The sequence below is a fragment of the Carettochelys insculpta genome, chromosome 6, assembly GCF_033958435.1.
Source record: "Carettochelys insculpta isolate YL-2023 chromosome 6, ASM3395843v1, whole genome shotgun sequence".
In the NCBI taxonomy this organism is placed as follows: Eukaryota; Metazoa; Chordata; order Testudines; family Carettochelyidae; genus Carettochelys; species Carettochelys insculpta.
Window position 1 is genome coordinate 11,065,789 of NC_134142.1, and position 71,934 is coordinate 11,137,722.

The following is a 71,934-nucleotide window of genomic DNA, read 5'->3' on the forward strand; positions in this document are numbered from 1 at the left end:
AACCCAGTGTATACACACTGCCAAGGAGCCCTGCCGCCAGCCTTACAGCCCAGATCCTGACCCAGCCTGTCTGCTTCCCATTCATTAATACCTCTTTGCATAGGGCGACCATATCTCCCTGTCCCAAATATGGGACAGGGCGATATGGGGGAGATGGGTGGCTCCTCCAGGCCCTGGGGAGCCGGGAAGGAGGTGGCAGCTGCTGGCCCTTCCCCAGAGCCCCAGGGAAGCTGCAGACCCCAGTGCTTCCTGGGAGCCCAGGAATGTGCCAGCTGCCCATGCTCCCTGTAATTCCCAGAGCCTCAGGGGACTGGTGGAGGGTGGGTGGGGAGGGTCCAAATACAGGACCCTTTTAAAAAATAAGTCAGGGTGTGGACCATCCCGCCCAATATGGGACAGATGGTCACCCTGTCTTTGCATCACATGTTAGGTTCGGGTTTTGGGCAGATCTTTAAAAGCCTGGTCCATCTTTGAAAAACCTTGCGCTAGTTCCAGAAATGCTGCTCGTAAAAAGTTTCCCTCCTTTGAGGCTCTGGGGCAATGTTCAGTGTTCGTGGTATCTAGGAAATGTAGCCTGTAATTACACCATGGCAGCAGAACGGCATAAGAAAGGGGTGGGGGAGAATGAAGCTGCTGTATGGGATTTGCCCCTTGGGCATAATTACAGTTGTAAATTTCAGCCAATTCACATGAAGCTGAGATAGACACTCTCAAGCTTGTGGTGATAAAATACGCACCTATGGAAGTGAGATTTGCTTCTGGCCGGGGAATTATAAACCCAGGAAGAGGAATTGGAAGATACACATATTCTGAATCGCAGCACTGTGCTTTTCGCCCTGATAATGATCTCCCATTGCCGTCGTTATGGCAAGTCTGTAGGAAAGGCGGATGGGTTACGTGTGGGTTTGCTCACGCAAGGCTGTTCTCAGCTGGACAGGAAACAGACCAGAGGGAAGTGGGGGGCGCCTTTTGGAAACCATCAGTGCTGTGGGATGTGTGACTTGCCTGGCCTCTAAATGAAGGAAGGACAGGGATGGAGCTAGCAGCCAGGCAAGGGGGCTTTCCCCACAAAGATTGGGATTTTTCATGAGCATAACGGGGAGCTCTAATAAGTACGTCACATACGTACAGAAGCGCCACGTAAGAGAAACCGGCGGGTATTGTGTTTGCAAAGATCGTTATAGTAAGAGGGTGTGGGTGGGGGAGGGGCTGACATTATTCACTGTTAGCTGAACACTTAAGAGGCTGCCCAGGAGAGATTCAGGTGCCCCCAACAGATTAGCAGAACACCCACAGTTGGCAGCGTGTGTTAGCGGTGCACATCCACACATACCTAGGTGCACATAAAAATTTATTCCGTACAAGGATGGAAAAAATTAGAGGGCGTCCTGGCAGCCTGTGTGTGTGTGTGTGTGTGTGTGTGTGTGTGAGAGAGAGAGCGATTGTAGAATTGGGATGGGACCCAGAGATTCCTGGTTTTGCCACTAGGTCCCTGTGGGCCTTGAGACAGATCTCTTAATTTTTCTGTGCCTCAGTTTCCCACCTGTAGAATGGAGCTAATCCTACCACTTGTGTCTGTTGTGCTGACTGTAAGGGCAGGTGCCATCTCATGCTATGGGCCTGGCTGGAGGCCTCTCTGTGTGCTGCTGTTATTCAGACAGTGACAAAGCACAGACTGTGCGTTATTACAGCACACAGCAAGGGCAGGTTTCATCTGCCATTTGCACTGAGTGATTGTTCCACTGATGCTTATTTATAGGGTGTAGAGGAAAGAAGAAGTGTGTGTGGTGTGTGAGAGAGCGATCTCAGGGTGAGAGCAAAGACTGAGCCAAAAGGACCCTGGTGTCTCTGAACCAGCGCTCCTTGTGTGACCTCGGGGGAAGGCATTTGATCTCTCTGTACCTGGCTCACCCTATCTACAAAACCATGGAGACTGGGAAGCTGAGACTGCACACAGTACTGCACCTGAAATAGCTCCTCAGGTGACTCTGGGATTGGCTGCCCCACTCTTGCCCTGGTCACGTGTTTTGTAGGGAGCTGCAGGTGGCTGGCTTTGTGAGTGTGTGTGATTTGAAAACCTCTCTCTGCCCCAATGGCTGCTTTTTCCTAGGGCTACTCATTGCCTGTTTGACCAAAGAGGCCACTGCTTCCTGGGTACAAGTCCCTTGTGGGCGGGGAAGGAGGGCAATGGGTAGAAAACAGGCCCACTGGTAACTGCACCTGCATTTTTGGTGTCTGACTCTGCCTGTATTGTTTCTTCCCACATTAATTTTACCTCCTCCCTGCTCTTCTAACCCTCCCACCCCAGTGTGCCATGCATGGCACTCCGCCAGCTGCCGACTCTGTGTGTGTGTGTGTGTGCGTGCGCGCAAGCACACAACATCCTGCTCAGCCATCCTCTGGCCTTTCCTTCTTCAAACGCTCATTCTTGGGTTGGAGGCAAAGGCAGCAGAGTCATTTTCCCCTCAGGATGTTCTCTCCATCAGGACTCCAATACAAAACCCTGCTCTATGCTGTTATCGCCAGGCGGCCATCTCCCGACTCGGATGTTCAAGCAGCGTCTCTTTCTCCTGCTTCACCCCTCAGAGGGTCACTGCTTCACTGCGCCTTCCACTGTCACAGTGGGGAAAGGGATTGGAAGCAAAATTAATGAGATTTAAATGCCAGGATATCACCTGGAGTTAGTTCAGGTCTTGGGCAGCTGTTAGAAACTCCCCTCGCTCAACCCAGGCAATGCCAGCAAATCCGAATCTGAGTTTTGAGGAAAGATCTACTCTTAATTCCTTGAAGCCAAATTGGGCTGGACATAGCCCAGTGCTCAGCTACTAAAGGGCCACCGCAGTCTCTTTCAGAGCCTTGGGTCTGCCTCTACCTGGAATCTTTAGATCCCTGCATCCTGAAGGTCAGCCCCAAACACCAGCTCTTTGCTTTATGCAAATGAAGGGTTAATCAGCTGCTGAGTCACTGGTTGCTGCCCTTACCCTGTTTTCTTTCCCTGCCATCAAACTGCAACTGTATTCCAGCAGTGCTTAAATTATACAATACTGGAAACGAGATAAAGACCTAAAATCCAACCATTTTAGGTGACTATGACCATGGATTTGGGTTGTACAGTAAATATTAGACACTTCAAGCGTTACAAGCGGTCACCTTTCCCTGACACCAGACAAGACTGCACGACAGTGGCGAGGTGCTCGTTACAGCACTATCCCAGATCTTTCACAGCAGGGCTGTTATCCGGACGATTTTGCCCTCGTTCATCTTTGTGACTTCCAGATTGCTTGTTGTCTTTCTCAATTTCAACCTTGCACAGTTCCTTCCTGTTCTGCTTGCTCACTCTTATCCACTTCCCCAGAAACTCTTGCTGGCGGATCCGCTTCCTTCATCCCCATGCCTTTGTTTTTCAAACAGCAACCTACGTGTGGTTTTTATACAGCCAGAAAAGTGGCTGTGGAAACGTGGCCCGTTGTCTGTCTGTGTCTCATTTGCTTTTACAAAACTAAGGCCTAGTGGGCCCGTAAAAGTTAGATCAACATCCCTGTGGTGGTCAAGGTGGTGCCAAATTAATCCCTAGTGTAGACACGGGTAGGTTGCTGGAAGGATTCTTCCTTTGACATAGCTACTGGTGTTCAGGGAGATGGATTACCCCCGGCAAGGGACAAACCCCTTTAATGGCAGCAGTGGCGTATTTGCAGTGCGTGGCTCTGGTGCAGTAACACCTGAAGTGTAGACATGGCCTAAGTGCTTATGAAATGCAGCTGCTAGCTTGGAAGTCCTTCTGCTGCCAAGGTGGTGGACAATTGTAAGCGTAGGAGCACCCATGGTCAGGGCACCTCCTGCTGGTCAGGCTGGGAGTTAGCTCAGCGCCTCAGCAGGATGCCTTCTTCTGGGCGGTGGCATTGCTCTGGCTCCACACTCTGGCTCTGGACTTGCATCAGTCCCAGTAGCACAGCATCCCCTCCAGCAGTGCCCACTACTCCAGTCTCTCGCCTGGCACCAGCAGTCCTCAGTCTCACAGCTGCCACTGGGGCCAGCTGCAGCCAAGGTCTAGCTCATCACCTCGGGAGCAAGCTGCAGTCTATAAAGGCCATGCTGTGCAGTGGCTAGGTGTGGTGGGTGCATGGGGCTACCCAAGCCTGCCCTCTACTCTGTGTCTCAGCCCAGGGAACCTCTGGCAGCAGCCTTGTCCTTCCCTCCTTCACTGCCCTCTACTGCCTCCTGTTCCCTGGGCCACGTCCCCATAACTCTCTTGCACCTTCTTGGCCCTTGCATCAAGGCCACAGCTAGGCAGGCATCACTCCGGAGCCGTTCTCTCTCTCTCTCTCTCTGCTCCTCCAAGTCTACCCTGCACTGCTTTACCTCAAGTGTTTTCCTCAGGGAACCAGTCCTGCACCTTCCCTGGTCAGGAGCCAACTGCCCATTGCTTTGCTGAGGAACTCCTATAAACAGGGCTGCCTCAGCAAGCTGCTCTCTGATTGGCTCCCAGCCCACTTTTAATCCCTTCCTACTGGCATGGGGCAGCCTCCCCACTCCATCGGTGTCATAAAAACCTAGGTGAGGGATTTCCAACAGCCTTGCAAACTTTGCTTCACAATATTCCTATGAAGTAGGTGAGGGACACAATATTTAAAGCTCAGTAACCCCCGTCTGAAATGCAGCTAGCGCTGGATGGTAGGTGGTAGCTGACTCACCTCTTTAGGACATATAAAACTGTAGGGAAGCAGACAAAATGTCACTCAGTTGGAATTTGGCCAGGACACACACATTCATATCACATTCTACAGATATAAATAGATGCCTGAGGTTCATCCTCCACATCAAATGGTAAGATCTGGTCACAGATGAGGAGTTCTGGAACAGAGCAGGACAAGAACCACCTGATGTTCAAATCAAGAGAAGGAAAATGGCTAGGTCACATGCTCAGAAGACCATCATCCAGAAAAGTCCATCAAGCTCTCAAATGGAACCTACAAGGAAAGCGCAAAAGAGGAAGGCTTCAGACAACGCGGATAAGAGCTACTGAGGCTGAAGGACAACAGCTGGGGTACTTTTGTGGTCAGCTAGAAGTTTTCTCTCAAGATAGAGAGAAGTGGAGGAGACCTGTAGATGACCTATGCTCCATCCGGAATACAAGAGTTTAAGTCAGTTAAGTCCCATATTAGGACCTCACTCTTGGAATGTCAAGGGGCCTTTGCTGACCACAGGTAAGTCAGGACTTTAGTTTAGGTCATATGCAAGGGACAGCATCATGCTCCTAACTCTAGGTCAAAGGGTGGGACTTGAGACAGAGAGCTGTATACTTGGTTACTTGCTGCTGCTAAGCATGTTAAAGGTCACCTATTCAGCTTGGTGGGTGGGAGCTAAGTGGGTGACCAGAGAAGGTGATTATGATGGTGATGTTAGTGAAAGCAAAATGCATGAAGTTTTAGTGGCATGAGGTCACATTTACAAGGCTAGTTGTTAGGGCTAAGCCTTCTAGCTGAGGAAACTGAGGAAAATCTGGTATGAAATCACTGGACGCAATTAACTATGGAACCAGCTGTGGTCATCAACCAGCCTGTCTTGTTTCACTGTGGCCCTTTTTGGAGGCCCCGTTGATGTGCTTCCTGCTTCTAGGGGTCACCCAATGAAATCATTGGGTAGCAGGTTTAAAACTGACAAAAGGAAGCTTCCCTTCACACGGGGCATAGTTGGCCTGTGGAACTCCTTGCCAGAGCAGGCTGTGAAGACCAGGACTTTAACAGGGTTCAAAAAAGAACTAGATACATTCATGGCATTAGGTCCATCAATAGCTATTAGTCAAGCTAGGTAGGAATGGTGTCCCTCGCCTCCGTTTGTCAGAGTTTGGGAATGGATGTCAGGAGAAGGACTGCTCCGGTGATTCCCTGTTCTGTTCACTCCCTCTGGGGCATCTGGCATTGGCCGCCATCAGAAGACAGGATCCTGGGCTAGGTGGACCTTTGGTCTGACCCAGTTTTGCTGTTCTTATGTTCTGAAAGACAAATGGTATAACACTGTAATAAAAGTTTGAGGTAGCAGCTGTGTTCAGAGTCATTTGAATGTGGTTTTAAAAGCATGACGCTAGCACTTAGGGGCCTGGGTTTTATATAAAGCTCTGCTGTAGACTCTGAACGTGACCTCGTGCACAGCACTTTAACATTTGCTTGCCTCAGTTCCCGCCCTTCTCCCCCCCCGTAACAAGGAGGAGAATATCTTTAATGGCTTTTGTGAGCATGGCCGTCTCTCTGGTTGGAAAATGCAGTGCGCTGCGAGTATCAAATAGGGCTAGACTATGTTTTTCTTCAATTCCTGCAGCCTTCAGAGCAACACGCAATTAGTTCTTATAACTTCCTCCTTTCTAGGAGCATGATATTGGTCAGAGGCCAGAAGCATAGCTAGGCAACCAAAACAAACATTGCCTATGACTCGGATGGAAACATGTTGCAGGGCTGTTTAAAAGGGTGGGTGAATGAATCAGAACTTGGTCACTTCAGAGGCAGTGGTTTCTGTTCAACTCTCCAAGGAGTTGGTCCTGGGGAAGCTATAATTACAGCACAGCTATTCTGGAACACACATCCAAAATCTGAAGAGCCGATATGCATCAGCTGAGCTGCTGTCAGCGCTGTGTAGACCTGGCTTAGAGGGGAAATTTGTTTTCACCTTGTATATTTAACCATTGCCCTGCTTGCCCCGGCCACGAATTGGATGTACCCTTAGAAAAACCAACCACCGCCATCACAAGGCAAGCAAGCCTTAAGTGGGAAGCCACAAGGGAAAAGGAAAAGAGGGTGTCCAAAAACACCTGGGGTGGAGACCTGAAGGCAGAAACTGAAAAGATGGGATACACCTGGTCAGAATTGGAAAAGATCGCCCAGGACAGGGGACTCTGGCGAACGGTTGTCAAAGGCCTGGGCTCCAAGAAGTAGGAGTGCAAGAGGCTTACCACTACTACGACAAACCCTCAGTGCAGTGGTGAAACAGGAGCTGTGAAAGGGACATGGAAGAAGGGCAAGGATGCATGTAGGCTCTGGGACAACCGTATGACTTGTGCTGCTAAAAAGCCATCACCCCAGAGAGCATCTTTGATCCACATCCTAGCCGAGAGCACGTCTCAGACAAGAACGTTCCTATCCCATTCAAAAGGCTGGGGCCGGCCACTGCAAAGAAATGACTGGTGCTGGGTCTCTTCTGGTCACAGTCACCATTTCCAGCTAACTGTACTTTTGTGACCTTCCCTGATGCAAGGTCCCTCTGCATGTCTCTACACAGCAAAGTTATTTTGGAAAAACAACTGCTATTTTGAAATAATTTCAAAATAGCAGATTGCTTATTTCAAATCTGGGAAACCTCATTCTACAAGGAATAGCGCCTATTCCAAAATAATCGTGCTGTGTAGATGTTGTATTCTGGACACTGCTTCCAGGGGCTCTAATCTGCAATAGGCTCTATTGTGTGTGGACACACTATTTTGGAATAAGTTTTACTTATTTTGAGGCTTCCTTGTAGCGTAGGTGCATTATTCCAGAATAGCTTATTTTGGAATCATTTTCGGGAAGAAGGGGCCTCTGGAAGGAGGACTTCCGTCTGGAAGACACCCCTGGGGGCCATGCTTCTACATGCCATTTTGGAGTCTGGAAAACCGTCTTCTGGACTCCAAATCACGACCTTATGCTAATGAGGCTCCAGGAATTTACATATGCACCTCATTAGCATATTTCCAGCTGTTTATAAGCACGCCACTTTCAGAGAAAGTGACGTGTAGAAACAGCCTTTGTGTCTACATCAGTTTTAAAGGCATCTTTGCAAGAAGCTGCAGCATTTTGCCTGGACCGGATGCATAATAAAGAGAAGCTTTGCCCTCATTTCCTTGGTAAAGTAGGTGGCTCTAGGATATAAAGATTCTGCTTCTATGCTCACCTGTAGTGGTGAATGGAGAAATGGCACAATGGACTGTGCTCAGTCAATGGACCAGACATAATGGTCTACTCTTCTGGGTGTTCTAAGATGTCTTAGAACTTTCAGAAACACTAAGCTAGGAACCTACCCCTGAAACAAAACCCATTGCCAACACTGTCCTCCTATCTATACAAGTGGCACCATTGCAGGTTCTAACCATTTCAGCCACACCATCCAGGGCTCATCCACTTGCACATCTACTAATATGATATGTTTCATCATGTGGCAGCAATGTCCCTCTGCCATATATACTGGCCAAGCTGAACAGTCTCTGACCCAAACGGTAAATGGACCTAAATCAGATATCAAGAAAAGTAATTTATGAAAACCAGTAAGAGAACACTTCCATCTCCCTGGATGCTCACTATCATATTTAAAAATATCCTTTTACCAAAACAAACAAACAAACAAACAAACAAATAAACCCCCAAAAATCAAAAACAAAAAGCCAAACCTCAAAACAAGATTATAAAGAGAAACAGCAAAGCTGTACTTAATTTACCGATTTAACACAATCAAATTAGGACCAAATAAAGACTTAGAAGGTTTATCTCACTACAAAGGAAGTTTCTCATCTCTTGGTATTCACACCTCCCCATCAGCTGCTGGGTGAGAGCCACTTCCACCCTCACTGAATTTCCCTCATTAACACTGGTGCTACGCATAATAAGTAACTCCCTTCTTTTCATATGATAGTATCTATCTATCTATCTATCTATCTGTCTATCCATCCTTACCTCTCTGATTTCCACTTCATGCCTCTGATGAAGTGGTTTTTACCCATGAAAACATATGCCCAAAAAATCCATTAGTTTCTAAGGTGCCACAGGACTTCTCATTGTTTTTGTAGAAACAAAAGGTTCTCTTTAAAATTGCATGCCAAGGTCGGTGGCCCTGTTAGCCTTGAAGTCCACCTTGTAGGCCTTCTGGAGGCATTTGGTGATTTCAGTTCTGCTCCATCTCCAGTTTTTGCATTGACTCTGTACAAAAGTTTATATTTAGCCAGCTCTAATGACAGTCTAATTCAAGGATTTACTGTGTTTGGTAACACGCACAGTTATTCTGGGCCACAACAACCTGATAATCAGGCAAGATGATACTAAAACCAAGAAGCAAACAGTGGGTTGTTTTTAATTTTTAAATACATTTAGTCTTTCCTGATCTCCTGCATGTGTGCAGAGGAAGAGCTAAGGTGTGGCGCACCAGCCCCATTGCTGCAAAGTTTGGCCTTCATCAAATAACATGTTCACACAAGAATGTTTTTTGTGGTAGGAAAAAATAGCTGGCTCCAGCCAGCAGCTGTTCCCAAGGAGGGGCACGCACTATGCTAATTAAAGTGATGCATTTGTAGCTATGAGCACAGTGGGAGCTTAACAGCAATGCACGAGGTGTTTGATTTTTCAAAGACGCTGTGGGACGGGATACACCAGTCATCCTGTTTTGCTTTGGCAGGGTTGATAAAGCAGAAAAAGTGAGGCCTGTAGTCTCTGGTCTTCTGAAGTGTAACATTTTCAGACCGCTCTGAAAGGCTTTGTCCCAGTTAGAGCTATTTAAAGCTGGGGAGGTGCAATGTTTATCTAGACATAGAGAGCAAAACATATACTTTTGGTATGGGGCAACTTATTTTAGCTGAAGGAAAAGGACAAAGAAAGAGCAAAAAATAACTTTCCAGGAGACAGCCTAATATGTCTGAATCTGAAAGAGCCACTATCTTGAAAAGGTACCAGGAATCAGCCTACAGAAGGTGGATGAAAAACCTTCTGGCAAGGGAGCAGTAGATGGAGTCAAACTGTGTCTATGTAGACTATCCTGGGAGGCAGCTTGGTGCAGGGGATAGGGCACTGGGCCAGCAGTAAGGAGACCTGGTTTGGTTTCCTTCTCTGCCACTGAAATGCTGCATGACCTTTGTCAAGTCACTTTACTGCCACGCGCCCTCTGTTCTCACTACACCAGGTTAGCTATCTTGATTTGCAACTGTCTTACTATGGGTTCATACAACATCTAGTGCAGTGGGGTCTTGATCTTGAGTCATAAAACCTCATAAGGGTTTCCAGGAACATTAGTCAGTAGGAGCAGAAGTTGTACTACAATTACCAGAAAACCTGTGGCCCTGGAGGAACTGAGTAAAATCATCAATACAATGGCACTAAAGAGTTGCCTAGAATGAGGCAATTACAGTCAATTACACTTGGTGATATTTTGCTACAGCACGCTGCTACTAGGAAAAACTTGTATGTGTCGTCATCAAAATAGTTCTACATAGGATCTTATTAATGGCATGACTTTACAAAAGACTTTTTAAAAAAGCAAGAAAATGAATACTGGGCAATCCAATGAAAGCTGAGATGGGCTGAACCAGGGATCCCTCAACTGATGGGGAGTTAGGATCCACATTCAAACGCCTATGGATAGTTCCAAGCTACACCAATGTGGAAAAGATCAGATTTGCACCCGGGTGTTGTGTCCCAAGGCCATTATATACTGAATCTGAATGAGAACACTGGCTCCAAACTCCCTCTAACTCAGGGATTCCCAGCCTGTGGGTTGGGACCCAAACATGGGTCACCATTAGATTTTCTAAGGGTTCACCGGCTAGGTGGCTCTGAGCCGCATGTGGCTCTTTAAGGAGCCATTTGCATCTCCCACTGCTGCTGTCACTCACTCCTCCAACTCCCAGTCCCTGCCCTGCCACAGTGAAATAATAAAACTCAGTTGAATTGGTTTAACGGCTGGCAGAAGGGATCTGGCTGTTAAACCAACTAAAGTCCCATTTCAGCATGGCAGGGCAGGGAACTGCCTGCGCTGCAAGTGAGAGAAGAGAGCAGGAGGGCTGGAAGAGCTGCGTGAAGGAGGCGGTGGTGGCCTGGCAAAGGAGCAGCAGAGGGCAGCTCATGTGAGTTAGATGGGTGCCAGTTTGTGTCTGAGAAGGGCTTGGGCAGGGGGTGACCTGGGGCTGCAAGGGGATGATTTACGGCTGTGAGAGGAGTTAAGCCTGGGGAGGGGGGGCAGTTTGGTTCTGAGAAGGGGTGATTTAGGGCTGTGAGAGGGATTATGTCTGGGGATGGGACAGAGTGCGAATCAAGATTTTTTTTCCCGGCGAAAACCTCCCCCGCCCAGGTTTGAATTGCCTTGGGTCACAAAGTCTTACTGAATTGTCAAAATGGGTCGCCGTTTTGTAAAGGTTGGGAACCATCGCTCTAACCTGAAGAGCCTCAGAGGGATGTTAATCAGTAGCTTCACAAAAGAACCCCAAAAAACAAAAAAAAAAACCCACAAGCTGTCCCGTAGCACCTTCCAGACTACCACATTTATTTATTGAGTTACGGGCTTTCGGGGCTAAGACCCACTTCTTCGGAGTTTCCTCAGATTGCTCTGGAAGTGGGTCTTACCCACAAAAGCTCATGACTTAATAAATACATTTGTTAGTCTTTAAAGTGCCACAGGACTGCTTGTTTCTCATCTAACTTCAGGACAGTTTGGCTCCAAACTTTGCCGAAGGAAAGGGAATGAGGAGGAAAGGAAGGATCTTGGAATGGTTGGGGCACTAGCCTAGGCTTTGCCTGCTGTCGTAATAGGGGTTATAGGAGTCGCTTTATGTAGTTTGGGCTTTGAAGGACAAAGATTCCTAAGCATAAGCATGAGATCCCCGTGCAGCTAGGTAAAGGACAGCCCTACAGGTCATACAGAGCTGCTTGTGACAGAAGCTTATATTACCTCATTAAATAGAAGACTGTAGCTCATCTGTGCATATGTTTCCTGTTCAAACTTTGCAAAGAACTCTCTTCTTTCTTTCCTTAGCTAATTACATTTTAATTAGCTTATTGCAGGATTGGCCACAGGCTTTGTCTTCAGTTTGAGATCTGAGTACGACTGACCTGGTGTAAGTGACTGGTCCATTGGGAATAGAAATAACCTGGATATTTGGGTGATTTTTGGTGCCAGAGCCCATCTACCACATAGTCCAGCTTGCCTGGGTGGTGAGATAGATTGGAATGCCCTAGGGGACTGTTTGTGACTCCCCCATCACTCTTGTAGTGCTTTAGGAGTTCACACCTATTACTGGGTTGGTGAAATCTAATTCTAGAGGACACCATCAGTTTGCTTTTTGACAGTCTGCCTTATGGCTGGCACTCATCACCAGGAGCCACTCCAGGCAGCGTGAGAGCTATTATCGGTATTGATTTTTAGTTTTGTTTATTATGCCCAAAGAGTAACAACGAGGCATTCGTTAAGGTGTTAGTAGACAGACAAAATGCGAGAATGATTTGTATGGTGATATAGTGGCTGACAGCCCCTAAACCAAAGTGTAAACCCAGTATATAATAATAATACATACAATCTAGTAGCATCCATGTTCTCCACTCCTTGTGCTACTTCCTTGCAGCAGCCCTCTCCATGCACAGCAGGTGTTGTACAGGGTCACACAGCTATCCTCTCATCTTCTCCCTTTCCCGTTGCTAGTGGCCAAAGGCACGCTTAACAAAGTAGCTCCTTCCCTCCTCCAGGGCTGCTCTTTAGGCAGGGAGATGGTCACAGAACTACAGCTCCCAGAGTGCCTTGGGTTCCCCATCATGCCCTGCTGGCTCCCCCTGCACAGTGCAGCAGGAAGGAAGGGAGAGAAACTGGACATGGGGGGCGGTGCTACATTTGCAGTCTTGGCATACACCCCCTGCATATGCGTAATTTAGACAAAGTTCTCTTCTTGATGATTACAACTGCAAACTAAGTTCTTTGCTGCATGGAACTGAAAGAAGGGTGGTACATTCTCCCAAAACCTCATCAGGAGTATGTTCATATTTTGTGCTGCTGCTAATTTAGACTCTCTGCAAGACAGAACAGATAGCAAAGGTGCCTTTCAAACTTCTGTCATGATCTGCTCTCCAGAGTATATTTATGTGGACCAGTCCCGGCCTTAAGTGCTGTCTGAACAAGCCAAGAAACCTTCCTTAAACCAGCGTCCTGGTTTCCTGACTCACTTTTGAATTTTGAAGCCAAGAAGTCCTATTTGCAATGAAGCAGAAGTTAAATCACTCTGCCAGAGTCTTCTACGTTCTACGTTCACTGCTCTTGACTTCACTTGATTATTGAGCAAAAGTGGGATGAAACTCACAGCTGAAAAATGCTGAGTTCGGCTTCAGCTAAGGAGATGGAAGATGTCCCCTCAGATGATCTGGACACACAGAATATATGTTCCACACTAGGTGCATGCTAACATGGTCAACTTTTAATGCTGCCCTATGTGTGGTAGCAGAGTGAATGAGACCAGTGGATGCATCCTTCCAATCAGACCCACTGATTGGACCATTAAAAGCCTCCCTGTCAGGTCTCCACACCCTTTCAGGATGTGATTCACCTGAAAGGCTGGATGGAAAGATCAAATTATGATTCATTTGATTCAGCTTCCAAAGATTGTCTCCTCACCCATTTGCTTGGAACAGCTCATACAATCTGAGAGGAAGTCATAAAAGCACTGGAGGTGTTCATGCAACAAGGTAACCACTTGAAGATCAGTGTTATGACACTTGCAGACCTACCTCGTTGGGTATTTTCCAAGAAGCAGGCAAGCAGAAGAAAAATTGCCAAAGACAAGGGATGCATGCTCCCAGACTCCAAAACCTGTTTCCTAATCCTTTAACCATTATCATGGCTCTTCTTTGACAGTGAATTGCCTGGGGCAAGGGTTGTCTGGCGTGTACTTGTCTGGACAGCTCTCGGTGCGCCAGGCAAGATTTTCAGAGAAGCTCAGAGCCAGAGTTTCAAGAGCTCAGCAGCTCCCATTGTAACACTTGCAGACAGGATTTTCCCAAGACCTGGGAACTAAAAATTTGGAGGTCTTTTGAAAACAGAGCCATTTATTTAGGGGTCTCAGTTGTGGGGCGGGAGGGGGAAGTTGGGTGGTGATATTAGTGTTGCCAGACACTACTAGTTGGCTGTGTACCAGCAGCCACTTCTTACTGGTACTCCATACTGGTCCACTTTTACCTCTTCCTTGAAGGGAATGGGAGCTGGAGGTAGCTAAAATACAGCTCCCAAAGGGCACTGCCATGGCATTTCCAAATTTAAATATTTTTTGTTCTGGCCACAAACAGTATTTCTTTGTGGTGTTCAGGGGTCCAGCTTTTCAATAGAAAAATCAGCATTTTCCCCAGATCTCCTGATCTCTGTTTCAGTGGGACTCGAGGATGCCCTGGCATGCGTCTGAGATGTGCTCCAGGCTGCAGTATCTATATATGATCTGCTTTGTTCATATATATTGGTTGAACCTCTGTAGGTGGCGCTTTCTCATCTGGCAAAATCCATAATCTGGCTTTAATTTAGTGAGCCAGACGACCACTTGCCACGGGTGTGACCAAGTTTCCCGTGGTCCATAATGTTTGTGTACACCCCCCAGGCCTGGCTCTCAGAGTCCTGTGCTATTATTTAGCTGTAATTTGCCCCTAAATGTCTTCTAAGAGCCCAGCAAGCACTGACGGTGTTGGCAATACTGCTGGACAATATTTGACCTCCTCTGGTCCGCACATTCTCTTTTCAGCACCAGTCAGGTCCCAGAGGTGCCAGACCAGAGAGGTTCTACCTGTACCTTCTTCTGAGTGATGGTTTCCTGCCAGAGCAGAACTGTCAGCAGCACAGCAATTTGGGGAGCCTTTGGGGAGCCTTTCCACATGCCCTCCAAGAAGGGGAGGAGCTACTGGAGAGTGTCATGTGTTAGGTAGAATTAGTCCCATGAGCTGATGGGAATAAAGGGACTTCGAAGTAGGCGGGGTCCTTTCGAAAAGGAGCCCCGTCTGGACGAGCCGCGCGGCGGGGAGGCGCGTCAATTTCGAAGTGCCGCGGCCGCCCGCATGCTAATGAAGCGCTGAATATGCATTTCAGCGCTTCATTAGTAAACTTCGAAATGGCCATTTGCGTGGCCATTTCGAAGTTTGGGGCACGTGTAGACACGGCCTTGGTCTCTGGGCAGAACCTTTTCTCTGAAGTTCTGATTGGGACATAGGAGACTCTTACATGAGCGGAAGGGACTGGTTCTTGCAGTGTTTCTTCCCCAACCTTCAGCTATTTCTTCCCAACCTACTCACCTCTCCTTGGAAGTGTTCCTTCTAATCTTTTTCATCACATGGGGTGCATCTACACTTGCATTCCCCTTTCGAAAGAGGCATGCAAATGAGGTAAATTGAAAATTCAAATGAGGTTTAAATTTGTATATTTGGTACCTCATTTGCATATTTGAATTTCAAAAGAGCTTCTTTTGAAAGAAGAAAGCCAGTGTAGACGCTGCTCTTTCAAAAGTAAACCCATCTTCGAAAGAATCCTTCTTCCCATTAAATAAAGAGAAGGTTTCTTTCAAAGATGGGGTTTACTTTCGAAAGAGCAGCGCTACAATGGCTTTCTTCTTTCAAAAGAAGCTCTTTTGAAACTAGAATATCAAATGATGTACAGAATAGGCAAATCCATACCTCATTTGCATTTTTGATTTACCTTGTTCGCATACCTCTTTTGAAAGAGGAATGCAAGTGTAGACACACCCAATAAGTCTTCTTTAAAGCCTTAGCTAAGGGCTAGTTGCCTTTCAGCCCAAACAGTAGCAGCTCCTGCTGTCTGCTCCCGAGGTCATGGGTTTGATCCTGCCTGTAGGCAGTTGTGTTCATCTGTTATTGAGCATATTCCCAGCCCTTTTGCTTCCCATTAGCATGCTTGTGAACCAAGCTTCGCTCAGACAAATGTGAAAGTGGTTGAAAATACCGTCAGGTAAAGGTGGGGCTTTTATTCCCACAAGTGTCCATGAAAAAACTTACTTTGCAATCGTCCCTCTACTCAGGTGCTGTTTGCTCACTGTCTCCTTCGCCGGCACCATCTGCCCTGGGAGAGGCTGAATCTTGGAGGGACTGCAGGGCCTGTAAATAATTTGTACAGCACTTTGAGAGGTGGCGGCAATGTGAAATGTCTGATAATTGTATAGGAAATAGTAGTAATGCTTTCAAAAGGCACCAGGCACCCCGGGAATGCCATGTGCTTTACAAACACTAATTCACCTTCACAACGCCCTGGTGAGAAAGGGCAGCTACTACTATCAACCCAGTTTTAATTATGAATAAACTGAGGACCATGAAACTGGTCCAGGGAAACACAGTGAATAAGCATCAAAGCAGGGAGTGGGACCCAAAGAGTCCTAAACTGCAGGAGCCAGATGTAACCATTCGGCCACATTCCTTCTGTTCTGCATTATAACTAGCTCTTACCAAGGCATTTTAGAAAGGAGGGCAGCAGCCCTGCCATTTTACAGATGGGAAAACCGAGGCACAGAGCACAGTTGTGACTTGTGGAGGTCACCCAGCACACCAGGTCTCCTGAGTCCCAGTCCTGGGCTCCGCCCATTAGCCCTAAATGCCTGTCCAATTCACCCCTAGCTGAAGTCAGTGGGAATCTTTCCCCTGAGTACAGTGGCTGTTTGAGTGGATCCTAGATCTCCAAATAACTTGAGGGCTAGACTCTGGCAGGGAGGAATGCAGGGCACTTAGTCTCTTAGCTGGCATGAGAGGCCCTTGGTTGCTAGAGTCTATGGCTACGTCTACACGTGCACCCAACTTCGAAATAACTTATTTCGATGTTGCGACATCGAAATAGGCTATTTCGATGAATAACGTCTACACGTCCTCCAGGGCTGGCAACGTCGATGTTCAACTTCGACGTTGCTCAGCCCAACATCGAAATAGGCACAGCGAGGGAACGTCTACACGCCAAAGTAGCACACATCGAAATAAGGGAGCCAGGCACAGCTGCAGACAGGGTCACGGGGCGGACTCAACAGCAAGTCGCTCCCTTAAAGGGCCCCTCCCAGACACACTTTCATTAAACAGTGCAAGATACACAGAGCCAACAACTAGTTGCAGACCCTGCATATGCAGCACGGACCCCCAGCTGCAGCAGCAGCAGCCAGAAGCCCTGGGCTAAGGGCTGCTGCCCACGGTGACCACAGAGCCCCGCAAGGGCTGGAGAGAGAGTATCTCTCAACCCCCCAGCTGATGGCCGCCATGGAGGACCCCGCTATTTCGATGTTGCGGGACGCGGATCGTCTACACGTCCCTACTTCGATGTTGAACGTCGAAGTAGGGCGCTCTTCGCATCCCCTCATGGGGTTAGCGACTTCGACGTCTCGCCGCCTAACGTCGATTTCAACTTCGAAATAGCGCCCAACACGTGTAGACGTGACGGGCGCTATTTCGAAGTTAGTGCCGCTACTTCGAAGTAGCGTGCACGTGTAGACGCAGCCTATGTTCTACACCAGCTTGGTGGCTTGCAAGGTGTTAGTCAGCGCCAGCTTTCTCACCAGCCAGCTTTTGGAGCTTTTTTTATTCGGAATGTGACTAACCACTTGCTAATTTGCTGCAAATTAGTGCCTGCACTTAATGTATTCTGGACTGGCTCAGGAAACAGACGTTTTTTGTTTTCCTAACAGTTCCTTTGCAAGGGATCCCTCAGGAAGGAATAACCCTAATTGGCAGAGCTCTCTGTGTCCACCAAGGTTGCAAAACTTCTGGACGGCAGACTAATTAGCAACATGGCTGTGAATCATTAAGGACACCTAAAAAGTTTCAGCATTTTCTTTCCCTAGGATTGAAATTTATACAGGGAAAATATCAAAAAGGACTGCATATATTAAGGCACAAAATAAACTTTCTCTGCTGGCATGGTTCATAAATAGGCTACTTTTTATGAGCCTGCCTGGGCTCATGAATAATGCACTGCACGGAGAGCTGGGTTCTATTCCTGTCTCTGCCCTGACCTGTTGTGTATCCTGAGTCAAGTCACTTTCCCCTTATGTGTTTGTCCAGTCTCTGGTACACTGTAGTCCTGGTCTATGACAAGTGCTCTGGGTGCAATGGTAACACAATGGAGGAGGTTGGGATCTACAATCAGCAGAAATCTGTAGGAAATAGAAACCTACAACTTGCTCCTTTGGAGGGAAGTGTTAGATAATCACCCCTTTGTGTACACCTCTCATTTAAGGATCTCAGAAGCCTTTAGCAATATGAACCCATTAAGCTTTGCAATGCCCTGGGAGGTAGATGCTGACAGGACATCCCTTTGTTTCCATTCTTGTCTGTTCTCTCTTTTCTGAATAACAGATGCAAGCAGCATAAGGAGAGACACTTTGAAACGGGTGCTCTGGTATTTTAAATGCTATGTGAGGCAGACTGATGCAAATAATAATAATAATAGTGAGCTTTCCGTTGGTCCTCTTGAATCCTGTGTCTGATCTTCCACACAGGATAAAAAACAAACCATATAGCAACTCATCTGGTTTTGTGCAGCCTCCATGGTTAAGAAAGGCTTAGTTCCTTTAAAATAGCTCCACTCCAATCTACTATGTCATCTACCTATTCTTTGTGGGGTTTGCCCCTCCTATTTGAACCACCCATTATGCTGAATACCAGGGTCTTGATTTTTTGTTTATCGTTCATTCTTCAGATATGCCCAAATACCTATATCTTCCGTTTTCCAACCTTCTGCAGTAGGTTCTCTTCCAGCTGTATCTTCCTGTATAATTCCTTTTTGCTGACCTTCTGCATCCATCCTATTCTCAGGATCTTTCTATAACAACTCCTCTCAAATGTCAATGTCCTTCTCTTTGAATCTTTCATTATCACCCATGTTTCACATCCATACGACATGCTGCTGAATATATATTTTCAAGATGCTCAGCTTTGTTCCTACTCTAATCGCTTTGCTTTTCCAGATCTTATCCATCACCTTCAAACTCACTGTTGCTTTCATTATTCTAGTTGCTATTTCCTTCTTACAGTCTCTAGATCATGTATCACGTTATTTCCCAGATACATGAACTTCTCTACGTTCTCTGATTCAATCCTGTCTACACTGATCTTCCTTCCTATTTCCTTATCTCCAGATACCGTTGTTTTTATTTTATGGATGTTCATAATCAGTCTGAACCGCTTCCCTTCCTCGTTTAGCACCTGCACCATTCTACCTGCTCTTAAATACCTCCAGTGATGGAGATTCCACTCTCTCTTGAGGCAATTTATTCCAGTGTTTAACCATCCTGACAGTTAGGAAATTTCTCCTAATGTTCAGCCTAAACCTCCCTTGCTGCAGTTTCAGCCCATTGCTCCTTGTCCTATCCTCAGAGGCCAAGGAGAACAATTTTTCTCCCTCCTCCTTGTAACCCTCTTTTAGGTACTTGAAAACCAGTATAATGTCCCCTCTAAGTCTTCTCTTTTCTAAACTAAATACTCCCAGTTCTTTCAGTCTTCCCTCATAGCCCACACTCTCAGGACCTTTCATCATTCTTGTTGCTCTTCTTTGATCAATCAGAAGATAATTGGAGTGATCCTTTCAGCCCTACGTTCCTCTGATTCTGTGTGACTGAGGACACAAGGGATCCCCTCTCCGAACCAGCACAGCTCAAGTCCTGTCTCCCTCCCCATGCAAGTTTTAGCATGTTCAGTGAGCATCAACATGCCGCCCCTGCAACAATCTCCCCCCTGATGTGGAAGAATCATCTCTGGTGATGAGTGTGTGATTGTCGCTCCAAGCTCCTTGCGTCTTTGCTTTCAGACTATCAGTAAGGGCTGAGGGTGGCGGGGGTGGGGAGGGGGTTGTGATATTGAATCAACCTGAGACCATCAGTTCACATTTTGTAGCCACTGAACTTGTCATATCTGCTTAGCAAAATATCTGTCAACCCTGTGGGGCCCAGAGGCAGGAGAGAGAAGTAAACGGAGGATACACAGGAGACTTCCCAGCACATAAGGGGTATACAATTGTGGAATGAGCATTCAAAGACCTATTTGGGTCTAACTAAAGGAGAGCTGATAAATTTGGTCACTCTGGAATCTGGGCTGGTTGTGTAGTGATGAAAGAAAAATATCCAATAAACAATCCCCCCAAGCTATCGGCATTGCCTCTTTCCAGGGCCGCACAGAGGAGGACCCAAATGGCCTCATGCTCACAGATGGCCTTAAATTTAAAAGCAACGAGGGGTCCTGTGGCACCTTATAGACTAACAGAAATGTATTAGCAGAAGCTTTTGTGGGCAAAGGCCCACTTCTTCAGATGCAGGTCCTGCAGGTCCTGCATCTGAAGAAGTGGGCCTTTGCCCACGAAAGCTTCTGTTCACACATTTCTGTTAGTCTATAAGGTGCCACAGGACCCCTCGTTGCTTTTGCAGATCCAGACAAACACGACTACCCCTCTGATACTTGGCCTCAGATTTAGACACTGGTTAATTTTGGGGCATTTGGTAAATTTTGCAACTTGTTTTCATGAGCATACCTTGGTAATTAGAGCACCTGTGGAGAAAAAGGATCTGGCTTATTAACATGCAACTTCTGTCTCACTCTTCTTTTGGTGCCGTATTTTGTTTTCACGTGTCGTCGTGGTTTATTTGTATTACTGCCCAGGGCCTCAAAAGCTGGAAGTGGCCTGGGGCTCTCTGGACCTGTGAGAGAGCCTGCCTCTTTTAGGCCCACTGACAGCAGAAGCAGAGTAGGCAACTGCTCAGGGCCTGGGTTTTCAAAGGGCCCAGAGCTCTGGCCACTGCTGGGGCCCTTTGAAATGTTGCTGCAGCACTCCTCTGCCATGGTGCACAGCATTGAGGGTGGAGGGGGGGCTACTCCCCGCCCCTTCTGCCCTTGGCCCCGGCCCTTCTGGGGGGCATGGAGCTGAATCCCTCCTCCTACCTTGCCCCAGGCGCACAGAGGCTGTAAGCCCTGCTGGCCTCTTTCATTCACTCATCCTGGATCCTAACACCCTCTTTTGCTCTGAATGACTTGTAAGAATGAGCATATTAGTGAGTTAATCCATTCCTTATTGCTCAGTGAAGAGACAGGACAAAACAGTCCTGGCTTAGGTTCCTAATCAATCTGAGTCCAAGGGTGAATGGGAGGATTTAGATACTGCTTTCTTTGAGTAAGAGCCAGCCCTATCAGTTTGAACCATAAAAGGTTACAGCTCCCTCCAGGACCCAGTTAGACTCTTGGAGAGGGTTAAAAGGGTGCAAGGTTGACAGGCAGCTAAAAGCTGCCAATTCAGTGCAAGCAAACAACACGTTTTGTTTATTTCTGGGGAGGCAATGGGGATGTAATTTGTAAGACGACGAAACACCCAGCATACGGATTCCTTTTCTCGTGCTCTCCTCTGGAGACACATGATGAATTGTAGTGTCACTTTCACAGGGCTCTAGTTAACAGTCACTTTGGGCTGCATTGTTTCACTCTGTCCTTTTGAAGCAGCTTCAGGCAGAAATTTGGCCTGCTCCTGGGTTGAACACACCAATACCTTTTTCTCCCTGAAATTTGTTAAAGGACATGGGGGGGTTGCAGCTGTGTTGTCAGACCAAATGGGAAGAAGGGGCTTTCGAACTCCGGGGGTCCTTTCGAAAGGCTCGTGTCTGCACGAGCAGCGTGCGTTTCGAAAGCGGCACTTTTGAAATGCAGGCAGCTGCGATTATGCTAATGAGGTCCTGCATATTCATGGTAGCGCTTCATTAGCATCTGCCAAAGCGGCTGAGTAGCATAGCCCTTTGCAAACGTGGGAGCTAGTGTAGCCATGGCCCAAAATACTAGGAACTGGGCCAGACTCACAGGCTACGTCTACCCTACAGCGATTTTTTGAAAGAAGTTCTTCTGGAAGATCTCTTCCAAAAAAAACCTTTCGAAAGAGCGTGTCCATATACCAAAAAGTGCATCAAAAGAGCAATCTGCTCTTTCGCTAGGGAGCATCCACACAGCCCCTGCTCTTTTGAAAGACCGGCCCTGGGATCGAAAAATCTAGCGCCATAGAACTGCTCTTTCGAAAACAAGGGCCTGAGGAGCATCCACACATGCTTTTTTTGAAGGAGGCTTTTCAAAGCAGATGCTCTTCCTGAACCAGAAATGGCTTCCAGGAGAAGAGACAAATTCTTTTGATTTCAGATGGAAAGAAGGCATTTTGTGTGTGGATGTGCCGCGCGGTCTTTCAAAAAAGGGCTGGATTTTCCAAAAGAACTTGCTAGTGTAGACATGGCCTCAGTGCGTATAAAATAGTGAGGCTAATGGAGTTACATCAGCTTGCACCCTCTGTGGATCCAGACCACTACACCTAAGTCCTCTTTACGACCATATGTGATGTATCAGGCGTAAATTATGCAGGCAGGCTGTCCAGTGTGTGAGGCAGAGAATTATGCGGCAACATTAATTTTATTCTAAAAAGGCACCACACAGAAGTAATATGTGACCCTGTAGCAAAGCAGGCCACTCATGCAATTTTCCACACTCAACTGTTATCAGTGAAAAATGCAGATTTGGTTTCGCCGAAACATTCTGCAAAGTCATTTCACCAGATCTGTTCGTTCAGGAAAAAAATCTTTAAAAAAACAACCCTGAAGAAATGGAAATGTTTCATTTTGACATTTTTGTAACATAATATTTCAGTTTTTTGGTTCGAAAATCTCTGTCCTTCATATTTTAATTCAGTTTCGTGGGGTGGGGTCGGGGGGGGGGGGGGGAGCAAAAGCTAGAAACTGCCGAAAGGCCCCCAAAGTGTGTTTCTATTTTTGGCAGGGGAGAGCTGTACTTTTGGTTTCACCAAAATTTTTGAAAAATTCCTTCTCTGGTTCAACGTGAAACAATTTTGTCCCGTTTTCCCACCTCAGAACTGCGGAACAGGTTACTCGGGTGTTCGTTAGTCTTCCTAGAAGCCTTGTCTAGTGTCCACAATACAGGGGTTCTGCTCCTCCAGCAGGGTGCATCTAACCTGCAGTCCGTGGTAGGAGCAGGCATGCCGGGGCTAGCTTCACCACTGCTGCTAAAAATAGCAGGGAAGACCCGGCAATGCAGAGTTCTGCAAGGGTTAGCGATGCAAATATGCACCCAAGCTACCCGACATGCTTATACTGCTCACGGGAAAGCTCCTGCTTCTGCACCTACACTGCTAGCTCTAGCTCTGCTAGCCTGTGTGAAACTAGCAAGGAGGAGTCTACTCCAGCTGCAGGCCACCCTTAGGCTGCAGCAGAGGCATGGGGAAGGCAAATTTGCTGCTGTTCTGAGTGGCACAGGACTCCTTTCTGCTGCTTGCCTTGTTATGGAGGCCTGCTGAGAGGCACAGTGAAAGGCTTAGATGTGGTGCACTCAGGGACATCGGGCTAATGGAGGGAGGCAGGGACCAGAGGGTGTAATGGATAGGACAGGTACGTCTACATTGTAGTACAAGAGCTGTGGCATGGCTGTCGCTGGGCTGGGTCAGCTGTCTCAGGCTGGGGCCGCGGGGCTGTATAACTGCAGTGTGCACATTCAGTTTGGGCTGGAACCTGGGCTCGGAGGCCCCATGATGGGGAGGGGCCCTGCCCCAGGGGGCCGTTTAGGGATTTGGGGTAAATAGATCCAAAAAAGAGCTCGAGCTTGGTCCTGCCAAGAGGACAGGGGGCTGGGCTCAATGACCTCCCAAGGTCCATTCCAGTTCTGCGAGATGGGTATCTCCAAGGAGCTTGCAATGCAGAAAGACAAACTAGCCAAAAGACGGGTGGTTCAGTGGTTCGGGTGCGAACCTAGGACTTATCAGACTGAGGTGCTATTCCCTGCTCTGCCACATGCTTCCTCTGTAACCTTGGGCAAGTCACTTTGGATAGTAGTTCTCACCGACCGGACTGGTGCCAATCCCTGAGATGACCTTGGCAGAGCTTTGGAAGGCAGCACGCCAGTCTCACAAGGGCTGAGAAATGCTGGCATAGGGAGGGCACGCAGCTGGGAGGGGCGACTCCTGGAGCTGAGGAAGGTGCACACACTAGCTCTTCCCAACGTAGCCCCTAAAACCAGTTGCGTGTGGGAGCGAGGCCGTGGGGGTGGCTGGGGCTGGGAGCTGGAGGACTTTCCCCGGGTGTGCACTAGGCCACCGCTGGCCATTTCTAGGCTCGGGTGGCTGTCTGAGCTGGGCGTGACACCTCCAAGAGGCCGGGCAGCCTTCCCCTGACTCGCTCGGTGCCGGGGCCAGCCAGCTGCACAGTGGGGGATGCAGCTTTTCTCGGACTCACAGGGGTGCTGTGAGGCAACAGTCTCATGCCACTTGTGGGTTTGAGGCCACATAGGCACAGACTGGAGCTCCGTGGGGGGCAGGGGCAGAACTGAGCCCCAACAGATGATGAACTGAGCCTGCAGCTCCTGAGCCCCAGCCTACTGCCGCGCACCAAGGGAGGGTCTCCACCGCCCTCGGGGCGCCCATAAGGACTGTGCTGGGTAAGGTGGGAGCTCAGGGTGCATGTGCGCACTGCTGCGACCCCAACAATTTGCTCCTTCTGGTCAGCTCGGGGCGGTCCTGAGCCGGGCTGTGACCCCTGTTCTCTGTAAGCTGAGACTCATGCTACCCGGCTGATGAGCAGAGCTGATTCGCACCCACTGCCAGCAGCCTGTGCTTCTACTGGTGGTGCCCATCCGCACATGCCTTGGTGCACATGACAAAATGTATTCTGCCCCTGGATGGAAAATACTGGCAGGCACGCTGGCTGTGACTGCACCTCCTCCCGGCCTCTCCCCACCCTCATTGTCATGACACAGCAAGAGCCATTCCTGCACTCCCCCACGCCCAGGTCGGGGAGGTGCCTTGCGCCCCACCCCGGTCTCTGTGGCATGCAATGGCCAGTCCCAATCTGCACCAGGAACACTCCAGCATACACCCTGGGAAAACCACAGGCTTCCTACTCCCCAGAGGCCCGCGCTGTGCTCTGGGCATCCAGGGTCCCGTGGAGTATAGCAGCCTCTGTGTAAGTGATGCAGGAGTGGGGCTGGATTGAGAAGTGGGGCGGGAGCAGAGGACATTCTGGGGCAGCAGGGATTTCAGCTGACCTCAGCCACTTTTGTTTACTTGACACGAGCTGCACCTGCTCTGAGTGCCCGCAGGGCCTGAGAATAAAAGCTGGGATGATCACCCTGCTCCCACGGGAGTGCTGCGTCCCCGGCCTGTGCGGGGAGCAGCTTGAGCTTTAATCCAGCACTGTACCCTGGCCCAGTCACACCAGGTGCATCTCTTGGAGCACAGCCTGCTGGCGCAGCCCTGACTTTGGATATGCGGCAGCTTTTCAGCGCAATGTCAGAGGTTAATTGCGTTAAACATTTGGAACTTGGCAACACCCGGCGGTAATGCAGCAAACATAAGGGACGGGCTTCTGTTGTAAAATACTCGGTAATCAGGCTGGCCGAGGCAGATTTACATAGAAAGCCAAGCATATGGCATGCTTGATCACTGCAATCAGCTGTCAGGCCATGGGCTGCCCCTACTTATACAGCCACGTTTGGTCTTTTTCTCTCGGGCATCTTGTCGTGTTGCCCACGGAGACTTTGTCGCAGCACAGCCATCCCTGCAGGCTTCCTGTGCTAGGGGAGCCAGGGAGGAACCAGCCCCTGGGGTGCGGGATGGAGCACCTGCAATGTAATGGCGAGCTGGCACCCAGAGCCTGCCTGGCTGGGGTGGGTGGTGGGACGGTGCCTGGGGAAGAGATGCTGCAGGCGGAAAGGTGGTGGTGGCACCCGTGGTCCTCATGCATCGTCCTGTCTGTGGGGAAGAGGCATCCATGCAGCAGTGGGTTCCCTGTCCTTTCCCTCCTGGTGTGTGGGCAGGCAGTGACCCACTGAGGGACTGGGGTGCAAGCTGCACGGGGGGTACATCTCTGTGGCACCTCTGCTAAAATCTGCTCTGACTCCCTGTGAGTGCAGAAGGAGGTTTGGGGTATGAGCTCCTGCTGGGCAGCTCTTACTTCAGGGGGCTTGTGGTTTGCAGTGCAGGGGGGCATAGCAAGCTGCCTGCTGGCTGTAGCACACCGCTGCTCCTGGAAGTGGCCAGCGTGTCTGCACCGGCGTGCACCACCCCTGCATGGGGCATGGTTCCCAGCCAATGGAGCTGTGGAACCTGTGCAGGGGCTGGGGAGAGCATGCAGAGCGTCCCCGATTGCCTCTCAGCCTCGGGGTCACCGGGACATGTTGGTGAGCTGGCGCTTGTGGCTCTAGGCCTGTGGCAGGGAGAAGGGGTCCCAAAGCTTAGGGCTTCTGGCCTGAGGCCACAGGTTCCTCCCCTTCCCCCCTACCCCACCCCTGAACCAGGGCTTCACCCTATAGAGCTGTACAAGCACCTGAAGGCCCATTGAGCTGGCTGTCGAGAGATACCATTGCCCTGGTTTGTACCACAAGGGGATGAGATTTGGTGACTGGCTCAAGGTAACACAGAGAATCTGTAGCAGAGCAGGGGACCCATCCAGTGCCACATGCAAAACCTTGCTAACCCCTCAGTTCATTTGCCTCATGTAGCACATATGTTTCCAATGCGGCATGAGAACACACCTGCTGAGGGGGGTGACTGGACTCAGGATTTTCTCCCAGGGATCCAGAGGACTAGAACCCAGGTCTGCAGAGCCTGCAGCAGCTACCAGGCTGTAATTTCAGCAGAAGACCATATGGGTCCACGCCCAGGATCACTGAAGAGTTACCTGGCACAGGAAGACCTGCCAAAGACGTCCAGAGCTACTGCACCCTGCAGCCTTCTGATGGGCCTCAGCACACTATTGACTCTGCTTGGTGGCCCAGGAAGTTGTCTAGGCAAACAGGCAGACTTCTGGCTTGTTGTGACTCCAGAGCTTCCCCGGCTTCCCCAGACCCCAGCCTGCCATTTGTCTCCTAAATCCAGGTTGTAACTATCTCAGGTGCCCAACCCTGGCCTGACTTTTGCTTACTGATCCCAGATCTAGCAATTATGCTAACTCCTGCCCTGGACTTATGCATGCAAGTGCAGCTGGGACTGCTAACCAGACCTCCTACAGCCTGGTCCCTGAAGAGCGAGTGTAACCTCCAGCAGGTAGAACCAAACCTGAGCCCTCTGTAGCTTAGTGCATGAATGTCTATCACTTGAGCTAAAGGCCAGCTGCCTCTCAGCTAAGGCTGTAGAGGAAACTCGGTTTTCCTCTCTGTAAATGGACAAAATGCTGTAATGTGGAACAATGAACCACACTTTGTAGGTGTGTGGGTTAGCCTAGCATCGGTCTAGCCTTAGATAGGTGAGAAGCTTTGTCCAGCTTTCTTGCTATTTGATGGCTACTGTAAAATGGCCATCAGGGGTGAGGGGAAATGACAGAGAAACAAAATAAAAAGATTCAAATAGTCTGTTTACAGAAGAGAAGACTGAGGGGTGATTCGATGGCAGCCTTCAACTTCCTGAAGGGGAGCTCTAAAGAGGATGGAGAGAGACTGTTCTCAGTGGTGTCAGATGGCAGAACAAGGAGCAATGGGCTGAAGTTACACAAGGAGAGGTGTAGGTTGGATATTAGGAAAAACTACTTCACCAGGAGGGTGGGGAAGCACTGGAATGCGTTACCTAGAGAGGTGGTGGATTCTCCATCCCTAGAAGTTTTTAAGTCCCTGCTTGATGAAGTCCTGGCTGGATGACTTAGCTGGGGTTGATCCTGCTTGAAGAGGGGGGTAAACTAGATGACCTCCTGAGGTCCCTTACGGCCCTAGGAGTCTATGATCCTATGTTCATTGCAAAGATTTCTGAGGATGGTGAGAGATTGTTCTCCAGAAATTAGCTGGGTTGGATCAGAGTCTTCTTTTTGTGAGTGTTATGGACCTAAAGGTAGAAAAGGGGATTCATTTCTCCAGGTGGGTGTCCTAGAATGATGTCATGGAACAACGGCAATGAAGTTCGTGTCTTTACTAATGTAAACATCGAAGAACTTGGCTTTCAGTGGAATTTAGACTAAGTGATGAATCACTTTTGAAAATAACACCGTGGCTACGTCTACACGTGAAGCCTACGTCGAAGTAGCTTATTTCGATGTAGCAACATCGAAATAGGCTATTTCGATGAATAACGTCTACACGTCCTCCAGGGCTGGCAATGTCGATGTTCAACTTCGACGTTGCACGGCACCACATCGAAATAGGCGCTGCGAGGGAACGTCTACACGCCAAAGTAGCACACATCGAAATAAGGGTGCCAGGCACAGCTGCAGACAGGGTCACAGGGCGGACTCACCAGCAAACCGCTCCCTTAAAGGGCCCCTCCCAGACACAGTTGCACTAAACAACACAAGATCCACAGAGCCGACAACTGGTTGCAGACCCTGTGCCTGCAGCATGGATCCCCAGCTGCAGCAGCAGCAGCCAGAAGCCCTGGGCTAAGGGCTGCTGCCCATGGTGACCATAGAGCCCCGCAGGGGCTGGAGAGAGAGCGTCTCTCAACCCCTCAGCTGATGGCCGCCATGGCAGACCCCACTATTTCGAAGTTGCGGGACGTGCAACGACTACACGGTCCCTACTTCGACGTTGAACATCGAAGTAGGGCGCTATCCCCATCTCCTGATGAGGATAGCGACTTCGACGTCTCGCCGCCTAACGTCGAAGTTAACTTCGAAATAGCGCCCGACGCGTGTAGCCGCGACGGGCGCTATTTCGAAGTTAGTGCCGCTACTTCGAAGTAGCGTGCACGTGTAGACACGGCTCTAGAGTCCTAAGTCACCTGAGCACCTTTGAATTTATTTCCTGGTCTATCCTTGGCAGCGTGTCTTTCAAGATGTTAGAGCACTAGACTCAGACTAGGAAAGCCAGTATGTTATTCCTGGCTTGGCCACTGGGTGCCCTTGGGCAAGTCACTGCCCCGCTCCCTGCTTCAGTTTCTCCTCTGTAGAATGGGGATAATGACACTAAATCCCTTTGTGAAGTGCTTTGAGGTCTCCTGATGAGAAGTGATACATAAAAACAGAGTGCCATTGTTATTATGTGTTAATAACAATTTAACCAAAGAAGCTCTTTGATGTTTTTGGACTGTGCTGATGAATTACAAATATCTTTCAAAATAGCGTGTTTTTAGGAAGGTTGTTCGCAGCACATGAAACCAAAAAAGTCCCGAGTGATGCACTCACATACTGCTTTGCCTTATATTTATCAAAAAACCCCAACCAATATTCATTGCTGCGGTGTGACTCAGAAGTTTTGTCTAGATCCTTTCATTTCATTCTCATGGCACGGATACAGGGCTGAAAGAACAATACACCCCTAATGGAACCCACTTCAAACCCCACTTCAGGAAAACTTTTGCCTCCCCCGCTTTCATAACAAAATGAGTTGTTTTCCTTTTGTTCCTTTTAATTTCTTAGGTAGGCTGCTCCAATGGTTAATCACCGTCCTCTGGAAAAATGTGCGCCTTATTTCCATCATGAAAGAGCTCTTTCTGAGGCAGCCACTCCTTGGATATCAGAGCTAACAGCATTATACAGCTGGAGTCTCTGGGTAAATCAAATTTACCAGATGAATAACAGATCAAAGCAAGGGTCACCCCACAATACTGAGATTATAAACATCTCTAGTTAGGCCCTTCCTTGCAACTGGCTCGAGTTAAACGATTTCATTAGCCCCCTCTTAATTGATCACGTATGTGTAACAAGTAAGCCAAAGTATGTTATGTGCTGTGGAATTGCCCAGCAAGCCCTCCAATAAACAGCAAACCCCAGCTGATAAGCTCAGAGAGATGGAGCTCTGCTCCAGCCTCAACTGCGAGCCTGGGAAAACCATTAACATAATGACTGAGTTTTTAATTTGATACACTGTGTTTAATGTGAAATGTATGTGAGTTTCAGAGGATTTGTTTGCTTAGTTGCAGGGAATGGCTATAATCCCAGTGGGGTTCTTCAGGGCTGGACTGCGGCTGCTGTTGTTTCTTGGTGGGTGTTGAAGAGAGGAGGCAGGAAAATGCCAAGAATTCAGCCAAATTAAGCCCTGCAAAGCAGCTCGTTGATTAGATTAGAACAAGCTTCATTTATCCCTGTGTGCGTTGGATTTAGGTGGTCGCTAACAAAGGGCTGTGAGCCTACTGAAAGCTACCTTCCTATCCTGGCCCTTCTCCCACTAACGTGTTGGTTGCTGGCTTCTCTGAGGTAAACCACAACATGACCTTCCTGCAGCTCCCTGGCTTGTCTACCCTCCTGTTGAGTTTCAAAGTCATTCATTGAGACAATGTAGGCGGATCACGCCCTGGATCACATGACTCGCATTCCATGGCCGTGCGGTTTTGTGGTTCTTTGGGATTTTCGAGCGACGGCTCTTTTCTTCTCATTCATTTCCCTGGTACTCTGTAGGTCTGTTCACAGGGAACAGCTGCATGGAGGTGTACAGATGGTCATCTAGGCGGTTCCCCGGTGGTTGGCCGAGCTGGGCTTCTTCCCAGCTTACAATGCAAAATGCTTGTAACAAGAGGGCATCCAATGAACTGGGTATCATACTGGGATCATAATGGCTGTAGCTTGTCTGGGTGGCAAGGAGAGTTGTAGGAGTAAGGAGAAGCTTCCAATGAAAGGCGACGGTAAAGGCCATCATCTGTGATGGTCCCTGTACCCAAACATTGCAGATATTTGCCTCCAGAACCTGAATCCAGATTTTGTAATTGGAAATTGAATGGCCTGAGGGAGATGTGCTGGGTCCTCAAATGTGTGAAATGTGGGGCACAAACTCTAGCCCCTGGCCTCTAGTGCCTGTTGCGGCCCCGTATGCTGGTTCTACCAGAGTACATGGGGGTTCCCTAGCAGTGCAGAGCTGGCGGAACAGCCCTACCCTGCTGCCTGAGCAGCTGCCATGCCAGAGTGGGAAGAGCAAGTCAGGGGAAGGAGTTGTGCCTGAAACACGCTGTGCTCTGGCTAGTCCGGGCCTCCAGGATGGTCCATAGGAAGCCATCGCAACAAAGGCCTTTCTACCACAAGTCCTGCCTTGGCCTCAGAGCCCAGACCTGAAAACGTCATTTTATAACTTGAGCGATCTCTAGGTACAGTTGACATCCAATAATGTTCCACACTGGAACATGTAATGATAGAGGCCGGAGGATCCAGTGGATAGGGCAGGTCCAGAATGCAGGAGCCCAGGGTTGTAATTCTGAATTGGAAACTAGCTTATTTGACCTTGTGCAAGTACATCACCCTGTGCCTCTGTTTAATGCATCTGTCAAATGGGCATATGACTCTAACCTGTGTTCAGTTCACAACTGAATCCATGAGGCATTGCCAGCTCCAAGTGGCCTACTTTTTACTGGTCCAAAATGCTATTGGTGGCCTTCAATAATTTCAGGGGTTTCTTTTCAAGCACCATAAGCAAGAGGGTTAGAAACTCTTTTTTTAAATGCAAACTGAGATTTTCCCATGATTACTTGATTCCAGGAGTTGGGGCTTTTAAGAAAAGCACCAAGGCTACAGTTACACTACGGTGCTCTGTCGACAGAAGTCCCTGTCAGAACAGATTTCCCAGCAAAACATCGGTCAACAGAGTGCGGCCACACAAAAAAGCCAATCGGAAGCGTGCTGGGCTCTGCTGACAGAGTGGCTGGACTGCTTGGCTGCTCTCTCGACAAAACAGGCCCCTGGAAGCAGAGCAGGCAGGGCTGACCATTGTTCTGGATGCCCGGTCTGTAGAGATAAGCCCCCCCCAGAGCATTATGGCTCACGGCTGAAAGGCAGAACACTGCTGGCAAAAGTACTGAGTTTTGTCAACAAACTGTCAGAAAAATGCATTTTGTGTGTGGATGTTCCGCCAGTTTGGTTGCCAAAACCAAGGATTTGACAACAGAATTCACTAGTGGAAGCGTAGCCCAAGTGTTGTAAGTTGGTAACAATGTGCAGTCTTGGGCTAGTCACTTACCCCAGTGGCTCTCGATCTTTCTAGGCGACAGTGCCCCTCTCAGGAGTCTGATCTGTCTTGTGTACCCCAAGTTTCATTTCCCTTCAAAACTAAATGCTTACAAAATTGGGCATAAGAATACTAAAGGGTCACGGCACACTCCTACTGAGCACTTGCTGACTTTACTATATACTTATTAAATAAAGCAACTGGAATATAAATATTATGCCTACCTTTCAGTATATTTAGTATGTTGAGCAGTTAAACAGGGTATGGTTTTTTTGTTCATACTGACTTCACTAGTGCTTTTTATGCAGCTCGTTGTAAAACTAGGCAAATGTTTAGATGAGCTGCTGTAACCCCTGCTGAGCATCACCGACTTAACTATTCTCCATCTAAGCTTCTCCACTTATAAACGGGAGAAAAGGACACTTGCCTGCTTTTGCATGAGGTAAGGGCAAGTGTTTTTATTGACTATTGTTCTATAAATATTTTTAGAACATACTTCACATCGAACAAGAAGTCGGGTGGCACCTTATAGACTAACAGATATTTTGGAGCATAAGTTTTCGTGGGCAAAGACCCCCTTCGTGAGAGGCATGCATGGATCTTTGCCCGTGACAGCTTATGCTCCAAAATATCTGCTAGTCTATAAGGTGCCACAGGACTTCTTGTTGTTTTTGCAGCTACAGACTGACACTGCTACCCCTCTGATACTTCACACATATGTGACCTATGGTCTTTCATGCCTTTTCGCTTAAATTAAAAACAAAAGTAGCCCTGTAGCTCCTTAAAGGATTCCACTCATTCTAAATCTTTCTTCCAAAGCGGATGAAGTGGGTCTTACCCACAAAAGCTCGTTACCTAATAAAAAAAATTGTTAGTCTTTAAGGTGCACCAGGACTGCTTGTTTTTGTGAAGCTACAGACTAACGTGGCTACCCCTATGGGACGGCTTAAATTAAAGTCAAACGAATGCTAAAGAGTTTTCCTCGCTCTCAGCCTTTAAGGAGACTATTCCAGATATTAGACTATAGTCTGGTTTTTCTCCTCTTCAGTCCAACACGCTAAGGTTTTATGTTTTCTCTTTCATCATATGTGTTTAATACAAATGTGCATATCTTGTTTTGATGTCAGGCTTTATACAATAGTCCAGTTTAGTGTTGGTATTTGTCTTTTCCTAAGATATAAAAGCAACGTGTTTATAAAATCAAGTCTTTGTGAATGGTTTGTAAAACCATTTTGTGCATTAGCGCTGAAGAGTTTCTTGAAGTCTAGTCTTTCTTTTATTATCAGGTTGAGTATTTTTTATAAAAAATAAGAATAATGCTTAATTGTGTTATCTGGCATGATTAAGACTTGAGCAAAAGAGGCCAAGGCTGAAATAAAGCAAGAGAAATAGGAGCTCCATCAAAATGAATGACTCAGAGCTGTTTTCTGTATCCACCATACGGCAGAAGTGATAAACTCCTAAACTCCAACCAAAAAGGTATTTTATTTTGGCCCAGACATGCACAAACTTGAACAATTATTTCCAGACAGTGTTTCTCACAGAGCAGGTTGCTGCTCCCTGAAGGCCACAAAAGCACTCGCCAGGGGCACAAACAGATCTCTCAATTCTTCCACAGTCTCAGTTTCCTCTTTAAAGAAATGAAGTAAGCCTCTAGTGCTTTTATTTGTGCAGAAAACCTTCACACCCAGAGGCCCAGTCCATACTTGTGAGGCTTTGCTGGTATTGCTACACTGCTGTACTACCCAGCAAAGCTCTCCTAGAACACCAGAGCTGGAAGAAACCCCCAGAGGTCATCAAGTCCAGTCCTCTGCCCTTCCTGCCAGCATTGCCTATCCAATGTGCTCTTAAATATCTCCAGTGATGGAGATTCCACAGCCTTCCTAGCTACAATTCATTCTGGCCAAAGTTCTCTCTCCTGGCATACTCCAGGATCAGTCTGGCAAAAGCTTTTCCCACCATAGCCCTGGCGGTCACAAGTTACCTCTTGGCACCAGCCCTGACTCCCGCGGCCACTCAAGAAAATGTTTGTAGCATAGGCTTGATCTGAGTTTGCAGACAGCCTGAAACAACAGCTCTGAAATGGGAACTTTCCCACCTCTTTCCAAAGGTGCTCACACAGATTCCAGGACTATTGCTTTAGACGTCAGCATGGGTCTCCATGTCGCTGCTCAGCAAAGCATAGGTGGAAGGAGAGGAGGAATCCTGGCATGGAGACCTCCTGCTGTGGGGCTGGGGCAAAGGTGCCCAGATTCAGAGGCATTGGGCCTTCACCAACATGTCAGAGGGTTGCAGAGCAGGGATCGTCTTTCTTTCCCTGAAGGCAGTGCGGGCTCAGCTCTCCAGCATTTGGGAAATGTTGTGCTAACTGAAATCGATGTTTCCTGAATGGGAGTTCAGTGTCTATAGGGAAATGCAGGGGAGGGGATCTTATCTCGGATTAGACCGTGTCATGGGGCACTGAAGAGATTTCTATCCCCTCCCTGAGGCAGGGGGTGGGAGGAGACCTGGGCATAGGAGGACTGAGGAGATGTCATCCCTCCAAAACTCCCTCACTTGCTAAGGGAGTATGTGGGCTACACCACTAGCCCCATTGTCCTGGTGGCTTGAGCCTTCACCCTTTCAAGAAGGGCTAGAGGCACAAAGGCCACCGCTGAGAGCCCCACCCCTGCATGGGTGTTCAGGGGCTTGGAGAGGAGGGTACAAGGAGTCCCCCTTACATGTCCTATGCAGAGACCGTATAAAAATGTAAGAACGGCAGGACTGGGTCAGACCAAAGGTCTATCCAGCCCAGTCTCCTGTCTGCTGACAATGGCCCATGCCAGATGCCCCAGAGGGAGTGAACAGAACAGGGAATCATTGAGTGATCTCTCCCCTGTCATCCATTTCCAGCCTCTGATAAGCAGAGTCTAGGGACATCATTCCTACCCCTCCTGGCTAATAGCCACTGATGGATCTCATCTCCATGAAGTTATTTAGTTCTTTTTTGAACCCTGTCAAAATCTTGGTCTTCACAACCTCCTGTGGCAAGGAGGTCCACAGGCTGACCATGTGCAGTGTGAAGAAGAGCTTTCTTTCGTTGGTTTTAAACCTGCTACCTGTTAATCAGGGCTCTTAATGTAGCTCAGTGTTACCCAGGAGGGTATTGAGGGCCTGATCTTCTGTGCAGCAAGGAGAGGGCCCTTATTAGTGTCTTTCAGCAATGGAGGAAAGTCCAATCCTGCCCATGAGGACTAGACTCAAAGAGATGGAAAAATCTGCAGCTGTCAGGGGAGGAAAGCTCACTTTTCTCATGTACCTCCCAGGGCTGACCGGAGCAGCCTGGCTGTTTATACATTCGATGGGTTAAATTAGCATGATTATCAGTTTACTAAAGTGGAGCTCTTACTGTTGTGCCTCCTAAATAAAGCAATTACTGTATCTCTGGGCCAGTATATTAGCTGACACCATTTAATTAAAGTCTAATTTGTCTGGGAATGCAAATATTTCAAATTGGCATGCGGTGCTTTATTTCATTCAGTTCTTGCAAATCATTCTCCATTGCCTCAAGCTGGCAGGTGTCTGGGTGGCAGAAGAACCACTGTTCTGCAGGTTAATGGTTGGTGTCCAGCGAGTCAGACCCCAAACTCATGTGAGTCACAGCCCTTACGCTGCTCTATCTTCAGAAACAATGAGAAGTCCTGTGGCACCTTATAGACCAACAGATATTTTGGAGCATGAGCTTTCGTGGGCAAAGGCTCACTTTGTCAGATGCGTGCCCATGAATGGTTATGCTCCAAAACATCTGTTAGTGTATAAGGTGCCACAGGACTTTTCATTGGTTTTGTGGATACTGACTCACGGGGCTACCCCTCTGAGGCTGCTCTGTCTTACAGAATTTCTGGGTTTGGGGGTAGATCTAGGGGCTGGCAGGAGAGTTAAGTGTTTCTACCCACTTGGATGGTGAGCCAGAGGGTTTTCTTAAAGGTAGGGGTTGGGAAAAAGGAGCAGATTTTCAGATGAGCTTGGCCCTCACAGTTACGAGCAGATGGTTCTTTAAATATAAAGCTTCCAAAAGAAGTAACTCCCCCAAAAACCTGGGTGAGGAACTAAGTATCCCAGTGGGACCTGCTGAGTGCTGAGCAGTCTTAAAAATCTGTATTTTATTTAAATGCTCAAATGGGAGGTGAGTTCTTTGGCAAACCTGGTCCCAAGTGTGGGTGCCAGGCCTTTGAAAATCTGCCCCATATTAATATAGGATCAACAGGCACCAAAAGTATATAACTAAGAGGAGATGGGGAGTTAAAGAATCCCCTTCCCATGAATCCAACCAAACAGTGCAGAATTCAGATACAAAATTAATCATAAAGGATCAGGGGATGAACTCCTGGTCCCTCTGAAGTCCCTGGTAAGATTACCATTGATTTCAGCGGGTCAGGGCATCATCCACAGTGTTTGATGAGCTAATTCAAGAGTTAAACTGAACAGGTGGTTGCAGCAAAAGATAAAATAGCGCAGAAAGCTGCCCTGCTAATAAAGTCACATTGTGCACAGTAAGTATATTTTCAAAAGAATTCCCTGGACTTTGAGCAACAGAAGCTGAACGGCTTTAGTAATTGCGGTTAGATGTGCCAGCTAGGAATAAATTTGAGCAGAAAGAACAGTCACTGCTAGCCAAGGGTAGATCATTTACTGTCTGTGCTGCTAATCAATGCAAAATATGCCGTGTGTGTGTGTGTGTGTGTGTGTGTGTGTGTGTGTGTGTGTGTGTGTGTGTGTGTGTGTGTGTGTGTGTGTGACTGACTGACTGACTGACTGACTAATGGTCCAGGAAAAAGGCTTTAAGCATATAAAATAAGACAGTGATGGCTTTGGTCAGATATTCTCTGGGTGTTATGTTGTGATTGTTAATGTTGGATTTAGTGATGTCACATTAGACAACAGATGCAAGCTGGAAAGTGAGAAAGTAGCACATGATGGGTATGTTTATGCTGCAATGTAAGACCAGGGTTTGTAGAACTCGACTTAGCAAACCCTGAGTTTGTTACCACGGGCATGAGCATCTCCACGCACTTGTAACCCCAGGTTAGGGATTCTTGGGCCCATGGTCCCAGTCTGGATCTCTGGCAGCTGCACTGCATTCTGTGGGCCTGAAACTAGCCACCCACATCACAGACTTCCTAGTGTCTTCCCAAAATGTGGCCATCGTGTGCCTTTCTTCATGGTGCACTTTGAGAAAACCTGATTGTCCACCAAACTCGACTGTCCAGAGGACAAAGGAAATTGGCCCATGGGACTGAGGGATAGTTTTACCAGACCCTCATTGCTCGAGTCCTCTGGAGGCTGTGTCTTCACTGGAAAGAAACAGGGCTTCAACCCTGGGTCCTGTCTTGACTCATGCTCAGACCCAGCTTCCTGGTGGGGACTGGGGATCCTGGATTAATGTGATTTGTGTGTAGATGGTGTATAGGGACGAGGCTTGAGCCTGAGTTTGAACCCTGATCTTACACTGCAGTGTAGACATACCCCATGTTGACCAACATGTTGCAAAAAACCTCAGGAATTTTAAGCAAGCCCTTATTTAAAAAATAATTTTGTAAATTGCTTTAAAAAACATTCCAGCCTGATCTTCCGTCTGAACCGGTGAGGCTGGAAGAGAAGAAACAAAACAGTTGGAGGCCATTATCTGGTTAAGTTACCGTCAAGATGCATCTAGTTATTCATCACCTGCCATTTGGAGAGGTGCCTGACACTGAGCTTCTGATTTTGACGTGCCTCAATGAAGTAGCGTAGGAATCTGCTCAAAGACTTTCTCTATAAGTTTTTGGCTCCAGCTGAAGCTGATGATATGTCCTAATGACACAAAGCTGGAGAACACTGTCCCGTATACAGAGAGTTGAACTTGTAGGATACAGAACAAAGGATTTCAGGGCTTTTGAAATACAAGAGCGTCTGCTTCAATGAACGTTAAAGGAACTGAGTTGTTGACAGAATAACCTTTTTGTGCCTCGAATTAAAAGATACACAGCTGCCCAGTAAAGCCCCTTTAAACAGGGAAACATTAAAAATACACTCCCCATGTTGCAGAGGGCACGAACACAGGCAGACCCCCAGCTGGCGTAAATAGGCTGAGCTCTGCAGGAGCTATTTCACACGAGGACCCAGCTTTAAACCAAGTATCTTTCAGTAAACAGCAGAGGCCTATTAAAAAGATACAGTTGCTGAGAAATAAATTTTCTCCCTGGAACTGGGAAAGGAGTAGGGGAAGGGGGAGGCACGGAAGAAATGTTCTCCCTGCTTTGGCAAACGATATTATCCTCGGCGTTTTTTACATATGTTTGCCTGCAATAAAGATAAGCTGTTGCCGCTTGTTTTCCAGCATAAAGGGGAGAAGAATGTTAGCCTCTTTAGTAAGCTGACAATCTCCTCTTCAGGCACCATGATGGTGTAGGCCCCATAGAGGAAGGCACTAGATCTTGTGCTTAATTTTGTGCTCATTCTTCACTCCCATTGACTGTGCTGTGCTGAACAGAGACCGACTTCAGCCTGAGCTTAAGGCTGAGGCATGCTTTGAAATGCTTCTCTAGGTTGGGACCCCTGTGTGCCTGTTTCCCTTGGCCAAACCCTTCAAAGTATTTATTTCAGACCTTTCATTCGTTGCCAGTACAGGCCGTGTCATGACAAACATTGAATCCCAGGATTGGAAGGGACCTCCAGAGGTCATCTAGTCCTGTCCCCTGCCCTGTGTATTTTTAGACCACTGACAATCAGTCCACATCTAACGAGCGCCTGTGTCTCCTTCAGGTGTAGCCTATGTCACTTCAAGGCTCCTCCTGGAGGGCAGCACATAGGTGCTTCCCAGTGCTCTTAGAAGAAGGGCATCCCTGCCCCATCCCTTCCTTCCTGGAGTGCCAGCAACAGCTGATTCAAGCTGGTCTGGGAACCCCCACTGGTCTGGGAACCTACCACCTTCCCAGAGCTCTGCCAACAGCTGATTTCTGTCGCTCCTTGAGGGAGAGAGTCCCTGCTCCTCCCTGTCCCTCTAGGAGCGCAGCGAAGCTGCGGACTGGAGGAACAGAGCCAGCTGAGCTCAGAGGCAGAGCCAGCTCCAGGGGGAGACCTCTTCTCCTTGCTGGCCGTGGTACAAAGGCTGAGGATAAGGAATGTTGCTGCATGGAATGGTAAAGGTGGTGGAGGGAACGCAGTAAACAGCACGGTGTGCTCACCCCAGGCTAAATGTACTTCTCCTTGTGTTCATTGAAAATCTGAGAGTAGTTGGTTATATTTATAATTATATTTACTATGATCCTATGGGTGGGGTGCAGGGCACATGCAAGTCTTGGGGTTCTATGGATTAATGGTGGTTACAAATGTGGCTCTCGAGTAACCTCATGGTGAGTGCCACTGTTCTAGGCTGCTCCTGATGGGAGTTTGCTTAGCTTGCTCTTAAAAATCCCCAGCCCCTGCAAGGCAATTGATTCCAGCTGCTCTGTCAGTTGGGGCATTTTTTCTAATGCAGGGTGACCACATTGCTCGCTGGCAGGCGTTCCCAAACTTTATACAGCTGGGACCTGGTTCTTTTCAGTATCTCTTTTTGCGGCCCAAAAATATAAATGCATATAAAAAAAAAGAAAAATGAATAAATTGTCCCTGTTTATTTACTCACAATAATAATAGTACATGGTGATAATTTGTATCCAGCAAACCCTCATTTTACGCGGCTTCACGTTGCACAAAACTCACACTGATGTGAGTTTCGCCCAATGTGAAGCTGCTGGGCTGTCAGCCTGCCTAGCTTCCCGCAGCGGCAGGCAGCCAGGCAGACTAAAAGCCCCTTCGCTTGCCCTCCCAGAGTGGTACTAGGCCCTGCTCTGGGAAGATAGGGGGAAGGCTTTTTGCTCGTCTAGCTTCCCGCAGAGGCAGGCAGCCAGGCAGGCTAAACCCCACTTCCCAGAATGCATGTGTAGTACCCAGAGGTACTGAGACCTCATCTGGGGAGAGTGAAGTCTCTGCTCTACAGCCTCAATGGTAAACCAGCTGGCCTATAGCTCATGTGGTAGAGTGCAGGGCTGTAGCCCCTAGGCTTGCAGGTTCTATCCCTTGTGCTGGCAACCTGGGTCTGTGGGTGTTATGCATGGCTAAACCCCCTCAGCAGCTCAACCTCCCAACTCCTCTGTGCATTCCCCAGCTTGTTTCCCCCCAGTGGGGGGTCCCAGCTGTATGACTGGAGCTTCCCCAACCCTCCCAGGCCCTAGCTCACCACCCCAGTTCAACCCCTCCCCTGCCTGGCTCAACTCCCAATGTTCCCAGCTCATCTCCCCATGTAGGGGGCTCCCAGCCCTGGGGAAGTGGCAGCCATGGATACCCCCCAAGCCCTGCCTGGCTTATGTGTGTAATACCCAGAGGCAGTGAGACCTCATACTAGGGTGAGTGAAGTCTCTGCTCTACAGCCTCAGCTGAGAGCCAGCTGGCCTTTCACGCAGGAGGCAGAGCAGAGGGCTTTAGCCCTATGATCACAGGTTCAATCCCTAGTGCTGGTGACCTGGGTCTGTTGGTGTTACATGTGAGATTCAAGGCATGCGGGAGTTGGGTGGAACTGTGCACCATGAGGAATTACTGCATTTGCTAAGGAGCAGTACTGTGCTGGGCACCACGCTTTGAGAAGCACTGCTCATATGGCAAATATGGGACACTGGCCTGCAGGGATGGGGGGCTGCTGTCTCCTGTCAGGGCTGCTGCAGCTTCCTGACGAAGGGGAGCAGCGGATGGGGGGTCCACAACCTCCTTGCAGTCGGCAGGGGTTCCTGGCAGCAGTGGCTGCTGCACTGGGGAACCAGGCAGCTGCCCCACAGAGGAGCTTCCACATAGCAGGAGCCACTTCCTTGAGGTGTGGGGTGGTGGGGAATGAGGTGTGGGATGTCAGGGGAGCTCACTGGCAGTGGGGGCTGCCACTGTGGGGTGCTGGGCAGTGGGGCAGCTGCCCCATGGAGCTGCTCCTCTGCGCAGGAGTTGCTGCCTCAAGGTGCAGGGCACTGGGGATCAGGGCAGTTGCCCATGGGGGAGCTCTCTGGCTGTGGGGGCTGCAACCCCAAGACATGAGGTGCTGGGGAACAGGAGCCCTGCAAATATGGGACAATTTGCTCATTTTCTTAAAAACATCAGGACGCCTGTGAGACAGCTTAAATAAGGGACTGTCCTCCGAAAAATGGGATGGATGGTCACCTTACTCTAATGCATTTCAAAACTATTGCTTCTTGTCCTCTTCTCGAGGTTAACAAGAATTCTCTGTCTATTCATTATAGCAACCTTTTGTGTCCCTGAAAATTATCATGTCCCACCTCAGCCCTCTGTTCTCTGGACTAAACAAACCCAACATTTTTAATATTCCTCGACAGGTCACGTTCTCTGGACCTTTAATCATTTTTGTTGCTCTTCTCTGGTCTTTCTCCAATTTATTCACCTCTTTCCTGAAATGTGGCACTCAGAACAGAGCACATACTCCAGTGGAGGCCTAATCAGTGCAGAGTAGAGCAGAAGAATTACTTCTTGTCTTGTTTACCACACTCCTGCTATGGTTTAACCCTCTCTCATCTGGCACTCTGTCATCTGGCAACGTCCATAAGCTGACATGATTTTAGTTAGCTGGACAATCACTTATCATGGGTGTGGCCAAATTTTCCTCGGTCCCAAAAAGTTTGTTTACAGCCACCAATTCTGGCTCTCAGTATTCGGCGCTATAATTTAGCTCTAATTTACACCCCCCCCCCGCAAATGTCTTCTAAGAACCCAATCAGCAGTGAAGTTTTGGTAGTGCTGATACACAGTATTAACCTCCCGTGGTTCAGGAAATTCTCTTGTACAGCACCAGTCAGATCCTGAGGGTGCTCCACTAGAAAGGTTCAACCTACAATACAACCCAGAATAAGGCTTGCTTCTTAGCAAGTATTACACAATTGACTCTCTGCTTGTCAGCCGCTATGACCCCCAGATCCCTTTCTGTAGTACTCCTTCCTAGGCAATCATTCCCATTTTGTATGCGTGCAACTGATTGTCCCTTCCTATGCGGAGCACTTCAGATTTTTCCTTATTGAATTACATCCTGATTACCCGAGACTGTTTTTCCAGTTTGTCCAGATCATTTTTAATTTTAATCTTATTCTCCAAAGTACTTGCAACCCCTCCCAGCTTGGTATCAGCTGCAAACTTTTAAAGTGCACTCTCAATCCAATCATCTAATCACTGACTTAGTTTCTTGTATCCAAAAGCTTCTGTTCCCATTGGTATCACTGAGACGTCCAAGGACAGACATCGGACAATTAATAGCAGTGCTAATAAAATAGCACTTCCCTTCCCCAGTATTCAAAGCATTGGCCAAAGGTGAGCTAGAGTTGTTGTCCCCATTTTAATGAAGGACAAACTGAGGCACAGAAGGGTGAAGTGGCTAGTTCAAGGTTACTCAGCTAGTTGGAGCTGGGAACAGAATCCAGATGGATGCCATCTCCATTCCACCAGGCTGTCTCACACAATGGCACAGCAGCTCTGAAAGACGCGCAGGGAGGGGAAGCCAGTCAGATGATAAGTGGCTTTAGGGCTTCTCTCCAGTTGAAACTTAACTCAGAGTAAGGTAGGGTGTGAATTCCTGAGTAGCTCAATGTGTAGATACAACTTATTCTGAAATAACAAGCCTGTTCCTCTTTCGTTTAATCCACTTTGTGGATTAAGTGGATAAAGCTAAACGAGAACAAAGGCACTTCATTCCAACGTAAGACTGTCCACACCTCACTAGTCAGTAATCACTCCAGGTTCAGACAGTCATTGTAAATCCTGAGGTATAGCTGAGAATTGGACCGCAGACTATAATGTCCAAAACCTCTGTGGTCTGATTGGGGTGAAAGTAACTTAAAATTTCTTACAGGTACTTTCCTGTTGCAACCTGGGTCCCTGCCAGCTCTTAAAATATCTCCCATCTGGCTTTTGCTGCAGCTCAGCACCTTTTAGCAGTAGCTGCGCACCCAGGCCCACCTGCTTCCTTTCACCTCTGGTTCTGATCAAGGAATAAGTAAACCCCTTTGGGTTTTCATGTAACGTTAATTCTACTTTCTTTCTAGAGCAGCCAGCGTTGTTCCCTTTTATGCAGTATTGCTGTTTATTATTCATCCTGACAGAACAAAAGGAAGGAATAAGAGAGACACATGCATGCAAAATCCTGTGAGCTGTTCAGTGTAATGCAGAATGAGGACACTAGGCTGATTTCACACCTATATTGTAGATCCTTCTTATCTAATGGAGATGTCTACTACTTTGCTTATTTTACTTTATTGTGAACCTATTGTAGCAAAGTGCTTCTGACAGATCATAATATATAGAAAACAAGTGCTGCCTCTCCCCACATACTCTGTTAATACAGCTGGTGGAAAAATACAGCTTAATTCTCATGGAAAAAACATGAAATGAAACTATCTCATTCAAAAATATTTTTGCTGAAAATGAGGCTGGAAAAAATTCAAAACAAACTGAAAAAAGTAGATTGCATTCTGAATTTTTTTGCTCTGGTTTCCAAACCAAAACCAAAATCAAAAGGAGTTGCAATAAACACTGAAAAATTCATGAGCATTTTATTGTCGTTATGAAGCATTTAAATGGTGATGCACATTTGGTGAAAAAAGGTAGAAAAATGGCAATCATTTACATCTGTTAGCGACTGCACAATTGGTTTTTGGGATTCACACAGATATGTTTTTGTCAAACACAAGTGAATGGGTTCAACACTGGGGTCAAAGAGGTGAAATTTTATGGCCTGTGTTTTACAGGCCAGCCTAGATGATTAATGGTCCTTTCTGGCCTTAATCACAGAGCGAGAATATCCTTTAAAGCAGATGTGATGCTTTAATGTAATTAGATTCTCTTGCTTTCAGTGTAATGCACAAGCAAACAGTGAAATTTTGGCTGTTTGTCACCCGCTCTGAGGGCTTCTGTTGCACATGGAGAGATTTGAAGCTTTATGGGTAGGTCTGTAATGTTGCTAAGTTTCTGAGAGGCCTGCCCAGGGGGATGCAAAGGGGCAGTTGCCCCTGCGCCTGGCATTTCAAAGAGCACCAGTCACCACCGCTACTTGGCAGCGTCAGCGGCTAGAGCTCTGGGCCCATTTGAACTGGGGTGACAGCGCTGTTCTGGCTGTGTGCGGCTTTCAGGAAATGTAGGGAGGAGCCCAGTGCCGCGGTGTGGGCGGTGCTGAGGGCTGAATGCTTTTGGCTCCACCCCTTCTGTCTGTGGCTCCTCACGGCACAGAGCCGCCCCCACCTCACCTGGCTCCGGGGCCCACGACGGCTGTCGGCGCTGCAGTTTGAGTCTATTTTCTGGGCACAAATTCTCTCCCTCTCTTTTCCTGTGTCCAACATGGCTGCAAATCAGATGAAATCACATCTGCACCAGCAATCTGAAATATGATGAATACTGTTATTTCCTTGCACAATTTTCTAGTCACACTGAGTGCTCTCAGCTGCTTGAATTTATCTCTGCCTCGTATTCCCTGCCTGACCCTGATCAAGATTTGTTTTAGTTATCAGCTCTGCTTTCACCATTCTACTCCGAGACGCCTTCCTTGCGAGATTCCATTTAGGTAGTCCTAGGACTGTCATTTCCTTTGTCCAGTGCACCTGTATTCCAAACAGATAACTATACAATATACAATACTCGCTGTATGATATTATTTACTTGTTGCAATCCACGAAGACTGATCTGTTTTCTTAAAGCAGGTCCCTGAGCACTAAAACTCCTGATTTAGAAAAGACTTCCCAGAAGTGTACGGCTTTTTATTTTATTGAAGGAAATAATGCACCATCCAGATTGGCTCTCAGTCATAATGTATTAGTATTGTATGCTGTAGATGGAATGCAGTGCATTGTGGATTACAGTACAATAAACTCCATGTAAGCAAGAAAGCTTCACAAAGCCAAAACAGGCTTTGGCAGCCCTTGATTGCTAGTTACTAATATAAAGAAACATTTTATTACAGCTAATTGTCACACACATTATTATCTTTCCAAGCCCCTGAGTCTGCCTCGCTAAACACCCACAGAGGTAGAATTACTCACTGTCTCCTGAGGAGAGAAACATAATTATTTAAAAGTTGCTGCCATTAACTCAGGAGGAACCCGCGGGCTTGTCCTCACACAAGCCGTCCCATGGGAAGACTGCAGGGCGACTATTCGGGCATGTAACTCTTTGAAAAATCAGCTCCCAAGGTTCTTAGCTTTCTGTATCAACTTATAGGTGGAGTTTCAACGATGGCAATTATATCACCTTAGAAACATCTGAATATGAGCTGTAAATAATAAATTCTTCGGTGGGTGTGACCCTTCTCCTTTGGGGGCTCAGTTCTGCAACCCTTACTCAGGACCTGCTCCTGGGCCAATTGGTGTCTTCCCAGGGAGTGTAGAGGGAAGAGATGTTCACCCCACCCTTCCCCCTTGTTCTGAGAGGATTCGTTAATGGGCAGGGTTGGTCAAGAGCTGTAGTAGGAGTCTGAGAAGACCAGAGAGACGGGCAAATGAGCCAAGAATAGATAGTTGCTCTGAGAGGAGGGTGAAGCAGCACTTGAGGCTGGAGAAAATGTCCCCCTTGCTGCACAGGGCCCTGAGATTGAAGCCTGAGGAAAGGTGAGGGGAGTACGACACCTCAGTTTTGACACAACAGGGGAAGCTGGTGCCAAAGTGGAGAGACTGAAGCTGCACAAACCCAGCTAGAGGGCTGAGGCCGGGGGAAGGCAAAGGGTGATTCGTTGGTGCCCTGCATCGAGAGGCGAAGGCTGGTTTTTCAGTTATCCTAGAAAAGGATAATTCAGCCAGTAGGCCAAGCTACTTAAGAACAAGGGGGAACTGAGGCACAGGTACATCCACATTACAAGAGGGAGCTTGCAGATCAGTGGGAAACTGATTGTACGTCTACACATACTGGGGTTCGATTCTGCATGCCTAGGTGGGACACAGAATATCGAATGATCAGGGCTCAATAGGTGACCTCTGTACTCCTCAATATCGCGAGAAGTAAGGAAGGTCGAAGGGAGAGTTTCTCCCATCAACCTCCGTCAGTGAGGATGGCCAGATAAGTTGATCCTAGATGAAGTTGATTCCAGCCGTGGAATTGTCATAACTAGAATTGTGTATCTAGGATCAACTTTCAGGACTAGTGTAAACCTGCCCTGAGAGAGTGACCACACCTGTGATATCAGAGAGGTACGTTCCTTTTAACCTGCCCATGGGATGTTTCTTCCACTGCCCAAAATGTTTATGCGACGGCAAGGGTCCCATGTATCCTGGATCTAATGAGTCACATCTATGCTCCTGCCAGGCACCTCAGGAATATGGTGTGGAAATCTGGCCCATAAACATGCTGGCTGGCCATAGTACCAAGAAGATTTCTCTGCTGTTGGGGGAGAGGGGGCTGTTCGTACTCCTTCATTCTGGGGTACTCCAGCCGGCTGAAAGGATTTGAGAATGAGAACTTCTGACTGTGCTCTGCACAGAAAAATACATGACTTTCTGCAAGTGAGGGGAACTCTGGAATGACAGGAGATGCTGACACCCTCCCATTCCCTGGTCTCTGGAAGGAAAAGTTTAAAATAAACTTTTGGACTAGTGCACAGTGCTGAATTTCTTTATTTCTAACAAGCAAGTGTCTAGCACCAAGGGCGCTCAGGCCAGGTCTACACTACAGGGAAAAATCAATGTCAGATACCCAACCCCAGCCACGTGAATTGAGTAGCTGGAGCTGACATACCCAAAACTTATTTTTTATTGCCAACCCCACAGCAGGAGGTTGATGGGACAAACTCTCCCTTTGAATTCCCTTACTCATTGTGAGAGTGTGAAAGTACCATGGTCAACATTAGAACCCTAATGGTTCTATTTAGTGTGGCCTCATTAGGCAAGCTAAATTCAACCCCAGAAGGTCGACCACCACAGCACTGATCTTCCAGAAAGTGTCACTGTCCCCTCCAGTGTTTGCTGCTGCTCCGTGATGCCCATCATTTGCCATGAGAATAGGGCCCATGACCATGCCATCTAGTTGAAAGGTCTATCTGCGGTCTCATCTCCTTCCTATTGCTTGTCCTGGGGGCCAGAGAAGTACTATGGGGACCTGAATTTGCCACCTGGTGGACTCAATCCAGCTCCAGTGACAGTCAATGTAAAGATTCCCACTGAGTTGAAGCTCTGCTGAAGAGTTTGTGGGTTTGGAATGCCATGGTCAACTCAGTGGTGTCTGTCTGGTCTATTCAGAGACCTCTGTTGACCAGACAGACTGTATAAAGCCTTGTCCTTATCCTCTGTCACCTTCACCCTGAACATGCCACATCCGAGTGGTGGGGGGAAATGCGTGTGTTCAAAAATCCTGATACCACTACATTCACCATGGTGGGAGTCAAGTCCAGTCCAGAAACAAGACAGACCTTGGAGAAACACTGTTCATTGTAAGGCATCAGCTCAACCAGGCTACTAAACTCCTGTGTGATCCATGACGCTTTTGGCATGCATAAGGTGCAGGCTGTCTTTCATCTCCATCTAGCTTCCTCTGTTCCTGACCCTTGGAAGAGCTCCAGCCTTTATTTCTGACAACAGGCATAAAAAGGAGGCTCTGAGGCACCTCCCTGAGCTGGAGCTATTGGTGGAGTGGGTGGGGAGGATACAGTACACACCCAGGGCATTGCTTATCAAACCCCAGTGCTCTGGAAGCAGAGAAAATCCATGCGAGTGACTGCATTGTGCTCTGGCCCAGTTCTCAGCGACTGGGAATGCATACAGTACATCCCTGGTGCAGCTGTAGAAAAGGGTCAGAAGGCATCACCAGGTAGCCCGAAGGGGTGTTTTGTAAACTTGCCCTTAGGGTCCTCAACAGGTGTTTTGACTGACTAAAGATTAGAGGTCCGTGTGGTCACTCTAGCTAAGTCACCTTCCCTAGGATAAGTTTCAGAGGGGTAGCTGTGTTAGTCTATTTCATCAAACACAAGGGCTGCATCTACACTAGCACACTACGTCGAAGTAGCCTATTTCAACGTAAGAACATCGAAATAGGCTACTTCGATGCGTATCGTCTACACGTCCTCCAGGGCTGGTGCCGTCGACGTTCAATGTCGAAGTAAAGACGGAGAACGTCGAAAGGAGCCACCCTGGAAGGAAATGTGGAGCATTCACACACACAAGTGCTCCCTGTCGAAATAAGGGGCCAGCAAAGCCCCAAGCTGCTCCCTTAAAGGGTCCCTCTCAGACACACTTGGCCTGCACAGCATGAGATCCACAGAGCCAAGCACCCTGTGAATGCAGCATGACCCTGTGAATGCAGCATGGACTCCCAGCTGCAGCAGCAGCAGCAGCCAGAAGCCCTGTGGTAAGGGCTGCTGAGTGCGGTGACCATAGAGTCCCAAAGGGGCTGGACAGAGTGTCTCTCAACCCCTCAGATGATGGCCACCATGGAGGACCCCGCTATTTCGAAGTAGTGGGATGCGGATCATCTACACATGCCCTATTTCGACGTTCAGCGTCGAAGTAGGGCACTATTCCCATCTTCGGATGGGAATAGTGATTTCGATGTCTAGCCACCTAACATCGATTTCAACGTTGAAATAGCACACAGCACGTGTAGACGCGACGCGTGCTATTTTGACATTGTGCCAGCTACTTCGAAGTAGCTGGCTCGTGTAGATGCACCCAAGGAGTCCTGCGTAGTGGCACTGACAGCTGCCAAGGGCCCAGAGGCAAGTGGGCGCGGAGATGCCAAGGGCAGAAGGGGCGGGGCTTAGATGACTGCCCTCCCCCACTTGCTCCCTCACGGCTGCGCAGAGCGGCAGCAGAGCGCTCCATGGCATTTCAAAGGAGTCCATGGGCAACAGTCCATGGGCAACAGCACCCTTTGCTGCCCACTGCCAGTGGGCCCGATCCCGTAGCACCTTGAAAACTAACAATGTTAAAATTACAAGCAGTCCTGCGGCACCTGAGAGACTAATCAATTTATTCAGTCATGAGCTTTTGTGGGCAAAACCCACTTTCCCCACAAAAGCTCATGACCTAATAAGTTTGTTCATCTCTCAGGTGCTTTCGAACAACCGCCTCTGAGAATTTTAAAATTGTTAGTCTCTACAGAGCCTTACCTAAGCTCTTACCTATGATGACTGTTATGACAGGTTTGAGAAATGCACGCCTCCATGGACTGATAAGAACAAGACCTTCTGACTACATAGTTTTATGGTGGCACCAGATTTTTTTCAGAGTATTCAAATGTATTTTTTCTATAACTTTTGATATCAGCTAGGGGGTCTCGACCAAGTGGCATGATCCTTTTATAACCATTTGTATTCCTCTGTGCAGTTTCGCTGTTGGCTGAAACACTGTATTTCTGGTAGATGAGTGTGTGGGTGTGAGTCCTGCCATAGGTTATGCTGTATACAAGACTGGGATTTTTCCAATCCAGTAACTCTGGTTCCTTATTTGCAGGGCATAATAGCCCCATTCTCCTCCTCTTTAGAATATCATTTTGACTGGATCGAAACAGAGGCCTTTATTATGAAAAGAAATAGCTTGCAACCAAGGCGGCACTAATTCTTTCACTATAGAATCTAGAATAATTTAATCACTGTGTTCAGATTATAAAGCCAGTACTGTATTATTAATAGGCAGGAACACTGATGGCCTGTGTAGCCTCGAAACCGACGGTAACTTCTGAGCAGATCGTAATAGGGATCAAGCTATTTTTTTCAAATTTAATGCTGCTAAGGCATGTTGCCTGGGGAGTTGCTTGCTATTAAGGCACATTTCATAGAATCATAGAACACTAGGGCTACGTCTACACATGAAGCCTAGATCGAAGTAGCCTATTTCGATGTGGCGACATCGAAATAGGCTATTTCGATGAATAACGTCTACACGTCCTCCAGGGCTGGCAACGTCGATGTTCAACATCGACGTTGTGCAGCACCACATCGAAATAGGCGCTGAAAGGGAATGTCTACACGCCAAAGTAGCACACATCGAAATAAGGGTGCCAGGCACAGCTGCAGACAGGGTCACAGGGCGGACTCAACAGCAAGCCGCTCCCTTAAAGGGCCCCTCCCAGACACAGTTGCACTAAACAATACAAGATCCACAGAGCCGACAACTGGTTGCAGACCCTGTGCATGCAGCATGGATCCCCAGCTGCAGCAGCAGCAGCCAGAAGCCCTGGGCTAAGGGCTGCTGCACACGGTGACCATAGAGCCCAGCAGGGGCTGGAGAAAGAGCGTCTCTCAACCCCTCAGCTGATGGCCGCCATGGCGGACCCCGCAATTTCGACGTTGCGGGACGCGCAACGACTACACGGTCCCTACTTTGACGTTCAACTTCGAAGTAGGGCGCTATTCCCATCCCCTCATGGGGTTAGCGGCTTCGATGTCTCGCCGCCTAACGTTGATGTTAACATCAAAATAGCGCCCAGCACGTGTAGCCATGACGGGAGCTATTTTGAAGTTAGTGCCACTACTTTGAAGTAGCGTGCACGTGTAGACACGGCTTAGAACTGGAAAGGACCTTGTGGCAGAACCAAGCACCAGCCAGAGTTTCTAGACCATCCCTGGCAGATGTTTATCTAACCTGCTCTTAAATATCTGCAGTGATGGAGATTCCACAACCTCCCGAGGCAATTTATTCCAGTGTTTCACCACCCTGATCATTAGGAAGTTTTTCTTAATGTCTAACCTAACTCTTCCTTGCTGCAGTTTAAGCCCATTGCTTCTTGTCCTACCAGCAGAGGCCAAGGAGGACAATTTTTCTTCCTCTTCCTTGTAACACCCTTTTAAATGCTTGTAAGCAGTTAAGGCTAAATGAAGCAGGTAAAACAACATACTGTTTTATGCAATATGTCATTGCATTGTAATTAGACAGTGGAATTAATTGTCACTACAAGTCATTGAGGCCACAATCTCAATAATGTTCAGAAAGGCATTGGACATTAATATGGGTGTCATTATCCAGAGTTACAGTAATGCTAACAAAACGCCTGAAGGGATATCATCCTAGGCAGAGGCAGATTATCTGACATCTGCTACTGTGGGGTTTCTTTACCTTCTTCTGAAGAAGCTGGTGCTGGCCACTGTCAAAGACAAGAGACTGGAGTAGATGAGTCTCAGGTCTGAACCAATCTGGCATGTCCTATGATTCCTTTTCCGCTGTCTCTTCCTGCCTCTTTCTTAAATGCTGTTTATCATGGTGTAGGGTTATCTGTACCTCTGACCCCTCTTCTCTTGTCTATTGCTAAATGCAACCCCCTTCTGGGTATAGGCCCTGAGCCTTCACTTGTGGCTGGTTGAATCTGGTTATCTTTCCACTCTCGGATCTGCTGCTGGGACACAGTCCCAGAAATACCAACGGTGACTGTCAACAGGCCTAACTGGACTTGGTACTTGTCCTTCTCAACTTCAGGAGCTGTTAGCAACACATGAGTGACAACCACCTTTCCCAAACAGGAGTATTGTTTCATCTCAACAGTAGGTGCAAAGCACAGCCAGAGAACTGGGGGTTTCAGCCAATAGAAAGTCTGCACCCATTTATCTCATGGGGGTTCAGGCTACTCCCCGACAGTCCCTATCCTTCCTGTGTTTCAGGGCTCAGCTTTTATCCACTCCTAAGTTCTTCAGTTCAGGGTGCCACTTGAACCTGATCAAACTGATTTATTCAGGCCATGAAGGGTAACCTTTCTCAGTTAACAGGCCTGATAATAGTTAATAGTGTTTGCTGATAAACTCTTACATGGGCTATTATGCAGCCTTGTTGTAGCCATGTTGATCCCAGGCAGTGTTCCCTATAAGGTGAATGCTTGGGCAGCTGCCCAGGAGAAATATGGGTGCAGCCCAGCTAACTGAGAGAGCGCCCACAGCTGGTCACAGCTGGCAGTATGTGGTTCTATTGGCGGTGCACAGCTGCATGCAGCTCAGTGCACAGAAGAAAATTTATACCACACATGGATGGAGAGAATTAGGTAAAACATTGATCCCGGGATATTAGGGGCTGAGAAGGTAGGTGAGGTAATGTCTTTTATTGGACCTGATTCTCTCAGTGAGAGAGACCAGGTTTCAGGCTGCACAGAGCTCTTCTTCAGGCCTCTCTGTGTGTTATTGTCCATCTCCCTGGGCAGTTTCTTCACTCTTGAATTAACCCTTTGAAATTACATAGTAATACAATAACAAACAGGTCAGCAAATAACACTGTCATTCACAGAAATATTTCAGGAGTCTTCTACAACCTCCGCAAACTCCAGTTATCCGTTCCTTTTCTCCTGATTTGTTTCTTATATCCTCTCTCTCTCTCTCTCTCTCTCTCTCTCTCTCAGTGTTTCCTCTTTTTTAAACTCCCCTCCCTTTTCTTTCCAGAGACAATTTCTTTCCCCTCGCTCTTCCTTTGTCCCTTCACTATTTCCCCCCACCCCTCGACCTGTTCTCTTTTGTCTGCCTTTCTCTTCCTTCCTTAATCTTTTCTCCCCTTTTGCAGCCCTGTTTAGCTGTCACCCTGACTCTCCCTCCCTCAATCCATCATTTCTGTCTCGGTAGCTCTCCCTTCATTCCTGCCCTATCACCCTGCTTTTCTCCCCAGCTCCTCTGGAGTGGATGAAACTGTGTCCTTGAAAGAACTAATAAAAAAGGGAATTCTGTGGAAATAATTGTAAATGTGGGGGCAGGTGGCCCATGTTTTGTTGAAAGATGATTCTTGTTCTCACATAAAAGAGCAACTCAACTAACAAACAAAGTCTAGAACTTTATCTTTTCCACTACCTGACATCTGAGACAAGGACAGACAGAAAAGAGCAATCAATGTCCTTTAATTAATGACTTAGGGGTGTGTGTGTCCCTGGCCATCTGCCTAGTAACATCAGCTGACAGACAGGGTCAGATCTGGTTCAGGGGAGGGTGGAAGAACCTGCAGCATAGACAGATGTGGGATAATTTGCCCCCATGACAATCTCATCCTTATCCTTCCTGTTTAGAGATGGGCTCGAGCTGTGAAGCATGAGGTTTAATATCCCATCCAGAAGTTTTATTACCATGAACTGTTCCAACTCGGCATATAACCATTACCCATATAAGTGCCCTCGCCCTTTTGCACTATGCTAAGCACAGCAGCCTGACACATCTGAGCTGGAAGCTGACCAGGCTATGCAGCATCGATAAGCTGAAGAACGCTTGTCACTGCTTCCTGTAAAACGCCCGGTAAGACACAAAGGGTGCGTCTACACTAGCCTGGGACTGCGAAATCAATTTCGAAAGGGGGCCCAATTTCGAAAGAGGCCGCGGAGCGTCCACGCGCATAAGAGCCTCTTTCAAAATTGTTTTTGGTGGGAAGGGGTGAGCGTTTCGAAATCGCTCTTCCTGTCTGATTTCAGGAAGAGCAGCCCCTTTTGAAACTGAATTTTGAAATAGGGCGTGTGTAGATGCACTGGGGCTGCTCTTTTGAAATAGCAGGTCCTCCATAGCTGCAGGGAGCACGGGGACACTCTTGCAAGTCCCAGCGGGGCTCTATGGTTGCTTAAAGCAGCAAGGACCCAGAAAGCCCGTGCAGGAAGTTGAGAGTGTGCCTAGAGCCTCAGGAGCACAAACTCTGACAGGCACATCCTCCAGCAGCCCTGAGCACACATCGGAGCAGCACACTGGTCAGATGACGAGCCTCCCACACCCCCGGGATCCCCAGGAGGTCCCCTCCGTCCAGCCAGAGGGATCGTCTGCTCTTCCCTTCCTGTGGTGGGTGTGGGACCCTGGCCTGGCTTACCTCCAGGAGGGCTGTTCCAACAGTGGCCTTGCCCACCCCGAATTGGTGTCCAGCCAAACGGTGGCTGTCCGGGGTGGCCAGCTTCCACAGTGTGATCCCCACTCATTTCTCGATGGGGAGTGCGGGCCCCATGCGGGTGTCCATGTGCTGCAGGGCAGGTGTGAGCCACTGGCACAGCTCCATGAATGTCTGCCTCGATGTTCGGAAGTTTTGGAGCCACCTTTCGTCGTCCCCCTGGCCCAGCACCAGCCTCTCCCACCAGTCCTGGCTGCTGGGGTGGCTCCAGAGGCACCGTAGGGGACTGGGTGCAGCGGTTGCCCTGTGGCCAGGGCCTGCAGGACCTCGGTGGGAGGGTACATGGGCCACATGGCTTCCAGCATGGCCAGGATGACCATTGCCATCTGGGTCCCAGGGCTGCTGGAGGCATCAGCCTTGGGCAGCTACTGGTACTCCATGCGCTGTGGCAACCCCTCAGAGCACGAACTTTGCAGTGCTGTCTGTTGCTCTGCAGTGCTCTGCCTGTGCGGGGTGGGTGTGTTTGGGAGGGGCCCTTTAAGAGCGCCGCTGGCTGTGAGAACCAGAAGGGCTTGTTGGCCATGTGACCCTGTGTGTGGCGTTTCCTGGCTTGTCCTTTCGAAAGGGCTCGCGTTGCTGTGTGGACTCTCCCTTTCGAAAGACCGGGGGCCTCTTTCGAAATAGCAGGCTGGTACGCCGACCCGCTTTGTATGTGCAGGCGCGTTCTTTCGACATCCCTTCGTTCGATTTCGATTTTCGAAGTTCCAGCTTTTGAGATTTGTGTGTAGTGTAGACACAGCCAAAGCGTGTGGGGAGCACATGTCACTGGAAGCTGATAGCAGCAGGGGAACATCCTTAAAAATATTAAGGGCAGTGGCTCTGATGAGGGAAAACATCGGCTTTGACATGGGGTGGCTGAAGTGCTCCCAGGCTAGATCCATTTAATGATCCGTTGGGAAATAACTATTACAAAATCCAGGCCCATGCGCAGGAGTTTCTGAGGGGCATGTGTGTGTGCTATTGTGTAAGTATGAACCACAATTATTTACATATAAAGGAGTTTAAAATATTAATGCAGTGGGTGTGCATACGAGCGGTTAATGAAGAGTTTGAGCGGAAACTCTGACTGGTAAAATGATTTTGTTGTAACATAGTAAAAATGTGTACAGTAATAAAGGTTTTATACAAATTACCTTCTGGAATTTTGCTGTAGTATTGTAAGTGAAAAACAATATTCCAAAATACTTCAGTTGTCTTCTTCAGAGTTTTTCAGTCCAGACTCTGTATAGGCTAGTCGTCATGAAATAGATTTATTCATGACAGTAAGTTCACAGTGGGGTCTCAGATATGTTCCTAGTTTCCTGTTGCTAGCAGACAAAGCATGCTGGGAAATGTAGTCCATTCCTTGCTCCAGGGCCAGCTCTGTAAGCAGGGACATGGCCAAGGAACTGTAGCTCCCAGAATCCCTTGGGTTCCCCTGTCATGCCCTGCAGGCTCCCCTCTGCACAGCACAGCAGGGAAGGAAGGGAGAGAAACTGGACACAGGGGGTGGGGAGTGCTGGCACCCTCCTTCCCCTGCCTTGGCCCCCTTCATATGGACCTCTTTTCTCCACACACTGTTTTCTTTTCAGTATTTTTGCTTTTCCCTTCACTATTGACCAGACAGAGGTGATTATTATACCTTTTTGGTTATCTGCATTAACGGTGTTTGTTTATGCCGCTGTAGGTCCCTATCACCCAGATTAACAAGGTTTATCTTCCTTCAGAGGAAACATTTCCTATTATGAGTCTTTCCTGCATATTTTCCTACAGCTGCAAAGACAAATCAGGGACTGCTTCAATTCATTTTATCTGGACTCAGCGTCCTTCCCTCAGCCCACACAGGTCCTTCACTTGTTAATGGCCATTCTATTGTCTAGATGAGGTTGGGGTTTATTTTTTATTGCTTATTTGTCACTGCCGTAATTAGCAGGAAACTAACATGCAGCTGAAGAGGGACTCGGGGATAATAAACTGACCTCACTGTCTTTTCTCCCCCATAAACGTGGAGGAGGTGCTTTGCAGCTTTTCTCACACTCGGCTAGGTATTGTTCCTTTTCGGCTTGCCTTGCATTGTGTGCCTGGAGGGGTATTGTTTTCCCCTGGAAACCATTTATTTTTTGATGTCTGGAAGAATCCAATAAAGACTTAGGGGGAAATAAAATGTGAAACAGGTTCCTTTGATTGGGGTTGACTTCTTATTGTGGCCCACCTGAGGGTTGTCTGTCCTCTTTCAGGGTGGTAAGCTGCTGGGCCTGGCCAGCCTTTTTTCCATGGCTTGGTCCCTTTGAGAACGGATAGTTCCGGGAAGCATTACTAGACCCAGCTGGGAATGGGGCGCAGGTGTTTGAATCATGTGACTGATTACTGAGGATTAGACAGGGCTGCTCATGGCTCAGGCAAGGGATTGGCACAGCCCTGTGGCTCCCCAGGCACCTGGCATCCACCCAACAGCTCGTGCCAACCCACTGGAGAAGGGGAGGAGTCACGCAGAAGCTCAGAGACCCACCCATGAAGTGTGTGAGTGGAGGAGATGTCCAGTCCCACACTGATTAGCTGGGCTGTGCTATGCACACCGGGAAGAGGCACAGGGAAGTTGTGTGACCAACTAAGTTGGGGTGGGCAATCATTTTGGTGGTGGCACTCCAAGAGTTTCGTAAGCGGTCAAGGGCCTGACTCTTCCATGGTATTAACAGAGGAGGTGCGGGGTCTGGGATGGAGGTTGGGTGCAGAAGAGAGCTCAGGGTAGTGGGTTGGGGTGTAGGAAGGGGTGTGGGAGGGGATGCAGGGGAGATGGGTGTAGGAGAGGCAGGCTTTGGCCAGGAGGCACTTACCTGGGTGGCTCCAACCAGCAGCCCTGCAGGTTCCTTAGCCAGGATCCCCACCTTCCATGTCTGTGCACATACGCCGAGTGGCTGCCTGGGCCACGTGTACTGCTCTAAACTGAACGCTAAGAGCCAAGGGAGAGGGGAAGGGTACTTCACATGCTGCCTGTCCTGCAAACAGGCAGCTGCTATTGGCTGGAAACCAGCCAATGGGAGATGCAAGATTTAATGAGGGTGGGGCAGGGTGAGAAGCCTGTTTGACACGTCCCTCTTGTTCCAGGTTTGCAGTGTTCAGAGGCCCACAGCTGGCTTTTCTGAGCACCAAGCGTGGGTGGGGGCAGGCAGGGAGTCTGCTGAGGCTTCCTTGGGGCAGATCCAGCAGCTTGATGCGTGGGGTTCAGCCAGCAGGCTGTATTTTGCCTGGCCCTGAACTAAGTGAGTTCCAGGCTAGTTGTGACTATGGACCCCGCCCCCAGCCTGTTGTTGCATTTCTCAGCCCGGCCTTTCCTGCTGAGATCCAGGTCCCTACTCCTATGCACTTCCCCTCATGCTGATCCCAGCTTTGACTCTGCCCTTTGGCTTGTCTCCTGCTTCTGACTTCAGCTCTGACCCCGTTGCCAGGCTCCTGACTCTAACCACTAGGTCTGAACACCTCTGCCTGGGTCCCCGCCGCAGCCTAATGCTATCAACATTTCCATCGATAACTGAAGGAAATATACAATCATTGCTGATAAACCTTGCACGTGATGCACAGTTGGGCACTGTGGTGAACAGTGATGAGACCCAGTCACTCTGGGATGATGATCTGGATAGCTTCCTAAGCTGCGCCCTCTCAAGTGAAACTTGTTTGTTGTCAAGCTAAGTGCCAAGTTGGACCTCTAGGAACAAGGGCAATTCTGCAGATACAGACCAGGGATACTGGTGAGCAGTGACAGAAAAGGATTAAAGTAGGCCCACATGCACAGGGGGTGTGAAGGCTGCGATCACACTCCCCCATGTGCAGGTTCTCTCTCTTCGTCCCTGCTGTGCCATGCAGGTGGATCCTGCTGGGCACAGTGGGGGAACTCAAGGCACCCTGGAAGCTGTAGTTCCTTGGCCTGTTTCCAGCCTCGACAGCTGGCCCTGGAGCAGGGAAGGGACTACATTTTTCAGCATGTCCTTGGGTACTAGCAACAGGAAAGGGAGGAGGATGAGGGAATATTGTTTTTCTCTTATCATATTACAGCAAGATCCTGGAATTTAACATTTATAAAGCCTTTATTGATGGATACATTTTAGTATGTTATAACAAAATAATTTTATCAATCACTAATGCATCTGATGAAGCGCGACTTTTCACACGAGAGCTTACGCTCCAATAAATCCTTTAGTCTATAAGGTGCCACAGGACTTCTCACCATTTTTATCAATCACTGTTTCCACTCAAATTTTTCATTAGCTTCTCATGTGCACACTCATTGCACAGCTGTTTTGAAGTCCTTTATATTTAAAACGTTGCCATCCACATTTACAAAAAAAGGACCTCACTCCCCTCCAGAAATTCTTGTGTCTGGGCCTGTAAAGGGTCATGGTGGACAATCTGCTCAACGTGAGTTCCATGTGTGGTGTGGTGACAAACAGGGGAAATACAATCCTTGGTGTCCAAATGGGGAGTAATCAGTTAGTGGTGATCTTGTCTCTGTAGAGGTGAGATTGCTGCTGGGAGGCTCTGCACAGTTCTGCTGTCGGCATTTTTAAAAGAATGTTTGACAGTTGGAGAGGGTGCAGCAAAGAGCGATTAAAGGGCTGGAGAAAATAACCTGACAGTGAAAGACTTCCAGAGCTCTTGTGTTCAGTGCATCAAAAAGATGTGAGAGGTGACAAGATTACAGTGTTTATCTACATTCATGGGGAGAAAATACTGAGTAATAAAGGGATCTCCCACTGACTGGAGAAAGGCAAAAAAAAATCCAGGTGGCTGGAAGCTGAAGCCAGACAGTCATGTCAGAAGTGAGGCACAAATGTTTAATAGTGAAGCACAATTGTTTAGCCATTGAACAAGCTACCCAAGGAAGTAGCACAGGTTGAACCTTTCTGGTCCAGCCCTCTTTCATCAGGCAACATCCATTGTCCAGCATAATTTTAGTTAGCTGGATGACCACTTATCATAGGTGTGGCCAAGTTTCCTGTGGTCCCATACAGTTTGTTTACAGCCACCAGTCCTGGCTCTCAGTGTTTTGTGCTGTTATTTAGCTGTAATTTACCCCTAAATGTCTTTGAAGAGCCCAGTAAGCAGTGGAAGTGTTGATAATGTGCTAGACAATATTGACTTCCCATGGTCTTGCACAGTCTCTCGTTTTACACCAGTCAGGTCCCAAGGGTGTCAGACTAGAGGAGTTCAACCTGTAGAGTCTTCTGTTTTCTTGCTGTCTCCAAATCAGGCCCAGATACCTTTTTGGAATTACGCTTTAGTCAAAGACACATTATCAGACTCAATAGAGACATGTCTGTGTACAATTTAAGGGCCTGTGATATACGGTAGGTCATGCTACATGGCTTTACGGTTTATGAATGTAGAAGTTAGGAAAGACCTATAGGTAGGTCCTCCCATGGGAACACGGCATGCTAGCAGCCTTGGGAAGTCTACTGAGAGTCAAGCACAGCTGCACGAAGAAGAGGTGTGGAGGCTGCCTGGAGGGAAGAAGGAGTTGGAGCCCAGAGACTGGATCTGGGAAACTGGGAAGGTCACTCTTGAGCAGATCTGGCAGAGCTTCAGAAGGAGGTGGGGAATAAAGACAGAGGCAGTATTTGAAGCAAGGGTGAATTGGAGACTCCTGCTGAAGGAAAAAGGGCCAAAGAAAGTGAATGTTCACTTGGTCAGGACATGAGACCTGTTGACACGGGGGGAATTTTATTGGAATTATGGATTTGGGGAAGCTCGCTAATGTGACAAAATTTAAAGATTAAGGTTCGCACCTTTCCTGAGGTAACATTAAGAGTCTGAGACAGAAAGTGTCTGAGGCTAGAGGTGAGTTTTCAGGATTTCCAGTGATTACACAGACAACATTTTTAGCAGCACTTATGTGCTTTGTTTATTTTAACAGCATGATGTTATCAAAGCAGCAATTAACAGACACAAACTGAAGATATTCAGTACAGTCCATATCTGGTTACTGATGGAGATTTTACTTAACAAGGTTGTGACATCTCATACAAGTTACTTAACAAACTGCACTTATGGCTTAAACTTGTGTTATACACGCAGGGTACAATATTCACCTGACTCCTCTGAACTGCCCCGAAGCTGAGGCCCGCTCGCTTCGATCGGTGAGGAAGCTGTTATTGGATTGGGTCGAATTCAAGTTAAAGAGAGGAAAAACAAAAGGTTGTTCTAAGAATAGCGGTAGCAAAGATAACAGAGCGAGCAGAGATAATAGAGAGGGAATGGCGATCCCAGGAGACGAAATATGCCTCAGGTGTGGATTCTGTCTAACACCTCTTCCCCATGTTTCCCGATGACCTGAACTTGGGGTCACCCCCCTGACTGTGTCCTATGCATCAGTTTTCCAAGGCCTACTTCTGATAACAGGTCAGAAGGAAAACACCATTATGTGACCTTTACTCAAATTAGAGTGAGGCCATCACACCTTTCCGGTCAGAGGTAGGTGGGGAATGCTTGAACCCCAGCTGATGTCAGGAAGTGATGCAGGTAGCGAAGATTGACATAAATGATTTAACATTCCTAATCTGACCTTAACTTTTCCTATAAATGGGGAAAAAGAAAAATATTTTGCAAAAAGCCCCTCATGCCAGGTCTTACTGGCAGGCTGCTTGTGTTACTGTTGACAGGAAAGATAGGCCTCCCTGGGCCTAAGTTAGCTATACTATAATGGCTTCTTGATAGGTGAATCTATATACAAACAAAGCCTTAACCAAACTACCACAATCAAACTACAATTAAGCTAGCAAAGGCTATGGACCATAAGGGGGGGACATCAAATCACAACTCTTGGAGTTATTCAGCACTGAGGAGAGGCAGCCTACACTGTGACTGCTCACTGCAATGTGCTTTGGACTGAAGAATCCCAAGCATCGTTATAGGCTGGGAACTGACTGCTAAGCAGCAGTACAGTAGAAAGGCACCTGGGGGTTATGGTGGATGAAAGGCTGGATATGAGTAAACAGTGTGCCCTTGTAGCCAAGAAGGCTAACGGCATAGTGGGGTGCATTCGGAGGAGCACTGCGAACAGATCTAGAGAAGTGGTTATTCCCCTCTATTTGGTACTGATGAGGCCACATCTGAAATATTGTGTCCAGTTTTGGGCCCCCCAGTGTAAAAAAGATGTGGATGTGCTGGAGCAGGTTCAGCGCAGGGCAACGAAAATGATTAAGGGGCTGGAGCGCATGACCTATGTCATAGGTGTCCAACCTTTTGGCTTGCCTGGGCCGCATTGAGTGAAGATAGTCTTGGGCCGCGTACAAAATATATAATATAGCTAATGTATATAAATCACATAATAATGTTAAAAGTTTACGATCTTGTGGGGCCGCATTACTAGCTGTCAAGGGCTGCATGCGGCCCGTGGGCCGCAGGTTGGACATGCCTGACCTATGTGGAGAAGCTGAGGGATATGGGCTTATTTAGTTTACAGAAGAGAAGACTGAGGAGTGATTTAATAGCAGCCTTCAACTTCCTGAAGGGGAGCTCTAAAGAGAATGGAGAGAAACTGTTCTCAGTGGTGACAGACAGCAGAAAAAGGGGCAATAGTCTAAATGTACAGAATGAGAGGAGTAGTTTGGGTACTAGGAAAAACTACTTCACCAGGCAGGTGGTGAAGCATTGGAATGCGTTGCCTAGAGAGGTGGTGGCTTCTCCATCCGTAGAGGTTTTTAAGTCCTGGCTTGACAACGTCCTGGCTGGGATGACTTAGATGGGGATGACCCTGCCTGAAGCAGGGGGCTGGACTAGATGACCTCCTGAGGTCCCTTCCAGCCCTATGATACTATAATTCTATGATTCATTCCAACACAGAATGAAAAGAATTTGCATACCTCAAAAGGTGCAGCAAAACAGAATGATCATCCTCCGGTCAGCTCTACATAGCAGTGTTTGATTGTGAGTTTCTCTGTTCAGGCCCATCTCTCTGAGGTGGTAAGAATATGTCTGCACTGCAATTAAACACATGTGGCTGGCCCACGTCAGTTGGCTCAGGCTCATGAGGCTTGACCTGTGGGGTTGTTTCATTGCTTTTTAGACAGTCAGGTTGGAGCTGGAGCACGGGCTCAGGGACCCTGTCCCAAGTTAGCTGGCACAGGCCAGACACAGGTATTTAATTGCAGTGTAGACCTACTCCTTTTGTACACTTCCAAAGAAAGCTGCAGTTAAGTGCTAAGGTGTTTTTATCTGGCAGTGGAACAGTCCTGTGACTGAGATGAAATTTCCTAGTAAAGAAGAGCCAAATCCTTTAATTGCTTGTGGGAGCAGGACATCGGATCTTAGAATTATGAGCCCATAATTATTAACCTTTATTTCACACAGTGTCCCTAAAGTGCTCTGCTTTCCTCTGTACAGGCAACTGAGCTAACTTTAAAAATTCTCAGGGCAGGGATTCCTCCCTGGTGTCAGCGGGGGCACACAGAGGTTGCATGTCAGAGCTGAGAGCACAGGCTTTCTGCATCACAGCTGAGTGCTTCTAATCACTAAGCTACTGGCTACTCTAGCCTGGCTGGTCGTTCTCTGTTTTTGATCAGAAATTTCATCTTGGACCTAAGAATCCTTCCAGACAGAAGTTTTGTCATAGCTGATTCTTTCCTGGAGAACCTTTTGGTTTCAGTGAATTGGTCTTTGCTGAGCAAAAATACATTGTCCAAAAAAATTCCCAAGCAGCTATCCTCTTCCTTCTCAAACTTATCCAGCCCAGTCCAGAATCCTGAGGATGTCAAGACAGCTTACATCCACCTCAGTCCCACCTCTCCTTGGGCTACCCCTCCTGGAGACAGAGCTCTGAATTTTAAGCCATTTTGCTTTGGCCCTGTCCTGGCCAGAAAAATACAAATCTCTAGTGTGTTGTCTGTAGAGAGAAGCTGCGGTAAGGATCTAATTAATTCTGTTCATGTCTAGTGGCAGGGTACAACTGAATAGAGGTTAGCTCGGGTCGTATGGGAGCTTAAATACTGCACATCTGGCAATTAAGACCTAAAATACCTTTGCCCACCCCTCTCAAAGGCATCTTCTGGGCAGTCAGACTTATTCTGGGCAAATCATATGAGAACACTACTACTACTACTTAACTCTTGTACTCCACATGGAGCATAGGTCATCTGCAAGTCTCTTCCACATATGAGAACATCCTCTGGGAAAATCAAAGGCTTCTAAGCAGAACTATTTTAGTCCTAAGATCTTGGTAACCACAGACTGAGGGTCACAAAGCATAAGTAAGCCTAAAATATCCCCAGGAAAATGTCTTTGAGCCTTTGGAAGAAATTAGTGGTAACCTCGCTTAATTTGAAACAGCAGCGGGGGTTGAAGGAGCAATTGATTACACAGAAACCAGCACAGAAAGCCAGGCGGAAAGACCAGACCCCGGCACATTATGAAGTCTGTGAGAGGTCATGAGCAAGGGGGATGAAATACAGGGAGGAAAAGAACTGAGATGTCAACACCGCTTGAGAGCACGTGGGTTAGCCTCTCCCTGGCCCAAAAGAACATAAAGGAATAAGGCAGGTTCTGATCTTATTGTTTCTTGACGTTTAGAAGCCTCATCCTCCTGAACGAGAAGGCAGAGCTGGATGTTGCACAGAGTAAGCTGGAGAAATCCTACCAAGAATTTGGATGGAGGAGAGAAAATCATCTTTATGCTAATCAGTTTGAGGGGAAGGCAAATAAGTGTACGTTTGCGCCTATTACCTGGAAAGGAAGTGGGAAAGCAGCGTAGGCCTCCTGCATAGGAAGCAGTGAAAAACAGCCTACAAACAAGATTATGAACAATGAACTTGGACTCATTTGATATTGCAGGGTAAGTCCTATGATATGCTCATGAGTTTACTCTTGTGGAGTAAGACATAAATTTTGGGCCCAAGACCAGTCACCCTGACACCCAACATCTGCTGAATGAAACCAAGATGCAGGGGAAGAGGACAATCTAGGCCTAAAAGCGATATGCAAAGGAGGAGAAGCATCATTATTACAACCTTACAAACAGGGAAAGAGAAATGAAAGGATTTGCCTAAGGTTACCCACAAAGCCAGAAACAGAACCCAGAACACCTGGCTCTCCTGCCAGCAGCCTAAGCCACTGGCGAACACTGCCTGATCTCCACAGGCTTAGCAAATGGCCTGCAAATGGGGAGTAACACTAAACTGTGGATGCTCAGTAGGCTCAGTGACTGGTGGGACCGAGACCAGATTCAGCACCATCACTGACCAGTATGCACGTAAGCTGCGTTTGTGTGTACTTGGGGCAAAGTCCAAGACTGAAATGAATTCCAGGAAGTCCCCTGTGGGTTGTCTAGTACCCAAAATGTCAGCCTGTGTCCTACCTGAAAGTCTGCGTTGCCGCTCATGTGAAACAATGCTGTTTTCTCTGGCTAAGTTACCACGTTAAGGCCTTCACAGCCTGCTCCGACCACTGCATGGACACACAATGAAATCTCCTGGGGCTATGTACATGTTGGAACATGATGTGATTCAGCTGGCAGTGTGGAGTGCTGCACATCAGCTGAATGCAATGTGTTGCAAGCTGGAGCCTATCATAATCATAATCATAATCATAATCCCCACCCCCACTGTACAAATGATCTTCAGCATTGGTCATATTTAGAAGCAGTATTTCTCAACCTTTTTTTTTTATAAAATACCCTTTTAGATATATATATTCTCTCCCTTCCATTCTGCCGTGCTGTGTAGAGGGGAAATCCTGCAGGGCATGCTGGGGGAACCCAAGGACCCTGGGAGCTGTAGTTCCTTTTCCCGCTCCCTGCCTAGAGATTTGAGAGAGATAAACCCTAGAGATTTAGTTTTAGAAATGAAAACTAAAAGGGAATCAGCTTGCCTTACCTGGAGCAGGGAAGGGAAGAGACTATATTTCCCAGAATGCCCTTGGCCATTAGCAAGAGCAAAGGGAGCTGGGCAAACACTCTGGAATATACATATATCTATATCTCTTATTATGATTATAGATATAAGCATTGACAGATTCTTTCTTGCACCCCTGAGGGTACACGTACCACTGGTTGAGAAATATGGATCTAAAGTAATCCAAGTCTTGAAACAAATGCCATTCAACCTTTCCAGAGTAACGTACCCTTTTCAGGAGTCAGATTTGTTTTGCATGCACCACGTTACACTTCACTTAAAAACTACTTACTTACAAAAATATGCAAAAATATCACAGAAGACTACTACTGAAAACTGTGACTTTCTAGTAGTAGTAGTAGTAGTAGCATCCTTCAGTCTGTGTAGATTATGGATTGCGCCCTTTGTAGTTCCGTTTGGCATCCTCATTTGCAGCGTTGGCTGTGACTTTGAAGACCCACATGAGAGTGACAGTCCTTGCTGCATCTGTTGCATATGTAATGGGTGTCTGGCAGGTCCTTGCTGTGCTTTCTGTGGGCTCGCTTCTCCTTTGCTAGCTGTGTGATCCTCAACTCACCCTTCTGAAGGCCCTTGTACAGTTCTTGCCTCCACCTGCTGCGATCGTCTGCCAGCTCCTCCCAGCTGCCTGGCTTGAAGTCTACTTCCCTGAGGTGTCTCTTGCAAACATCTTTGTAGCGCAGCTGGGGGAGTCCGGGAGGTCTTTTGCCAGAGGCTAGCTAGCCATACAGGATGTCTTTTGGGATCCTTCCATCGTTCATTCTGTGGACGTGGCCAAGCCATCGGAGCTGCCGCTGCCTGAGGAGGGCGTGCATGGTTGGGATTCCAACTTGCTCAAGGACGGTGGTGTTCATCACTCTGTCCTTCCACGATATTCCAAGGATATGCCTGAGGCAGCGTAAGTGGAAGACGTTGCGACTTTCTAGCATCTGATGATCAAATAAATGAGTTGGAGTAGAAATATTGTACTTAAATTGCAGCGTAAAGCATAAGAAGCAGGAGAAACAAGTCATTGTCTGAATGAACTTTTAGATTGTACTGACTTTACTAGTGTGTTTTTTATGTAGCCTGTTGTAAAACTAGGCAAATATGTAGATGAGTTGATGTACCCTCTGGAAGACCTCAGTGTACCCACAAGCCCTGTTTGAGAAACACTGAGTTAGAGCATCTAATATCCAGAGAACAGCATTTGTTAGTAAGAATTTGCAGCAGCCAGGCTCATTCCTATTCAGAAATAAAAACTAAAAGGGAATCAGCTTCCCAACCCTGCTCTTGAGGTTAATACTCTCCAATTGTTGCAATTAGATTTCAAAGCCTGGGAGTCAAACAGTGTGTATTAATCCATTTCCAGTGTGTGATGTGTTGTGGCCAGATCTCGCAAGCATGGCTGGGGCACTCGGGTGGGAGAGTTTGGCACAAAGTGGTACTGCTGGGTCAGTGCTGGACAAATATCACAGCCTGATGGAAAGGGGCCTGGGCCTTCTGAAGCTGACACTGTCGTCCTGGCCAGTTGTGGGTACTTAGGATCCCATGGCACTTCTTGTGCAGGCCTGTACGCTCTGTGTGTGTGTGTGTGTGTGTGTGTGTGTGTGAGAGAGAGAGAGACAGAGAGAGACAGAGAGAGCGTACGCAATGGGTGTGAACACCTCCCCAAGTCTGGTTTCTCTCCCTTCCTCCCTGCTGTGCTGTGTGTGTGGGTGGGGGGGGGGAAATCCTGCAGGGCATGCTGGGGGAACCCAAGGACCCTGGGAGCTGTAGTTCCTTTTCCCACTCCCTGCCTAGAGATTTGGCCCTGGAGCAGGGAAGGGAAGAGACTATATTTCCCAGAATGCCCTTGGCCACTAGCAAGAGGAAAGGGAGGTGGACAAATACTTTGGAATATTATTTTCACTTACAGTATTACAGTGAGATCACAGAAGGTAATTCCTATAAAACCTTTATTGCTGTGTAAAATTTTAGTAAATTATAACAAAATCGTTTACATAGTTTCTGTTAAATTACTGTTTCCACTCAATTTTTCATTAACTTTTCTTATGCACACTCATTGCACAACTATTTTGAACTTCTTTATATTTAAAAAACATTGCAGTCCACATTTCCAAATATGCACCTCTCCCAGAAATTCCCATGTACAGACCTTTACCTCCCATGATCTTTGTACATGGGAAAGTGAAAAACCTGACCTAACTAATTTGTTTGTTTCCCACCCTTTGTCTCTTCTCGATTTTTAGCTTCCAGGTTGTCACACCAGGGTCTGTCTCTTACTGTGTGTTTGTACAGGGCCTGGCACAGCAAGGCCTTATACCAAGTTGGAAACTCTAGCAAGAGCATCTGCAGCAGGACCAAAATGTTTGTCGTTGCAATACACGTGGAAGGGCTGCCCCCCCTTTCTGTTGTCATTCACACACTGGAGGGTGAGCAGGGGCAGTTCAAACATCACAAGACAGACTATGCACCTAATTTAATATTTGTTTGTAAACCCTGTGGGTCAGGGAGGCTGAGCCATGATTTTGAACTCCTGGAGGTAGCTTGGAACCAGAACTAAATTCACATCTCTGGCAGGAAAAGCCTACATGCTACTGTACCTCCTAGGTTCATCGGGGCATGTAATGAAGTATGAGCTGACCAGGAGAAGAGCAGTGTGTGCTATGAATGTACGCTCATTAAATGGGCTTATTCACCAGACAGATGAACCATTTATGACCGCTCTAATTTTTTATTAATACTCCATTAACCTGATTTGTGTCCCGCATCTACCTCCCCAGATTATGTTCCCCTTCTACTCTGGGTGACAACTATGTTCCTAACTCCTCCTTGTTATTGCAGTTCATTGCCAGGACTCATAAAACAGAAACAAATCCCAAAAGCATGGAGCTAAGGTACAGTCCCCATCCTAGCTGAACAATTTCTTAGCTATTGCTTATAAACGGCAAAGCACATGTGCAAAGATGAACCTACACAATCATTGAAGGCAGGCTGGACTCTTCTACCTGATGTATAATGAACAATATTTTCATCTAATGACCCCAAAGTGCTTCACAAACATTACTGAACGCCACAGTAGGCCCCAGAGACCCGTTGTGGTAGGGGCTGTACGAAGTCACAATTGGTCAATTCTTGTCCTGAAGAGCTTTGACAATCAGTGACTGAGAGGAAAAAAAGTATTATCCCCACCATCGATCAGAAGCAAGTGACCTGATCTTACACCTCTTGAGCTCATCGTAACTTTTGCCATTGACCTCTACTGAAGCAGGAGCTGGCTGAAGTGACAAGCCTACTGACAGACAGGAAGTCAGTGACCAGGCTGGGAATTTGAACCTAGGTCTCCCATGTTCTTTAACCACAAGATCACCCTTCTTTTCATGGCTTACAATTGTGCTAGGAGATTTGATAGCAGTTACAGCAGGAATTACCACGAGCCCCTACAGAGAAAGGAATTGTCCCGCCATGGTGCAACAATACATTGTGTTACTCCCATTCTAGTTAAGTATGACCGGTACTGTACATTAAGTTATTAATAAACCAAGAAGGTGGGAAATTAAATGATATTCCCACAGTAGCATTGTGGTTCTCTGGGGAAAGCCAGGAGTAAAACACAAGTGCTGGCTCCCATTCCAAAGCCCTAACCCACTCTGGATACTTCCTCTTCTTTAAATGACTCTATTTTTCAGAGCTGTCAGTAGCCAGAATAATCCTCCATTTTGCACCATGGCTGGTCCACTGGGTTGCATAGGGAAATCAGTGATGGGCATAAGATCTGATTATGGACAGTTTTGTTCAGATGCTATTGGATTAGTTCAATAGGTTTGGATAGTCTGTGCACAGAAATCTAATGTAGAATTCAGGCTTGGACTCTGTCTCTTAATGGAAGTAGAGAAAGCCCCATTGCTTTGGAACTTAATATTGGAGTGGACAGCGTTCTAGTAAATATAGGACAGGAGAAAATTACGTGGATGAAGCTGGTTCTAGCCCACAAAAGCTTATGTGCAAATAAGTTTTTTAGGGTATGTCTACTTTAATGAGAAGATTGACCCGATCAGGATCGATCTTCTGGATGTCGATTTTTGGGTGCCTGGTAGAGACACACAAAATCAAACTATCTGGGATCAGCAGTCAACCCCTGTACTACTCCTCTATCATAAGGAGTAAGGGAGGTCGATGGAAGAGTTTCTCCTGTTATCGATTGCAGATAATTCAATTCTAGCTACACAGTTGCCAAAGCTAGAATGGAGTATCTGCAATCAACTTCACTCCCTAGTGTAGAACAACCCTAAGGTTGTTCTTGTTGAAACTGACTAACAAGGCTACCCCTCTGAAATAGGACCAGAAAGAATTCTAAATTGGCAGGGAGATATGGATTAGATGATGTAAAAGTTTATTTTCCGTCTCATCAGTACAGAACTGCGGGACCCCTCTTCGCATCAGCTTTCTCCTTGCAGGCGAAATCAGGAAGTGATGAGAGAAGTCTGTGAAAATTACCACTTAAAAAAATTAACCGCTTTTCTTAGAACCTTGGGAAGGTTTGGCAAAGGCTTAAATAGTTCATCTGATTGTGTTCTCCCATTGTTATGCAAAACTTGGAGACTCTGACTTTTAAAGGGCATTTTTGTCAGGAAAAAAATGTTAGCATTTTCCCTGCCAGGACAGGCAGGTTATATAAAATAGCACAGGCCTGCAGCAGTGGGAGAAAGGGGAAAGACTGCTTGAACTCATCTATTGCATCTATCAAACTAAACCAATCCCCTCCCGCCCATGTCATTATATCTTAAATGTTTCCTGTCAGTACATTTTGTTCCTCATTTCTCTTGGAGCACAACAAAGTGGGAGCTTTTATAATGATTCACAGTTTTCTACTCAGTGGCTTGAAGCAGCAACTTGGGAATCTGCTAAGTAGTCGTGCAGGCCAGAATATTTTGTACGCTATTCAAACTGCAGCCCCATAATTAAAAGACACGCTTCAAGTAAGCGATAGAGGGGTGGGTTCCAGTGGAGAATGAGCTTGGTGGGAAAGGCGGAGAGTTGGAGTTAAATATCAAAAGGCACAATAAGGTGATGTGAGCAAATAGTATCAAACAATGAGCTCTGATGCAATTGCTTTAAAATGCTACACATTCTGGTATCACCAAGGGAACTTTCTGTTTGATTAAAAATAATGATTGTTGGCATTAAATCTGTTTGGAATTACTCCACATGATTCATCTCCTGTTTCATGCTGCTACCATATGCCTAGCTTGATGTGTGAAAGAAGCCTCTTCAATCTAATACATAGTGCTTTGTAAATATTTACATATAAACATTCTGGATCACTGAATGACCCTCCCCGCCTCACACTTCCCGATGGAGCCTAAGTTTGAGGCAAAGACCATATGGGACCAGATTAATAACTCAGTAGATTTCAGTTGGGTCACGCAGTTGGATGGCTTTGTCCCAAGATGGCTTACTGGCATATAACTTTTACTGCAGAGTTTGTTGGGGATGGAAACCGGTGTTCCCTGTAAGCTGAGCCCTTGGACAGATTCAGTTGCTGCCCAGCTGATTAGCAGAGCACCCACAGTGGGCAGCATGAGTTTCTATTGGTAGTGCACATGTGCACATGCCTTTGTGCACATAACAAAACTTATTCTGCCCATGGATGGGGGGAGAATAGGAGGAACCCGGGTGGAAACCCATGTGTCCTAAGAATCTTGCTCAACTGAACGTGAGAACACTGAGTAAACGGCTTCAGGAATCCCAAATATTGCCACACACGGAGTCAGGTATTTTCGCTGTTGGACCAACGCTATAGAATCTTTCTGCCCCACTGGGGTTCTAGTTGTAAGGATTTTCATATGCCATCAATCTTGCAAATAGCAGGGAGTGTCAAAGATAGTGGGGATCTGGCATAAAGGTCTATTTCTGTCTTATTAAAGGGATTCTCTGTAAACACAGTCCCCAGGCTATGCAGTACATATTCAGGATTCCCTTTGCTGTGCTACGAAGGGCATTTGCATGCCAACCCTCTGGACTCTCAAGATTTCACCTGAATCCCAACTTTCTTCCTCCCCTGACACTGTAACCTGTGTGGTGGGACATCTTGAACATTTCCATTGTGATCATTCAAACTCCTGCTAGTTGAAGGTGAATGGAGTTCTCTTCAAAGCAGGTTTCACCCAACTTGCCAGCAGTAGATGTTTCAAAGCATTCCTCTTTACTGTTTTATTTCTGTGGCAGTAGTCCTGTAGGTCCTGGAACACGGCATTGAATGATGTATGGACAGATAAAGGAAAATATTCCTGTCTTAATAGTTTTGTAATCTTGGTTTAAGGCATCATGGCAGGTGGGTGCAACAAACTGAAGGAAGACAGGTGATGCAGTAGCAATATTAATGTATTTCTTGATAGATGACCTATGTGCTCCAGTTTCATTCTTTCCAAACTCTTCCCTCTCCCTTCTTCTTCATCACCTATTTTACCTGCCGCTGGGTTCTCTGAAATCTTAACCTTCATCTCTCTTTTGGTACCTCTGTCCTTCTTCCTGGCTGACAATGCTGCTGCTAAATCCTGCCAAATCCTACCACATCTCCAACATTCAGCTTCTTGACTGCTGTCTTTCACCTGGTCTCTGGACCTCCAGAGTTCCTGCCTCATTCCCACCTCCCACCTTCAATTTATCCCATAGTATGAACAAGGCAAAAAAATGGTGGCACTCTTTTTAAGCTCCGCTCACAAATCAACCTCTGCCCTCTGTCATGCCAAACCACAGCATCATTCACAGTGGATTGTATCACAGTTCAAATGATAATCACGTGATCTTTGCTGGTCTCCTCAGGATAGTGGTCATACATCTGTGAGCAGGGCTGACACTTTCAGATGAATGGAATTCTTGATCTCTGATAGAATGGCCTGTCCCTGGACTTCTTTCCTACAGAGGATATGCATTAGAAAGCACATGGTGACAACAATAAAGAGACACAGATCTGAGTCCTCTTCAGTAAGAGTCCATCTGGCTTATTTTCCCTTCTTCTTGTTTAAGGCAAATTTAAAAGGCAGAAGGAGCTCCTGCCTGTCTCCCACAGTGCATACGTTCTGAGAGAATGCCAATTCCATGTATTTGTTTAGCATTTGATTAAAACACAAAAGCAAACAGCGGGTATTAATGGCTCCATTAGTTTAATATGAGGATACTTTTTTTTTTTTTTTTTGGAATTCCCCAATTGATTTTCAGAGTGAGCCAATAAAGTGAACAAACCTTGCATTATCCACAGCTCTGCGTTTGAATGTAATGTCTGAATCAACACAGCTTGCTGGCTTTCTAAAATGCAAACAAGGACAACACTCAGTGAACCTGGGATTCTTACACACTGGGAAGATGTCCATGTTGCTCTCTCAAAAGACGTTGGCAACTTGAAGCATAAGCCTTCTTTGGAAAACCTCTCTCCCTTTTGCCATATTGGTAATTTTTTATTCAGATGTACAAGTTGGAAGAAACTGAGCAAGAGTATAAAAATAGATAACAGATCAAAAAGGCATGGAAGCTTTTTTTTTCCCAAAAAGAATTAGCTGAGTCATCAACTCCCTGTAGTTAATTATAGGTGCTTGCAGTTCCCTAATTAAAGTAATTATTTACCTTGGAAAGTGGGGAGTCATGGCT

The 71,934-nt window shown here is 47.5% G+C and overlaps 1 long non-coding RNA gene across 1 annotated transcript; it reads right to left on the minus strand.

The window, feature by feature from the left end:
* Positions 1-4,721: 4,721 nt before the first annotated feature.
* On the minus strand, positions 4,722-56,322 carry LOC142014105 (uncharacterized). Its single transcript, XR_012645865.1, has 4 exons — positions 56,245-56,322; positions 43,880-44,010; positions 15,750-15,848; positions 4,722-4,967 (listed from the first exon to the last, which is right to left on the minus strand). It is a non-coding gene; the product is annotated as an uncharacterized LOC142014105 (long non-coding RNA).
* Between the last annotated feature and the right edge of the window lie 15,612 nt (positions 56,323-71,934).